The following is a 72,089-nucleotide window of genomic DNA, read 5'->3' on the forward strand; positions in this document are numbered from 1 at the left end:
GGTACAAAACTTTGTGAAGTAAGTCTGTTTCGAGCATGAAGGGTTGCTCCTCCCCTCCCACGATTTTATGGGAAAACCTCTCTATTAGACTGTAGTGTAAAGAATATAAGGTACTCATGAAAAAAACTGGTGTATCGAGTTGAAAGGTATTATGAATCTCTCTCGTATTAACGTCTCTCACCCCGTCTTAGTGAATGGACCTGGCCAGGCTAAAGTCACTTCTGTATGTAAAATACGTCCTGGGTCATGGTTTTAATATGAGAATATAAGTCTGTGTTGTATCAGCAGAGTTAAGAAGTGATAACTTAAGATATATGCGCATTAGTTATGCATTGCATGCATCAGTTAAGAAAGAAAATATAATAAAAGATAAGAATATATGCACGCATTGAAAGACTTCTGCATATGGTAAGTCATGCATATTAACTGCTCATGCATTTTATTTCTTGAATGTGTGAATTGATGCTCTCTTGTTAAATTTGTAAATTTTGAACATGCAAGATTAGTTGTATAATTGTTTCAGTTAATTTCAAATGCTAAACTATGAAATTTCTATTGAAATTCTTGCTTTGAATTTCTGTCTTACAAGCTTGACATATTTCACTCTACTGAGACATGTTTTGTTTGATCCTATATGGTTTAATATGTTTTAGGTAATGAAGAATAGCTTACATGCGAAGGCAGGAGGTTGCGATGAAAAACAAGTCTACATTTCCTTCGTATTTACACGATTTTCAGACTCTGATTTATTATTTGATTTTTATGACAATAGACAATTTAATTAAAATTTTGCATAATTGTGGACATTGATTTATTTAATGCAAGATAAAATCTATTTATTTTAAGTTCCCATAATCGTATGGTTATGCATGAATATGAAAAGTAGCACGTCGACTTTTAGACCCGATAAATTTTCTGTTGTATTTGTTAAAGTATTTTAAAAGGGTTTAAATTTTTTTTATCATTTTTGGGTTATAAAAATTGGGGTGTTACACCGCAAGGCACCAATTCAAGGCTCCCAAATAGAGCTTTTCGCATTCCACCGTGTGTATTAGGATCTAGCCTATGAGTGTAAAATTTCAACATGGACCTACTTGGCACATGCTCGATGCTTTATTAACTCTGGTTTAGGCCTTTAAGTTGTGTTTGGAATTAGACAATTTAGTGGAATGACAATCCAATTCTACTAAATCCTTTAATCACCTTCTAGCCACAAAGAGGAATTAAGTGGATTTGGATTCCAATTCTAGTGATTTTTTTGAATCCAAATGCATCCTAAGCTTACTCTACTTTGCTATTTTTAGATGGCTTAATGTCTTAGGGGTCACTAGAAACTAATTTGTATTCATGTTTTATTGATTCTTTGCTTTATATATATATATATATATATATATATATATATATATATATATATATATATATATATATATATATATATATATATAATGGCAATCTGGGGTTAGGCAGACCCCATCAATTATTATTCAATCATACCATTGGGGTTTGAACCTGCAGCGTTCCACCACAAGGAGACGTGCACTGACAGCTCCTACCACGAGTGAGGCCTTTTTTTGGGGGGTTATCAAATAAAAGTGTTGAACGAAGATATTGAAAAGACTTTAACCAAGTCCATAAAGTTAAGATTGTGTAATGATGTATATTCATATGAACCTTAACTATAAGTTTTTTGTTGTTTAAAAAATCGATTTGCGTACAAATTAGTTTACACACAAACTTGGCTATGGTTTGAGTCTGTTCAAGCGCACATTGTATGGGACGAACACAAACAGGTTTGGGTCTTGAATTTTTATCCATAGTTGCACAAAGCCAGTTTGCCTTGCGTACCCCATTTCAGGCGTACCAATATCTAATACCGGTATGAAACTCGTTCCAAAAAAAACAAAAACTCGTTTTTAAAACACACAAGACTTCATTTCTAAGTTCATAAGAAACTGGTCCCTATGAATATTGAAACCAGACTCACGTATGAATAATTGGCGAGAGTAGTATTAAGATGGGTGACCCCGTGGGAAGTCCTTGTGTTGCACTCTTAATACTCAAAAGGTGTTTGGTGTAGTGGGATGGGGCCTAGGCCGTTAGGCAGGCAGTCTAGGTTCAAATCTTATAGGCATCACCCCTTGTGCAAGCCGAAGCGTGGCGACTCCTCGGGGGCAAGGGGTGAGCCCACAAAGTTTTACGCTACCAGGACAGTGACAATAAGTAAGGCAGGCAAAGCTAGTGCGGTTAGGTCTTTGTTCCTGAGGGTGATTTCGTCATGTAAAAAATAAAAATAAAAATGATTGTACTGTACGGGTAATTTGACATGATTATCTAAAAATCCTATAATTTTTTATATTCTCTCGATGTCCAAAATCACAAATATCCGACATCGTTAGGGTACTTTTACCCATCACAACTATGAATTTAGGCATTTTTGAGATAAAATTGTATCACCTGTCGAATATGTCCAACACCCATTTAAATCCAGGATCATAGGTTTTTTTATGTGAATTTAGACCTCACGAATGCATAAATTTATTTATAAAAACTCGATGAAACTGAAACCACAAAAATGCGAATTTTCATATTTCGCATAAATATATTTGCGAAACTCCTACCACTAATTTGAAAAATAGATTACTTCTTACATGTATTGAACGCTCTCACATGAAGTTATTTGTGAATCTCCATATATTACAAATATTGTACTTACATATTTGCGACATTATGATAAATATGCAAACATTTTTTGTGTGTGAATTTCTTGAAGCATATATAAACCCGCTATAGATTTTCACATCTAACAAACCAAATAATAGTGAATGTAAGAAAATAGACATTCAAATCATTTAAACATATAAATAATTTAAAAATACATAAACATATAGACAATTATGTTATATACAAACTATTCAACAACTTTTTCAGTTTTAACATTCAAATTATTTAAACATTCATCAATGGTTTCAGTTTTACATTGAAACCATTTAAACATTCAACAATGGTTTCAGTTTTACATTCAAATCATTTAAACATCCAATCAATGACATTATATACAAATGACTTTATATAAAAATTTATTGATAAAAATATTCAAATAACATTATATACAAATCAATGAGTAAGTCAATGAGTTATAATCTTGATATTCAAATATATACAAAAAAATAAAAAATAATCAAATGAATTTCTATGGTTGAAGATGTTGTGATTGCCGCGATCATAGCTTCTCGATGACTTTATTTGTGTTCTCCAGAAGGCCAGCTTGAGTACGTATCATATCCTCTTGAGTACGTACCATACTCTTCAACATGCAGATTTCTTCAAGTGCAAGAGCCAACTCTCTTTTAGATCCACTTACGCTCTTTTTTTACTTCTCTCAAGCTTTCTTCTCTCGAACATGCAAATTTCCTCAAGTACAATATATATATATATATATATATATATATATATATATATATATATATCAATTTAATCAATAATATCAATCAATTAGAATAAATTTTTATATTTTGTACACATACATGACAAACCAATCAATTGTATCCATGTATAGTAGCAATATATATATATATATATATATATATATATATATATATATATATATATATATATATATATATATATATATATATATATATATATACACACACCCAGTATAGTGAAACACCTAAGAGGGGGTGAATTGGGTTTTAAAAACTTTTAGTTCTTCACACAAATAGAAAGCTATAAATCAAAAGAAGAAAAAAAAACAAGCAAGCAAGACACAAGATTTATAAGGGTTCAACCCAACTCTGGCCTAAGTTCTTTTGGCAACACCCTTACTCCACTAAACTACTAGCTTCATGGTGCTAGTAACCAATACACAAGTTTCACACCGCTTGTGAAACCCAACGTGAGTTCTCTCAGCTCTTTAAATGTCGACGCTTTGGTTTCACGATCGACTCTTATGTGCCTTTATAAGATGCTTTGGCAGTTGATTCTCAAAATATTTAGGGGTCGACTCTTGCTGCTCAAGGGTCGACTCTTATTCATTATAATCATATGAATATCTCAAAAAAGCATCATTATAATGGTATAATCTTTTAGCACTTTTAAGGAGATATTTACAACTGAAATATAATCTTTAAGTAAGCAAATTTAAATCTTTGCATACTAGAGGTTAAATACTTAGTCCTTAGAGAGTTTTGTAATCATCAAAATCAGTCTAGGAGTTCAACACACACACACATATAATCAATAAAATCAATGTACTACAATGAATTTTTATATTTTATACACACATGACAAACTAATCAATTGTATTCATGTATAGTAGCAATATATATCATTTTAATCAATGAAATCAATTAATTGCAATGCATTTTTATATGTCCACAAGCATCAAATATTCTTTCCTTATGTGACCTCTTTATTCGCATCCGACCCAACCACATGAACCTCACTTACATGTACTTCATGAGGATGGTCCACATTAACCTCAATCCCTTGGTCAGGTACTTCATTTTGGCCAGGTACTTCATCCGCCTGGTTGCATCTTCAACTTCATTTTTTGGGCATTGAGGTTAATAAAAACCTCATAGCCAGCCAATGGGTCACCCCGCCATCGTTAAATTCTTCCAGAATGGTAGACAAAATTGTGCCTACAAATTGCTTAACTTTTTTCGCACATTCTGCCTTAGATACAAGCTACTTTGAAATTTGTAGTTGTTTAATCTACGATAATTCAAGCTCACTGCTTGAACACAACTGTATGTGATTATCGATGGTGCATTTTTTGTGAAAAACAATGACCACCCAAATTTTTGGCACCGGATGTAGCTCCCTCTCTACCCACTTATGCACACTAAGCCGTGCTTCCAATTTATTAGGATAACCTAGTTCATAGTTCTTCGTTGGCTTTTATTGTTGTGCTTATTAGATGATTTGAGTGTGTTTTTTTTCGATACAATCTTCTTTTTATTGGTCATATTGTATTAATAAATATATTTAAATTTTTCTACAATAACAATATAAGAAATATTATACAAGCATTACAAAAAACAAACAACATATTTGCGTTTCAAAAATAAATAAATAAAGTGAACAATATTTCATTCAACCATTCAACAAATGGAATAGTGCTTGATTCAGTTAGTAAACAAAATGGAATAATGTTTGATTCAACCATTAAATAAAAGGGTACACTATGCTTACCGAAAAAACACACCATCAATGGTTTAGCGATGCAATGCCTCAGATGAATAGTTGCCAAAAATAGTTATCAGATGGAAAGTATGTTGGGGACCACTGATTGAGGACAAAAGAAAAGAAAAAACCAGATCATGCAAAAATAGCCAGGTTGAGGACCATAATGGGTTTATATATGATTAAAAAAAATATTTTGCAACAAATAAGTAATATCGCATATGTGTCATGATTTGACAAATAGTTATGTAAGATATTTGCGATATAAGGCGATTCACAAATAACGTTATGTAAAAACATGTAGTATATGCGAATAAGATACTTGCGAATTTAGTAGGTTTCGCAAAATGCAAAAACAATTATAAATTTATGTGATATTGTGTCATATATACGAATAAGCAAGATATTTGCAAATTTGGTGGTATTTGTAGTTTCATACATAAATTTATGCGATTTCAGGAATTATATGTGAAAGTAAACTATTTGGGAAATTAGTGGTAAGTGGTAAGTAGAGTTTCATAAACATATTTATGCGAAATATGAAATATATGCGAAAGAATATGTTATTTGAGATTTTGGTGGTTTGAGTTTCATCGAGATTTTACAAAAAAATTTATGCAAGTTTGTGAGGTTTAAATTCGCATAAAAAAAACTGCGATTTTGGATTTAAGTTGGTGTTGGACATATTCGACGAGCAGTATAATTTTATCGCATGCCTAAATTCAGAATTGTGAAGGATAAAAGTGTCTTAATGATGTCAGATATTTGGAATTTTGAACATCAGAAGAATATAAAAAATTATAGGTTTTTAAGGAATCATGTCAAATTATCCATACAATACAGTCATTTTTCATAAAAAAAATTAGTTGTCAAGTCATTAAGTTACATTTCACCCAAAAGTCTTCTGGTCAAGTTGGACCTGGACCAGATTCTGCCTTGTGTCACACAAACACACTATTATTAGAGCCCCCAAGGGGTTGGCATAGTAAGGTGGGACCTTGTCTACTAGATGAGCAATCAAGGTTCGATTCTTATTGTTGTCACCCATCTCCACAAGCCAACACATAGCATAGGCCCTGAGGCTAGGTGTCCTAGCCTCAGAGTTTTATGCTGCCGGCATGATGACTATAGGTGTGGCAGGCTGAGCCAGTGCGACCTGGTCTTCATGCTGGGTCCAGTTTCTTGGGGTTATAAATTCAAAAAAAAAAAAAAAAACTGGTTGCAATTGTATTGGTGGTAGTCATGGTAATAACTATATAAAACTGTCCCTCTTTAGTCAAGTAAAATATGGGATAACCTACTAACATTCTATATGGGAATTATTGTTTTACTTTGCACATTTTTCCTATTCTATCTAAATTCTAAGCACTAAGTTCATTAAGACAAGGGAAAGAAGAAGAACAACTTAGATAGCTTGAGATTAAGGGTATCGAGTCGTTCAAAGTTTGTTTTTTTTGACAGACAAGTTGAAAAGAGAAAGAAGAGAGCTCGAGGTCATTGTGCTCGATTTGTTTTGAATCGGCCAAAAAAAATAATTAAAAAAATATTGTGTGTCAATCAACTTGACATGTGTTAAAGCTATTAAAATAATAATATTATTTTTAAAAAATATATTTTATATTTATTAAAAAATATCTGATTCAAGGGTGAAACATATTGATTTTCTGCCGATACTATACAACCAATACACACCGATATTGACAACATTGGTTCAAATATCCATGTTACCTTGTTTTACACCACACTCACCATGTAAAGTTAAGAGGCAACTCCCTTTGTTTAGACTCAATTTGACTCTTCCCATCCTTCTCCTATGTCATATAACCTTGTTTTTGTCCTCAACGCCAACACTGTGACAGGCAACATCTACTCAACCACCTCTAATTAGTTCCAAACAACTTCTTCACGTTTTAAATGATGTACATAGTTCTTTAGCTTTTTTACCAAGTTAGATAATGGAGCAAGTGGATCTGATATGCAATCAAGATTTGAGACCCATAAGCAGCCCATAGTTATGACCTTAGAAGCAGAAAAAAAGATATTAATGGGAGTGTCCAGTTAAGTATACAGGACATATACGTTCAAGTTTTAATCCATCCCTTTCTAAGCAAGTCTCATTAGGTCACCTCTGTTAAAAAGTTTAATTTTATTTTCTGCTGCACTTATGCTAGCATTACTCGGTTAAAGGATCAGTCGCTCTATGATGAACAGATAAATAGTCGGTTCACCTAAATTTTTGCTTTTGATCATGGTTTCTGGTCTTGAATTCTACATGTTGCAATTGTTTAACTTGCACAATTCTTAACTGGGGGCAGATATTGGATGGAATAATTTATGTGTTAATAAGTTTCATAACAGGCAATGAAGTTAAGTTTTGGAATTATCTATTTACTTGGTTACATATACACGGTTAGGTTTCATATGGTGAAGTTATGTGATTATTTGATTTTTAAAGTTAGTTCTTTTATGTGTAGCATAGGCCCCGTGGGCCGGGGTCATAGCCTCGGCCCTCGGGGTTTTACACTGCCGGAATGACGACCATAGGTATGGTAGGCTGAGCCAGCGCGATCAGGTGTTCATGCCGGTTGTGGTTTATTCGGATTATAAATTAAAAAAAAAGTTAGTTATTTTGCACTTGTTCTTAGCTTTTCTTTTATCTCAATATATAAGATATTATTCTTACAAGGTAAATGCTGAGGTCTAATTTCTAGAAATTCTTATCAATTGGCTAAATGGTTGGGTTTTTTTATTTGGTTACCCACTTCTACCACTCATAAAGACTTGCCGGTAGGGATGTCAATAGGTTGGCCTTTCAGCAGTTATGGGTGTATCTGGTTCCAGATGCTGATACCATGACCTTCCGTATGAAAAGCCATGCCCAGCTCCTGTAAAGATTATATAAACCAGCTCTGTCCATGCCAAGAAAAACGGTATGTTTTATTTATTTTGCATTGAAAAAAATTAGGGTTCTTAATCAGAACTGGTGTCAGATCCGGGTTGGGTATAGAATTTCATAAACCATATCTGGCTCCATTTATTTATCCGACCCAAATTCTTAATGAGACCTCATGTATCAGGTTCGGGTCAAACCCTACCCATTGACACCCTTACCTACTAGTCAGGGCTGCAAACCCATATGATATAGTCAGATATCCGATCCAAGTCCGATATGCTATTTCCAGATATGGATCATTTAAGTAAAATCCAAATGTGCATTTGGATCAGATTCAGATCCGTTCAGTAGGATTACTTTCGGAAATCAGCATTTTAAGTCATATCTGGAATTGACCAGGTCTAAAACCTGACCCGAATGGAATTTTTCTTATACATGTAAATGGCTTGTTTTTGTTGTATTTTTTCCGGATCCAATATTACCACACACATTTCAGATTCAGATTCAGCCTTATTTTCCTTGGATTCAGATATATTGTTTATATTTTGGATTTGGATTTGGCAAGATCGGGCCTGAATATGACCCGTTTGTGGGAATGGTAGTGGACCGGAGCGGAGGTGAGGGAGAAGGTCTCCCACCCCTGCTCATCTCAAAATTTTGCCCTCCATTCTCCTCACGGGTTTTGATTTTAACCTCCATCCCTAGCTCATTCCTCGTTTCACAAGAATAAAAAGATGAGAGATTTGAGAAAGAGTTTCATGTTAGGATTATATATATAAGATTTTATAATATGTATAAATGTATAATAGCAATTTCTTTAACGCTGATCGGAGCGGGGGCAAGAATAAGTCCATCCCTGCAGGGTTTTGATTTTAACGTTCATCTCCGATTCATTCCTCATTTTATGTCCTCCATCTCCAGTTCAAACAGAACAAAGTGGGTCGGGACCGGTTTCCCCTGATCCACTGCCATCCCTACCAGTTTGCACCCCTACCTACCAGGCGTAGCTAGGATTCGTGTGTGTGTGTGTGGGGGGGGGGGCAAACAGGGGTGTAGGAAAAAAAAACTGGTTTGATAGTCGGGGTTGGGGGCAGCGGCCCCGAATTTTTTTTTGAGATAAAATAAAAAATGGCTACAATTATTAATAAAAATCTATTTCATATGGACAAATCAAACTATTTGCTGCAGTCAGGGCTGGGCTGGGCTAAAAACAGGGGTGTAGGAAAAAAAACTGGTTTGATAGTTGGGGTTGGGGCAGCGGCCCCGAATTTTTTTTTGAGATAAAATAAAAAATGGCTACAATTATTAATAAAAATCTATTTCATATGGACAAATCAAACTATTTGCTGCAGTCAGGGCTGGGCTGGGCTAAAAAAATGGATAAAAATCTATTTCATATGGAATCAGGGCTGGGCTAGGACTGGGCTTTTACAAAAAAAAAAAAAAAAATTTAACTGTTTCGGGAGGCCTATGCCTACCAGCCAACCAACTCTTACTCACTTTACTCCTGTCCAGCCTATCAAATCGGGCACGGGTCGGGCTACCGATCCATCCTTTACGAGACTATGACCAGAATATACCCCGCTTTGTCATTTTCTACATCTCCATGTACATTTTGGTAATTTGGGGGCAGGAGAAACGAATCTCGCGCCTTCTCCGTCGGGCCAGCCACCGGAGCTCAGATTCCGGCTAAATTTCCCGGCAATAGGAAGTCCATACCCGACCCACTATATAAACCCTCGCCATCGTTCGCGTCCATCAGGAAAAAAAAAAGCGGTCGAGTTTTCTCCCGATCGGTGAGCGATGGGCCTGGGCATCCGAGCGATACAGCGGTCGAGGACCCTCCTCTCCTCTCGATTCTCTCCCTTCCCCAACCCCGCTTCTAGGGTTTTCTCTCCGGAGCATGCCACCGGAATCCGGCTCCTCCACTCGAGCATCGCCCTCGAGAAGCCGGAACCGGCCGCCGCCGCGGCGGAGCAGCCGGTCTCCCCGCCCCCTCCTCCCCCGCGGACGCCCGTCGGCGGCGCTAGGGTTCAGCTCGAGAGGCCGGAGGACGCGATCGAGGTCTTCGTCGACGGGTACCCGGTGAAGATCCCCAAGGGGATGACGGTCCTGCAGGCGTGCGAGGTCGCCGGCGTAGATATTCCCCGGTTCTGCTACCACAACCGGCTCTCGATCGCCGGAAACTGCAGGATGTGCTTGGTTGAGGTCGAGAAGTCGCCGAAGCCGGTCGCCTCCTGCGCGATGCCTGCGCTTCCTGGTAAATTCGGTTCTTCCGAGCTCTTTTCCGGTGGAAGATAGGATTTCTCACTCTTAGAGTGCTCGAATTCGGTACTGATGCACCAAGAGATGGTAATTCTAGAAATAGGTTGCAATTTATTGCGTTTTCAGCATTTCATTTTCGTGCTTCAGATTCGTTCTTCGGTTGTTATGAGTTTGCTCATGAGTTGGTAGATTTTTGTGAGTGTTGCTTAAATGATTTGATTATATAATTGGTTTCTCTTATTATTCTAGAGTGATGGAAGTCCAGAAATCGGTAGTAAAAAGTTATCTTTTTTTTTGTTGAATTCAGCGTAGTCGTTATGTTGGTTGTTTGCTGAATTGTGTTTGGAATCGAGGGATTTGAAGTCGCCTTAACATCCATTATCCGATTTGATAGTGGTTGCTTTGATGGAACTCAATATATAATTAAATTCTCCTTTGATCCTAAACAGCAATAAAAGTGATGAATTGAAAATTTGCACAGTTTTCTTGTTTTTGTAAATGATTTTTTTAGGTTATTTGGATATTTATCTGGCTTCTTTTTTTCCCTCACTTGTTGGTTTAGGGATGAAAATCAAGACGAATACACCTGTTGCAAAGAAGGCGAGAGAAGGGGTTATGGAGTTCCTCTTGATGAACCATCCTTTGGACTGCCCTATCTGTGATCAAGGTGGAGAGTGTGATCTTCAGGACCAGTCTATGGCATTTGGATCTGATCGTGGGCGTTTCACAGAAATGAAGAGATCTGTCGTTGATAAAAATCTTGGTCCGTTGGTGAAGACAGTGATGACTCGGTGTATCCAGTGCACAAGGTACATGGACTGTCTGTTGTTGTGCATCCTTTGTGTTGCTTAAATTGCTCTGGTTATTTGTTGTTTGTCTCATCATGGTGGTTTGATATTCAATATTGTGCTATCATTTATTTGTGGCGACCATTTTGGTCTATTGAGTAGTCTGATATTGATGTTGATTGCAAACACACAGTTATATTTTTTGAAGAAGTTTGTTGCTCCAGATTTTTCTTCAAACAAAGCTCTTGTGCTTAGATGTTATTTAGTAACCAGTGACTTTAATAGTAGTTGTAGAATATATTATCACGGGAGTGGTAGCTAGATAATTATCACAATGTCAATGGTCAATATCTCCGAATGCTTGAATTGAATGGGATTTATTGTTGCCTTTCAAGAGTGTAAGTATTCTATTCTGACAAATGAGCATCTATACCGGACTTGGGGTAATCATCATGATGTGCTTTCCCATCCATAACCACTTGGATCTATTTCTGCATACTGGCATAATAGCTTCAACTTACTTCATGCTTCTTGAACAGATATCACTGCAAGAGATTTCTAGGATCACTAAATGTATCTTTGCTGGGAGCTTACGTGCAACCAGGCCAGCTTAAATCCAGCCTGTTGTTAGATGAACCTTTTGGCCCTAAAGATTTGGCCCAATGCATAAAGTATATAGTTTGTGTCAGGTTCATGTGATACATTAAGCCAGGTTGAACATGGTTTGAAACTTACTAATCTACATTGGTCGCCATCCTGTGGCATGTTTCAATGTTCTGGTGATTATTGATAACTTGATGGATCATATGGATTTTGTGCCAGCAAGACATCGTTCAAATGTCTGCCCTATCAACTTTACATGGTAGGCTGCTATCCTACCATCAAACTTGTCAAAGACTTCATTGATGCATCATCAAGGTTTCATATATTTTCCATGTTTCCATGCCATATTTCTTATCATAAAACTATGTCATTCATTTGGATAAGTTGCAAGGGACTTTTTGTATCACCTACCATTTGACTTTTGGTTTTAACCTGCATCACATGGATAATAATATGGCTGTGCGGTATATCGTGGGTTCTTCCAAAAAAAAGAGAAGGCTGTAGGGTAGCATTTATTTTTTTTTGTGTGTGGGTTGGGGAGGGGAGTGTTACATGCAATTAGGGAACTTTGATATAATATGAAGAAGACAATCTACAAAGCAAATAGGGAACTTCAACATATTATGACCAAGAGAATGTAGAGTATATATATATATATATACATAGAGTTGTAATATAGATTAAATGTGTACAATACCTGTATATATGGCACTACCTAGATGCCCATGGCTTCAACACCTGGAAGCCAGTATTTTGAAGCATCCCAACTATGGTGTAAGTGCTAGCCAGCCCACTTATTTAAGCAATGATATTACTTGGTCCATTATTTAATTTCTTGTCTTGCATGTTCGATGAGTATACAACCTTCTAACGTGTAAGATGGCTGATGAAAGTTTTGTTGCAATTTGCTTTTTGATCTAGTCAGCAAACATGTAGTGTGCAAAAATGCCTACATTGACTATTTATGCTGCAATTCAGCAGTAGTGACATGGAAAGACAATAAAATCAGAAAATGGCAATGACACTCCGCTATCATGTGTACAAGGTTATATGTTTCAGTAATTAGGAAAAAGGTGAACTGATTTCTGGGAAAAAAGAATGTGTCACTTTTTCACTTGCAGTAGCCTGGGAGCTTGCTTTTCAAATACATGGGGGCACAATCATTTTCTTGATTCCATTGATTATTGTAGTGTCAAAGAAGAGTTCTTGGATACCTTGCATTAAGTATGTATGTGATACTAATTTCATAATATATTAATGATATGGGAGGTTTAACTTGTTGGAAAAATTTTCTGATCCTCTAGCAAGTATTGTTTATAAAATATCTTGCAATAAGGATCACTAGAATATGACATGATCCAACAAGAAAACATGACATGTCAAAGTAATAGAGTAAAACCTTTTCTTGTTCATGAAATTATTTCTATGTGAGCATCCTATAAGGGTGGGATGGAAGAGTTGGAGCTGGTTTGACACATGGGTTCAAATCTCCTCCAATCTCATTTGCAAGAGCTTGACCGGTCAGTGGGGATGAGGAAGGCGCCCATGATCAAACCAGGTCTAACTGCTTCCCATCATCATGGGATGCTCTCTCTCTCTCACACACACACACACTCTCTCTCTCTCATTGATTTGTGCAAAATTTCCCATCATCATGGGGTACCAATTGTAAGAGTCAAAAAAATTCACAAATCCACATGCTGGTTGTTGTAGACCTCAACACAACTTTGGTGTGATGAAAAACCACTTATAAGGCAGCATATATGTGTAAAACATGGATTAGGAGAACATATTCCATGTTTCAAGTGCTCCCACAAAATGTTGAACAAACTTGTGGTGCTTGTTGTCAATGTATATACATAGGGGTATTTTAGTCTTTTTGTACATAAGGGTTTTATAGTCATTGTACACCCTTTTTCTATTTTTATTTTCTTTTTATTTCTACTTTTGTAAATGTTAGAATAGGAAAGGGCTTGATGGTCTTTTGACCATAGAGCCATTGGGATCTCCCCAACGGCTACATTTCTAGCTGTTGGGGAGGTCCCAACGACTCTCTTGTCTCCTTTGTGTATATAAAGGGGTTGAAACTGTAAAATTGTCTATGAAAAGACAATACACATACGAGCACAAAAAATATGGAAAAGATGTGCACGAAGGCACTCTCACAACACTTGAACAAATACGCAAAAGCGTAAAAACAATAAACATGCACAATGGCATGTATTTTATAGAAGGAACCGAATGCTTGAGACTCTCAAGCTTAGGAAAAACAAGAGGAGATCACCCCTATTTATACAAGAAGAAGAGGGTGCAAAGGGGCTCCCAAAGGAGTCGTTGGGGAGCCCCCAACGGTCACTTTTGTGACCGTTGGGGACCCCCCAACGACTCTATTGGGGGATCCCCAATGCACCTTTTGTGAAAAAGGTGAAAAGAAATAAAAAATGAAAAACAAAAAAGATAAAAAATAAAAAGAAAAGATACAACATATTCCTATTGGAATATGCGCAAAAAGGAAATTTACAATAATACCCTTATTGGGTGAACAAAAAGAAAATAATATATAAATATATATACTTATATATATAGAGATACATATACATATAAATATTATATGTATATGTATCTCTAAGTATATAAGTATATATATTTGTATTTACATCAACGATTTTAGGAGGAGATACATTTTAACACCCCCCCTCAAACTTACGGTGTGATAACCGCAAGTTTGCCAAGGAGGAAATGAAATCTGGGCGAACATAGAGCTTTGGTGAAGAAGTCAGCAAGCTGATACTCAGACGTTACGTATGGTAGATCAATGACCTTCTTCAAGTATTCTTCTCTGACATAATGACAGTCCATCTCTATATGCTTTGTTCGCTCGTGAAAGGTGTGATTCTTGGCAATATAAATTGCACTTTTATTGTCACAGCACAACTTTGTTGGTTCTCTGATAAACACTCCCATATCTTCCAAAAGACTTCGAATCCATACAATTTCCATGGTGGTAGATGCCATGGCTCTATATTCGGCTTCAGTGGATGACAGGGAGACCTTTTGTTGCTTTTTGCATCGCCATGAGATCAAGGACTCACCTAAGAAAACACAGAAACCAGTGGTGGAGTGACGGTTACTAGGGTCACCTCCCCAATCTGAGTCAGTATAAGCAAGCAATTTCAATTCAGAGGAAGATGATAGAAATACTCCCTTATTTACCGTTCCCTTCAAATATCTGATGATGCGGAGCACAGCACTCATATGAATGGTTGTAGGAGCATGCTGAAACTGACTCGCGATGTGTATAGCATGTGACAAGTCGGGTCGAGTAATGCTAAGATACATTAAAGACCCTACCAACTGCCTGTAAGGAGTAGGATCGGTTAGAGGAACACCGTCGTCAATCTTCATTTTTGCTCCCACAACTTCAGGAGTTTCGCATACTTTGTCATCAGAAATACCTGACCTGTCAATAATCTCGCAGGCAAGTTTAGATTGAGATAGAAAATAACCACGTTGCGAATAGGCAACCTCAATTCCAAGAAAATATGTCAGAAAACCTAAGTCTGACATCTCAAATTTTGAAGTCAAGACGGACTTAATACCCTTGACTCCTTGAACATCATCACCTGTTATTAACATGTCATCAACGTAAAGTAATAAAATTACAATCCCTGCATTAGATTTTGTAGTAAACAAAGCAGTGTCAGTATAACACGATGAAAAACCATTTTCCAACATTACATTGGTAAATCTATCATACCAGGCTTTGGGGGCCTGCTTTAAGCCATAGAGAGCCTTACGAAGACGAAGAACTTTATCCTTAGGAATTATCATGACTGGTGGGGCATCCATATATACTTCTTCGTTAAGATCACCATTTAAAAAAACATTTTTAACATCCATTTGAAAAATGTTTCAATTTTTAATAGATGCAATAGTAATAAGACACCTAACGGTAACCATCCGAGCTACAGGGGCAAAGGTTTCTTCGTAATCATTTCCATACTCTTGCCCATACCCTTTAGCAACTAAGCGAGCTTTATACCTTTCTAAAGAACCATCACTCTTAGTTTTAACTTTAAAGACCCATCGACAGCCTATAGTTTTCTTTCCTATAGGTAGAGTTTGAAAATCCCAAGTTCCTGCCCTTTTAAGAGCATTAAGTTCACTTTGCATGGCTTCTTGCCATTCTATACATTTTTTAGCTTCTGCAAAATTTCTTGGTTCGAAATAAAAGTGAATAGCACTAAGACAAGCCCTATATCGGGGTGAAAAAGAATCAAACGATACAAAGCGAGTAGGTGGTCTTCTATTTCTTTCAGATCTTCTATGGTCAAGAGGAGTGGAAAGCTCACTATATTGATCAATAGCACTTCTAAAGGTGTCTTGGTTTCTACGAGAGTAGGTAATAGGCTCACTTGGAACTCTACTTTCTGGATCATTATGTTCACCAATATCTTCATCATTTTCCTCATCATGGTTTAATGATACATCATCATCACTGGATATGTCATCATTACTAGATAACAAGTCGAATAAGGAGTAATCAAAATTTTCTTGTTGAGAAACATTTTTTTCAAAACCACTCTCATTTTCTAAAAAGGTTACATTTCTAGAGACATATAGCTTATCCTCTCGAAGATCGTAACAACGAAACCCTTTTTGAGTTTCGGAATAACCAAGAAAAGCACAAGGGATAGCCTTGGGTGAAAGCTTGTCATTCTTATCCGTAAGTATGAAACACTTACATCCGAAGACCCTTAACCTATTATAATCAGGTTCAAGCTTATGTAATATCTCAAAAGGAGATATTTTACCTAATAACCTAGATGGTAGACGATTTATTAAATAAACAGAAGCAAGGGCTGCTTCGGCCCAAAAGTTTTTAGGAATATTTTGAGATATAAGAAGAGTCCTAGTGGTCTCAATAATGTGCCTATGTTTTCTTTCAGCCAACCCATTATGTTGAGGTGTTTTAGGACAAGACCTTTGGTGAATAATACCGTGATCCTCAAGATATACCTTAAATTGATTGGAGAGATATTCTTTCCCAGAGTCACTTCTAAAAATCTTTATGTTGCTATTGAATTGATTCTTAATCATTGAGTGAAAATTTTTAAAACATGAAAACACTTCATGTTTAAACTTAAGAAAATATATCCACGAGTAACGGAAAAAGTCATCCACAAATATTACATAATAAGAAAAACCTCCTTTTGAAACAACAGGTGCGGGTCCCCAAACATCTGAGTGAACAATTTCGAAAGTTTTGGAAGAGAACATAGTTCTTTGCTCAAAAGGTAAGCTGCGCATTTTTCCGAGAATGCAGTCATTACAAGAAAAAGAGCTTTTACATAGGTCTTTTGCAAAATGTAAATATGATAACTTGGTGATATTAGGATGACCAAGTCTTTTGTGCCATACATTTATATCCTTATGTCGGGCAACATTACACAAAACTTTTGGAACTTGAAGAGATTCTATATAGTATAGATCTCCTCTTCTAAAGCCTTCCCCAATCAATTTCCCGGACTGGCGATCCTGTATTAAGCATTTGTCACAAGAAAATTTAATATCACAACCATGGTCCGTGAGTTGAGAAACAGAGAGGAGGTTTAAGTTAAGTTTAGGTATAAATCTGATTTTTGGAATAGAAAACTCTTGAGTTTCAAAATTACCTATTCCTTTAATTTCAAGGGAGGTTCCATCAGCAGTGGAGACATAAGATGGGGAACGGTTTTTCAAATAATCGGAAAGTGACAAAAAGTTTGGGGACATATGAAAAGATGCACCAGAGTCCAAAAGCCAAGAGATTTTACCTGGAGGAGAAGAAGTGGATACGGCCGCACCGGAGGTAGATCTCTTGAGGAGAGGTTGAAGGGCTTCCACTATTTGATTTATAGAAAGAGTCCCACTTGAAGATGCCTCATCCTTCTGTGGTACACCAGTGGTAGCCATAGCTAGAAGTTTCTTCCATTTAGGACATACGGGTTTGATGTGTCCCGGTTCTTTACAAAAATGACAAATAGTTTTGCTATAGTCCCTTCTTCCTCTTTGACCACCATTTTCACCTTGATTTTGGAATTTAAAATGAGGAGGACGATAGGTTTTTACATTGTTTCCGGGTCTTGATACGACATTGACCTCACTATGTTCTTCAATATTACAAGGGACCGCAAGGACATTTGGTCCTTGTTTACATAAATTCATACGAGTCTCTTCACCACTTAACTTGGTGAGAACATCTTCAAGAGAAGGGGGAGTGAAAGAGGAGAGAAGAGATGACCTTATTTGCTCAAATTCGGGCCTTAGCCCATTTAAGAAATTGAAGAACCGATCTTCTTCAAGTTGCTTATGACGGAGCTCAATTGCCTCTCCACTCCATTTTGGTTCAAGCATTGCAAGCTCATCCCAAATAGAGGAAAGATCGGCAAAGTATTCCCTAATCGTCATTTCACCTTGGGAGAGAGAGATAGTCTTCTTTTGAAGGTAATACTTATGAGAGAGATCCCTTGAGGTGTACATTTTTTCAAGATAATGCCAAGCTTCCGATGCCTTTTTGAATTTAATAATGTTGGCATTAATCTTGGTTTCTACGGATGAGAAAAACCATGAGAGAATCTTGAAATTCTTCATTTCCCATTCATCGTGTTTCTTGGAGTATTCTTCAAGAGCTTTGGTTCTTTCTTCTCCCTCAAGAATCTTGATTTCGTCTTCTTTTACTATGGTAATCTTGGGTTCCGGTTCCGGAATTGTGCCAAGAACATATCCCCATAGGCCTTTTCCTTTTATATGAGCCTCCATATTTCCGGCCCAAACATGATAGTTGGACCCATTTAATTTGAAACCAAGAGCAAAATGAGACTCTTTTTCGCCCATTAGAGAGAAGAGAGATAGAGAAAAAAGCGTACCAACACAATATTTCCAACACCAATTTTGCACAAGATTCTTCTAAAATATTTGAGAAGAAAGATCCACCACTTCAATCTTCAAGGATCGGAAGGCACGTTTTTCGAGGCACTCGAAAAAAGGAGAATCCCACGATCTTCAATAATCAACCTTGCTCTGATACCATGTAAAATTGTCTATGAAAAGACAATACACATACGAGCACAAAAAATATGGAAAAGATGTGCACGAAGGCACTCTCACAACACTTGAACAAATACGCAAAAGCGTAAAAACAATAAACATGCACAATGGCATGTATTTTATAGAAGGAACCGAATGCTTGAAACTCTCAAGCTTAGGAAAAACAAGAGGGGATCACCCCTATTTATACAAGAAGAAGAGGGTGCAAAGGGGCTCCCAAAGGGGTCGTTGGGGAGCCCCCAACGGTCACTTTTGTGACCGTTGGGGACCCCCCAACGACTCTATTGGGGGATCCCCAATGCACCTTTTGTGAAAAAGGTGAAAAGAAATAAAAAATGAAAAACAAAAAAGATAAAAAATAAAAAGAAAAGATACAACATATTCCTATTGGAATATGCGCAAAAAGGAAATTTACAATAATACCCTTATTGGGTGAACAAAAAGAAAATAATATATAAATATATATACTTATATATATAGAGATACATATACATATAAATATTATATGTATATGTATCTCTAAGTATATAAGTATATATATTTATATTTACATCAACGATTTTAGGAGGAGATACATTTTAACAGAAACCCCACGCCATGTATGCTTTTTCTTAGAGCATTTTCTCAATAACATTTTACATTTTTATGTGTATTGTGTGCCCTGTAGTGGCTGATTTGCGTGACTTTTGTGTTCATGTAATTGACCCATTAGTGGTCATTGTGATTGTGTATGTCCATAAGTGACATTTGAATCTCTTTTGTATTTCATTACATGGTATCCGGGCCTTGGTTCTCTATTGATGTTATTGAGGCATTCAAGATACTCATGGGAGATCAAGAAGAACAAGGATAACCTTGGGAAGTGTGCCTATAACCTCACTTCAAGATTGATACTCATGTGGCTGATTCTTTGAAGATTGGAAGAGTTTCGTCATATTAAAGTGAGGAGCATTGCCAAACTAAGTACCTCTCACTCTTTTTGGCTCTCTCTCTATATATTAGTTTTCTTTCTTCTCTTTTCAATGGCTGATAAGGAGGTGGTGACGGTGGTCCCTATTAAGTTTGATGACAATAACTATAACTTATGGGCCACCGCCATCAAAAGAATCCTAATCGAAAATGACTTGTGGGAATATGTAAATGGTTCCTCAATGAAACCTCAACCTACTCTCGTAAAGACTTCTACCGAAAAGAATGAAACTACTAAAGAAGTCCTTAAAGGAGAAGAGAAAGAAAATTCTCTCTTAGACTATCAGAAAGCTATGAAAGAATGAGAAATTGGACATGCCAAGGTACTTTCCTTGTTTATGGGAAGTATGAGTGAGGATACATGTGAGAACATATTGGAATTTGAAAGAGCCAATGAAGCTTGGCTCTTTATTAAAGAAACTTATACTCAAAATGATGCCGCGTATAAATGGGAGTTGCAAGACAAAAGTCACACTTGCAAACAAGGAGAAAAGAGTGCAAGAGAGTACTATGGGACTCTAAAAAGGTTGTGGGATCAAATGGCAAAAATGAAACCTATTTGAGAAACCTCAAATGATGCCCAACAAAGAAAGAGCCAATGAATCTTGGCTCTTTATTAAAGAATCTTATACTCAAAATGATGCCGTCACACTTGCAAACAAGGAGAAAAGAGTGCAAGAGAGTACTATGGGACTCTAAAAAGGTTGTGGGATCAAATGACAAAAATGGAACCTATTTGGGAAACCTCAAATGATGCCCAACAAAGAAAAAAACAAATTTTGAATGAACAAAATTTCCAATTTATGAAGGGTCTACGGCTTGAATTTGAGTAAATGAGGAGCAACATCCTCCATAGAAAGCAAGAAGAACTTCTACGTATTCATGAAGTTTGGGCCTAAGTACGCATGAAAAAAATGAGGTTAAAATCCCAAACAAAAGCAAAAGAGTTCAAGGATAATGTTTTAGCCGTTTCGAGAACGGGTGATAATTCTCATACATATAAACCTCCACATTTCTACAAGAATAACTTTGGAAAACCATGGTCTTTTGAGAGAAAAGGAGATGGAAAAAAGAAAATTGTTTGTTACAATTGTGGAGAATTGGGATATATCAAGCCATATTGTCTGGAATTTAAAGTTGAAGAGAAAAGGAATATCGCTTCGGTTGGTACTTCTTAAGTTGACAAAGAAAACTCAAGCAAATCTATTGGGAACATGTCGCTATTTCAATTGATGAAAGCTTTGCAACCTCTCCTCAAGGGTTCCTCCATAACTGGAGTCGCCGTCTCCACTTCATCACCCCCCTGGTAAGATTCCTAGACTCTGGTGCTTCATTTCATATGACCTATAATGGTTCCATGCTTACCGATCATATTATTGATTTAAGTAGAAAAATGTTTTCATTGCGGATGAAACCTCTCTTGATGTTAAAGGAATTGAAAATTTTGAAAAATCTTTAAATTTTTGTATTCTAAAAATCAAAATTATTCCAAATCTCAATTTAAGCTTACTTTTGGTTTCTCAAATCACTGATCAAGGTTGTAGTGTCTCCTTTACATCTGACCATTGCTCAATATAGGATCTCCAGTTAGGGAAGCAGGTTGGGGAAAGCCATAGAGAAGGAGATCTCTACTTCATGGATCAACTAATTATTCAAAAGAAACCTTTTTGTCTCAATATACAAAAATTGGATTTGATTTTGTGGCATCAAAGACTAGGTCACCCTAGCATTACTAAACTGTCAAATGTATTTCATTTGAGATTTTTTTGCAATAAAAAATCCATTATACTGATTGTATACTTGCAAAGATGAAATCCATTCCTTATCAAGAGAAGACCTTTTTTTCTTCGAAACCTCTTGAGTTAATACATTTTGATGTTTAGGGCCTGACCTCAGTAAAGTTTAAAGGTGGATACATATATTATGTCATTTTTGTGGATGACTATACTCGTTATACATGGATTTACTTTCTTAGGCACAAAAATAGTCTTTAAAAATTTTAAAACTTTTCACAAATTGGTTACAAATCTATTTAAGACAAACATATCCATCTTTCGTTTTGATTCAGTGGGAGTGTACATGTCAAATGATTTCAAAAGTTACTTAGAATCCAATGGACTCTTATACCAAAGGTCTTATGCAAACACACCCTAACAAAATGGATTAGCCGAACACAAACATAGACATATAATAGAAACTTCAATCAGCTTGCTCATCTCCAAAAGTATTCCAAAATATTTTTAGGCTGAAGGATCCCTTATTGCAGTTTACCTTCTAAATCGGCTTCCATCATCAAAACTTCAAAATGCAACTCCACATGAATGTTTTTTTGAATTTTTTCCTGATTATTTTGGATTGAGAACCTTTGGATGTAAGTGTTTTGTGTTAACTAACAAAAATGACAAGTTATCTCCAAGAGCAATTCCCTGTGTTTTTCTTGGGTATAGTGAGAGTAAAAAAGGATTTCGATGCTATGATCTTAAGAATGATAAATTATATATTTCAATAAATGTTACTTTTTTAGAAAAGGAAAGTTTTTTTGATAAAAATGTGCCTAAGAGAGAAGATGAATATATATTCTTAGAATTGGATTCTATGAATGATATTGATTTGATATTAAAAAAAATTCAAGTTGATGAACCTCAAATACATACTAAGTGTGGTGGACATCAAAATCAATCTCAAATTATTCAATATATAAGAAGACAAGATAACTATCATCCCAATGCTTTAGAAAAATATTCCAACCTAGAAGCCCAAAACACTTGAAATATTAGGCACTCTGAAAGATAACATAAAAAACCTGATAGATTTGTGACATATGAATCCCTTGCCTCTCAATATAAAGCCTGTCTAGCAAAACTTTTTTTCTATTTTGAACCACTCATATAATCAAGCTAAAAACTGTGTAGAATGACAAAATGCCATGTGCAAAAAAAATAGCTTTAGAAAGATCTAAAACTTGGGAATTGACCACCTTACCACCTAAGAAGAAATCCATAGGATGTAGATGGGTCTTCAAGGTTAAAACCAAAAGTGATGAAACATTGGACAAACATAAAGCTAGACTAGTAGATAAAAGGTACTCACATGAATATGAGATAGATTACGATGAAACCTTTGCCTTTGTCGCTAGAATGACCATTGTTAGAACACTTATAAGTGTGGCTGCTATAAGGAAATGACCTATCTACCAAATGGATGTAAAAAATGCCTTGCTTAATGGAGAATTGAAGGAAGAAGTATATATGAATCCACCACCTGGGTATGACATTTTGAGATGAAAGGTTCTTCATCTTAAAAAGGCCTTGTATGGTCTCAAACAAGCACAGAAGGCCTGATATGATCACTTTAGTTCTGTTATGACTAGTCTTGGATATCTTTCATGTTATAATGACACTGTTTTGTTTGTTAAGAAATCTGCTACAGGTATTGTGGTTTTGCTCTTTTATGTTGATGACATGTACATATCAAGAGGAGATAAACAAAGAGTAAATCATATTAAGCATGTATTTAAACAAAATTTTGAAATGACTTATTTAGGTTTTCTTAGATTTTTTTGGGGGATTTAAGTAGCTTATTCTCCTCGAGAATATTTGTTAACTCAATGTAAGTTTGCTATTGAGATTATTGACAGGTCCAGCCTAACTAACGAGAAGAGAGTATAAATACCCGAAGTTATCAATGAAAGATGAAGATTGATAATGAAACTCTATTGAACGACCCCACTTCATATCGACAGATGATCGATGCCTTGACATACTTGACCATCACCAGACTAGAGATATCTCATGCAGTTCACACTGCTAGTCAATTTCAGCACTCTCCTACCTCAATTCATATGAGTGTTGTTATGCGTATTGTTAGATATTTAAGAAATTCTGTTAACAAAGGATTATTGTTATCTCCTTCCTCTCCTCTTGAATTAATTGCATATTTTGACTCTGTCTTGGGAGGAAATCCTAATGATAGACGCTCAACCATTGGTTTCTGTGTTTTTGTAGGAGATTTACTGATGTCTTGGAAATGCAAAAGCAACAAAAGACGTCTCTGTCATCTACAAAAGTTGAGTATCAGGGTATGACCATCACAACATCAGAGATTGTGTGGTTGAGGAGTTTACTGACATACATGGAAATCATACATTTCATATGCTACGATAACAAAAGTGCCATATACATTTCTGGGAATCATACTTTTTATGAGCGCACTAAGCACATCGAGATGGATTGCCACTGTGTCAGAGAAGAATTTTTTAAGAAGGCGATTTTGCTACCACATGTCATATGAATATCAGCTTGCAGACTTTTTCACTAAAACCCTTCATTCTCCTAGGTTTCATTTCTTGTTAGGCAAACTTTCGACGATCACACCGTAAGTTTGAGGAAGAGTGTCCGTGTATATATAGGATTTTTTTAGTCTTTTTGTACATAAAGGTGTAATGAAAAGAGGCAGAAGCACCAATACAGCAAAAAAACACTCTTTAAGAGTGACCACTAGAGCCAAGAACACAAGCACTAAAAGTGCACAAACAAAACTCTTCAAAAGTAAAAATGACTCAAAGTCATAAGTTGGATATTATTGAAGAAAGGAAGAGAAGGGTGAAAACCCAATACATTTACAAGGGGGAGCCTCCTCTATATATAGAGGAGGAGAGCTTAAAGGAGGACCATAAAGGGGGCTCCCTTCTAGTAGTTGGGAGCCCCAACGGTCATAAATATGACTGTTGGGGCCCCAACGACTAGATTGGTGGGGCCCCTTATGGTCCTTTAAAAGTCAAACTGAAAAAGTAAAAGGAAAAGGGGAAAAGAAAGAAAAAAGGAAAAAAAGGCAAAAAGAAAAATACATGTGGATTTACCAAAACACCCCTATCAGGTTTTTGGTTTGTACATAAAAAGAAAAAAAGAAGAAAAAAAGATATATTATGTATATATACATATATACATATATATACTTATATATATACAAATGTATATATATAAGTATATGTATATATATATTTATATATACATAATTTAACATGCCCCCTCAAACTTTACGGGGAGAAGACCGAAAGTTTGCCAAGAAGAAACATGAATCGTGGAGTTGGGAGCGCCTTGGTGAAGAAGTCAGCTAGTTGATATTCTGAAGTGACATATGGTAATGTGATGGTCCCTTTGAGATATTCGTCTCGAACATAATGGCAATCCATTTCGATATGCTTGGTCCGCTCATGAAAGGTGTGATTGCTGGCAATGTATATCGCACTTTTGTTATCACAACAAAGCTTGGTGGGAGTGGAAATGGGAACGCCCATGTCACCAAGGAGACTTCTGAGCCATACGATTTTCATAGTTGGCATTGCCATAGCCCGATATTCACCTTTAGTAGATGATAGTGAGACCTTCTGCTGCTTCTTGCATCTCCACGAAATGAGAGATTCACCTAAAAAAATGCAAAGACCCGTAATTGAGATACGATCATTGGGATTTCCTCCCCAATCAGCATCAATAAAAGCAGTCAATTCAAGAGATGAGGAAGAGGATAAGAAGAGTCCCTTGGAGATGGTATTTTTGATATATCACACAATTCTCATCACGGCCGCCATATGAACCAAAGTAGGTACATGCTAAAACTGGCTTGCTGCATGAACCGCATGAGCTATATCTGGACGTGTGATGGATAGATAGGTGAGGGATCCGATTAACTGACGGTATGGGGTTGGATCCTCAAGAAGAACACCATCTTCAAGTCTCAGCTTCGCATTGATAACTTCGGGAGTCTCAACTTTCTTTTCATCAGATATTCCTGATTTGGTACAAATTTCTGCAGCTAATTTCATTTGAGATAGGATGTATCCTCGCGCGGAATAAACCACTTCAATTCCTAAAAAATATCTCAAATATCCAAGATTAGACATATCAAACGTTTCTTTTAACATAGACTTTACATCATTTACTCCCTTTTTGTCATTCCCAGTGATGATCATATCATCAACATACAACAGAAGCATAATAATGGAGTTACCTGTTCTTTTAACAAAAAGAGCAGTGTCAGTATAGCAAGAAGAAAAACCTAAATTGATTAATACATTACTAAACCTGTCATACCAAGCTTTAAGAGCTTGCTTAAGTCCATATAAGGCCTTTTTTAATTTCAAAATTTTTCCATTTAAATTCATACCTGGAGGTGGTTCCATATAAACTTCTTCATTCAAATTACCATTCAAAAAGGCATTTTTGACATCAAGTTGAAAGATTGGTCATTTTTTAACCGAGGCTATAGCAATAAGAGCTCGAACACTAGTCATTCGAGCAACGGGGACAAAAGTTTCATCATAATCTACCCCATACTCTTGGGCATATCCTTTGGCTACCAACCTAACCTTATATCTTTATAATGAACCATCACTCTTAGTTTTTACTTTAAAAACCCATCTACAACCAATGAGTTTCTTGCCATTGGGAGGATCAATGATTTCCCAAGTTTGCGCCTTTTTAAGAGCATTAAGTTCTAGTTCCATAGCTTCATTCCAATGAACATATTGTTTAGCATCATTGTAATGAGATGGTTCATAAAAGGAGTGAAGAGCAAGTAGGCATGCTCGAAAGTTAGGGAAAAAAATCATAAGAAACAAATCTATTTGGTATTTTGGAAATACGATTTGATTTTCTTTGAGAGGTCTCTTCGGTCGACTCACTTCGAGAGAATTTTTCAAGGGCACAAGGAGGATTTCTTTCATTTCTTCTAGAGTAGACTTGTATTTGTCTTGAAACATTTTCTTCTAAGTTTTGATCATCATTTGGATGTTCAAAATGATCTTCACTAAGAGGTTCACTAAGATCAATATGATCATCTATGATGTTTTCTTGAGGCAACAAGTCAAATAGAAATGAATAATCAATATTTTCATTTGGTTGGTGCGAAAAACCATTTTCTTCTTCAAGGAATGTGACATCTTTTGAGATATAAAGTTTGTTCTTAAGTATGTCAAAACATCGATAACCTTTTTGTTTTTCGCCATATCCTAAGAAAATACATTCAATAACCCTAGGTGAAAGTTTATCATTTTTGTGAGTTAGAACAAAGCATTTACATCAAAAAATTCTTAGTCTTTTATAATCGGGAGACATATTGTAAAGTTTCTCAAAAGGAGAAAGATTTTTCAAAGAGGATGAAGGAGTTCTATTGATAAGATATGTTGAGGTTAGAACCGCTTTGGCCCAAAAGGATTTTGGGATATTTTTTGAAATTAATAACGTTCTTGTAGTTTCTATTATGTGTCTATGCTTTCTTTCCGCAAGACCATTTTGTTGCGGAGTGTTGGGACAAGAGCGTTGGTGACAAATTCCATTTTCTTTTAAATAACTTTGAAAATCATTGGACATATATTCGCCTCCCGAATCAGACCTAAGAATAGATAGATTTCCCAAAAATTGATTTTTAACCATTGCATGAAATTCTTTAAAGAAGGAGAAAACTTCGGATTTGCGACTTAGGAAGTAAATCCACGTAAATGGAGTGAAGTCATCAATAAAGACCACATAATACAAAAATCCTCCTTTAGACAAAATAGGGGAAGGTCCCCACACATCGGAATGAACAAGTTCAAATGGCCGAGTGGTAAAGTAACTTTTTTGAGGAAATGGAGTAGCTTTAGATTTCCCAAAAATGCAATCTTTACAAGTCATGTGATTGTCTTTACAAGTATTGTTCAAAAACGGAAAAAGAGACATTTTTACAAAATTTGGATGACCAAGTCTCTCATGCCAAATTCCAATACTTTTGTCTTTTACAAGATTGCAAGATGACTTAGATGAAAGAGTCAAAAAGTCCATAAAATAGAGATCACCCCTTCTATGGCTTTGCCCAATCAGCTTCCCTGACTGGAGATCCTGCACGGTGCAATCTTTAGGTGAGAAAGAGACTTGGCATCTATGATCGGTGATTTGAGAAACGGAAAAAGGATTTAAATTAATTTTTGGTACGATTCTTACTTAAGGAACGAAAAAGTTTTGAGAATTTTTAAAATCAAATGTTCCAATACTTTCAATTTTCAATGATGTTCCATCGGCCGTTGAAACATAAGAGGATATAGGTTCAGAAAAAACATTTGAAAGAGAGTTTTTATGAGATGTCATATGAAAAGAAGCACCAGAGTCTAGTATCCACATACCTGGAGGTGATGAAGAATAGGCAATGGCGGCTCCGGATGTTGAAGAAGAAGTCTTGAGAAGATGTTGGAGAACTTCAGAGATATGATTGAGAGTTTCTTTGATATATCCCTCTTTGGCACTTTCTTCTTCCTTCTTTGGAGAATTTTCTCCAACCGCGGCTACTTTTCCCTTAAGTTTGGGACAAACCGGTCTAATGTGTCACGGTTCATTACAATAATGGCATATTATTCCCTTTCTAGGCCCATTACTATTTTTGTTAAAGTGAGGAGGTCTATATGCTTTAACATTTGATCCAGGCCTAGTAACGGCCAAAACTTCATCACTCTTAACACTTAAGCCAAGTCGAGTTTCCTCTTGGCATATTTCGGCAAGGGCGTCTTCAATAGGTAGGGCTTTGCTTCTATGGAGAAGAGATGCTCTAACTTGTTCAAATTTCTGGCGAAGCCCATGAAGAAATTGAAAAAAGTGCTCCTTTTCAATTTGTTCCCTTCTTAACTCAATATCTTCCGGAGCCACCCATTTAGGCTCAAAGAGAGCAAGTTCATCCCAAAGAGGGGTTAGAGAGCTAAAATAGTCCCGGCCACTCATATCCATTTGTTTGGTGGAACAGATTTTTTCTTGACAAAAAAATTGTCGAGCAAAATCCTTTTGGGTATACATACCCTTAAGGAAAAACCATGCCTCATTGGCCCTTCTAAATTTGGCAATATTAGCACAATTTTTAAGGTCAACATTGTTCATAAACCATGCCAAAATTTTGGCATGGTTACTTTCCCAATCCTCAACTTTGGATTGATGGTCATTAATAGCTTTGATGCGTTCATCGCCATCTAAAGCTTTTTCAATCTCATTTTCGATTTTAGTGAGAACAAGAAAGGGTTCGGGAGTAGTTCCCATAACAAAACCCCAAAGTTTCTTACCTCTTAGATGATTTTCCATAGCGGAGGCCCACATGAGGTAGTTGGACCCATTTAGCTTAAAAGAAAGCTCCACTTTAGAATCACGTTCCATCGGCACCAAATATCCTTCCTTTCTTCAAAAATTTGAGAGGCACACGTTCCAAGAAACAAGGAGAAGCCCAATCACCAACCGTGCTCTGATACCATGTAATGAAAAGAGGCGGAAGCACCAATAGAGCAAAAAAACACTCTTTAAGAGTGACCACTAGAGCCAAGAACACAAGCACTAAAAGTGCACACACAAAACTCTTCAAAAGTAAAAATGACTCAAAGTCATAAGTTGGATATTATTGAAGAAAGGAAGAGAAGGGTGAAAACCCAATACATTTACAAGGGGGAGCCTCCTCTATATATAGAGGAGGAGAGCTTAAAGGAGGACCATAAAGGGGGCTCCCTTCTAGTCGTTGGGAGCCCCAACGGTCATAAATATGACTGATGGGGCCCCAACGACTAGATTGGTGGGGCCCCTTATGGTCCTTTAAAAGTCAAACTGAAAAAGTAAAAGGAAAAAGGGGAAAAGAAAGAAAAAAGGAAAAAAAGGCAAAAAGAAAAATACATGTGGATTTACCAAAACACCCCTATCGGGTTTTTGGTTTGTACAGAAAAAGAAAAAAAGAAGAAAAAAAGATATATTTGTTAAAATGTATCATTCAACATTTGTAATATTATATATATTTTATATATATAAAGGATAATACATATTCATATATGGTATATATGCATATGTATTATCCTAATTATATATATAAAATATATATTTCTCTATTTATAGGCATAGGGGTAGTTTAGACATTTCACCGTTTTACGCATATTCCATTTGGAATATGTTTGTAATTTTACTTTTAATTTTCTCTTTTAATTTTTCTGTTTTTTGTGGTTTCCGCCACCTAGGGAGGCTCCCCAAAGAGTCGTTGGTGAGCCCCCAACGGTCACAAATGTGACCGTTGGGGGCTCCCAACGACTCCTTTGGGAGCCCCCTAGGTGGCTCCTCTCTTGTGTTATAAATAGGGGTCTCCCTCTTGTAATTCCTTCAATCCTTGAGGGAGCTCTTGCTCCATTGTAATGGGGTTTTCACCCCTTCTCTTTCTTTCTTCAATAATATTCAACTTATGACTTTAAGTCATTTTCCCCTTTTGTGGGTTTATGTGTTAGCACATTATTTGCTTATGTTGTTCCCTTTAATGGGTATATTCGCACTTCATGTGCATGTGTATGGGTTCATTATTGAACCTAATGTATTCCAAGTCATTTTCTAACAATATTATGTATATATACATATATACATATATACATATATATATATATATATATATACGAATGTATATATATAAGTATATGTATATATATATTTATATATACATAATTTAACAAAAGGTATTATACAGAGTTACCAGTCGAGGAAGCAGGAGCGGGAAGCGATACGGGAAGAGGGAGCGGGAAGCGAGGCACTTTCAAAAATTTAGGAAGCGGGGAAGCGTGGGACTACTTAGAAGAAAATTCTGAACCGTCTCGGAAGCGACCTAGGAAGTGAACCAGAAGCGATCTAGGAAGCGAACCGGAAGCGAGGGGAAGCGAAAAAATAGAAAAAATTGGGAAGCGAGGGGGAAGCGTGGGGGAAGTGCGGGGGAAGCGTGGGGGAAGCGCGCTTCCCATAAAAGGGAAGCACACTTCCCATAAAGGAGGACGCTTCCCCTCACGCTTCGGAAGCGCGACGTTTCACGCTTCCGAAGCGCGCTTCCCCTTTTACCTAGGCGCTTCTGGTAACTCTGGTATTATTGTAGTCATTGTATACCCTTTTCTATTCTTTTTAATTTCTACTTTTGTAAATGTTAGAATAGGGAAGGGCTTGATGGTCTTTTGACCATAGAGCCATTGGGATCTCCCCAACGGCTACATTTCTAGCCGTTGGGGGGGTACCAACGACTTTCTCGTCTCTTTTGTGTATATAAAGGGGTTGAAACCCCACACCATGTATACTTTTTCTTAAAGCATTTACATTTTTATGTGTTGTGTGTCCTTAAGTGGCTGATTTGTGTGACTTTTGTGTTCACGTAATTGACCCATAAGTGGTCGTTGTAATTGTGTATGTCCATAAGTGATATTTGAATCTCTTTTGTATTTCATTACACTTGTGACACCACCCGAGCCAGCAACAGTTTTTCATGTGTTTGACACATATCCACATGTAATATGCTTGGCCTCCCTAACTGCCAAATATCATGCTAGGAGCCCTTGGGGAATGGACTAAGCCCTATATGTTTCATTTCTAAATCCTTGCGTGGCTCATTGGCAGGATGGCTATGTAAATGTGTTGTAAACATATTATGTTGTACATGCTGGTGCATGAGTTACCTAACACTTGTACAGATTCCTCTTGGGTAGGGAGGGTTCTTACCTTATGCACCTTTATTCTACTCATAGTTTCTGGTAAGGTATGAAAACTTGTGTAGTGTCCTTCTTGTAACGTTTGGTAGTTCTACCTATTTTAATACTATAAATTTTGATTCCATCATCTTGCTTGTTTTCTTTGCTTTCACTTATTCTTTTGCTATTGCTTGCATGTGTCCTGCTAAAGGTTGGTTTTAGGTGGACTATCCTGCTTGGATGCTTCATGGTTGCCTATTGTGGTTTTGGCTTGTGCCACATGCTTGATACTCTTTGGCTGGTGCCCCTCCCAAGCATGTCCTTACATATCTGTTGTTTGAATTGCGGGTATGGATTTGTCTCACGTTGGTGACTTCCCAACACTCTTATGAATATCTACACAACAGCCCCCTGCTCTGGTCCATTTTGGGTGGGATAATCTGTAGGCCTTCCCTAATTGTGAGGAGCAGTTGGCCACCAAGAAATGTTCAAGGTGCTATTGTTTGACTGCTGTTTTTTCTGGATGTGCTTCTCTTTGTGTGGTTCGGATGCATGGTGCCATGCTCTTTCGATAATCACAGTCGCCCCTCTGCAGCTTATTCACCAAGTTTCTTAAGTGGGTCATCGCTGATATTGACCTGCATCCTAAGCATCTCATGTGCTGCTCGTCAGAGGTTCTCATCCTATCTTGCTTGAATCTATGTCACATGGGTGCGGGTGCGGGTGCGGGTGCAGGTGCAGGGATTCGGCACTTCCAAAAAACCCGGGTGCGGGGGTGTGGCAGGGGCAAAAATGTAAAAAAAAGGATTTGAAAAGGCAGGAGCTGTCAGCAGCTGACAGCAGATTTTTTTAAAAAAAAATTTCGCAGCCCATCAGCAGCTGTCGGCAGAATTTTTTTTTTTAAATTTCGCAGCCCATTTCATAGGGCAAATTTTTAAAAAAAAATCCAAAAAAAATGGACCTAAATGATCCTGGGTGCGGTCAACGCACCCAGGATCGGGTTGACCGCACCCGGTGCCGCACCCACGTCGAGTCGCGTCGACGCGGGTGCGGCACCCTGCTAACCGAATCCCTGTGACATAGGCTTGAATTGTATGGAAGTGAGCCATGGTCATCAAATGGGTGCTTCAAGTGAGGACTGTTGAGTAGCTAGAGCCATGCAATCTGCATACATCTAGCTTTACAATTGTTCTTAAGGGTGGACATAAAGTCTTTTGTAGTTAAATGGTGTCAGCTCAAAACTGTGTGTGTCATTCTTATGTCATTATTTTTGGGTTAGGCCATGAGAACCCCCCCCCCCACCCACCGACGCATTGGCTGGCCTCTGGTTGGTAAAACCCTTGAGGTCAGTTAATGGATTATGTTTAATGTGTAGGCTCAAAAGGAAAACTCTTGTGCAAGAACCTTGGTTCTTATTTCATCCACTGGAATTGGGGAAGTAATACTATGAATCACACTTTCCCATTTCATTAGGGGCTACAAATTATTAGTAACAATTCAAATTAGGAAAAGTAAGACAGTTTCCTTTTTCACTTGAGTTGGGTTGCACCCAAAGTTACCGGAAGCGCGCTTCAGAAGCGTGAAACGTCGCACTTCAAAAACATGCAGGGAAGCGTCCCCTTTTTTTGGGAAGCGCACTTCCCATAAATGAGAAGCACGTTTCCCTTTTATGTGTAGCGTGCTTCCCTTTTATGGGAAACACACTTCCCATTTATGGGAAGCATGCTTCCCCCTCGCTTCCCCCTTTTTTCACTTTTTTTTTGCATTTTTTTTTTATTTTTTTCGCTTCCCCCTCGCTTCCTAGGCGCTTCCGGTTCGCTTCCTAGGTCGCTTCCGAGACGGTTCGTGAATCGCTTCTAAGTCGTCCCATGCTTCCCGCTTCCTAAAATTTTGAAAGTGCCTCGCTTCCCGCTCCTGCTTCCTCTACTGGCAACCATGGTTGCACCCTATATTGCTTTTTTGTGTTTTTTCTGTCTATTGTTTCAGTAAGAATTTGACTTTGCATGCAAAGAAAAGGGATGAATAACAAGAGTCACATTAATGTACATAGATAAGATACATAAATATGCACCTGATGTGGGTGAACTAGCATGGATGCTAGATGAAATTACAAGAATGTACAAGCACGAGTTATGAGGTAAGTATTCAGTCTTTTATACCATAAACTGTGATTTCAATTTTGGGGCTTATTTCTGTTTGAACATGATGCATGAACTTAATGCTTCTGTGAATTTATCTTTGGGCATTTAGTTGCTTTAAGATATGATGAAAATATACAACTTGATCTTTATCCTGGAGATTTTCCAACATGATCTTGGCAGGTGCGTAAGATTTGCTAGTGAGGTTGCTGGAGTTCAGGACCTTGGCATGTTGGGCCGTGGCAGTGGAGAGGAAATTGGGACATATGTAGAAAAGCTTATGACTAGTGAACTTTCTGGGAATGTAATTGATATCTGCCCTGTGGGTGCCCTCACCTCCAAACCTTTTGCTTTCAAAGCTCGGAACTGGGAATTGAAGGGTACAGAGAGCATTGATGTCACGGATGCAGTTGGTTCAAACATAAGGATTGATAGTAGAGGTCCAGAAGTTATGCGCATCCTTCCTCGACTGAATGAGGTGTGGACTTATTGACAATATTGTAATGCTTCCATTTATTTCATATGTTGTACTAGTACAATTCTTTCTTCCCGACAAGTTCTTATTAGCTTAGAAGCATATAAGTAGACAAACCTTTTATGTTGACATTATTTCATTGAATTCTTTATGATTATTATGTAGTGCTGTGTTCAAATACAGATCAGTATGTACAGGAGTTAGTGGAACTAAATATCCAGTCTGGTATTATTATTCGCTTTTGACAGTGCATGTCCCCCTTTCAGTATTATTTATTAGTGCATGTTTAGTCCTTTTATTTTCTTGATTCAAAGCCTCATAAATGCAGCTTATGTTTTAATCACTATATCAAAAAGCTCAATGATTCGTTCCATCATTTCCAATATAGACTTCTAAAATTCTTTTTACATGCTGCCTGATGAGCATTCCATGTTACCAGTTTGTACATGATAAGTTGGGCCTTGGTCATCTATGGTTGTAATATGTAATCTGGACTTCGAATCTAGTTCATTGGATGGACAGCCAGCTGTAGTTATAGTGTAATATTGTGACTCTTGTGTGAGTTGCACGTCTAGTTATGGTTCAGAATGAAGATTGACAGTGAAAGTGGCATAACAGTTGGAGTTAACTGGTGGATTAATTTCTCCGATCTCTCTGTCTCCCGTTTGATCTTTCGTTGGTTATACCCTTTTTAAAGAGACCATGAATTTGTGTGGTTTCATTGGATAAGTCCAAGGAACTGTGGAAAGTGGAGCTGTGCCATTCTGCTTTCCATTATGTTGAGCACACCCTACAATGTAATTGTGAAATTGATGGTTATTTTCTGTCGCTTAAATTTCTCATCTGCCAATGTTGGGGGGATCCATGTCTTATGGGCTTGTCTTTGAGGCTCAATTCTTAATTTTCTCCTCCTCTCCAAATTGGGATGTAAATGGTTCATAATTGGATTGGATGTAGTCAATACCAAATCCGACTAATCTGATATTGGTTAATCGGATTCGGATGGTTAAAGGCTAATACCGATTCCAAAAAAAAAACTTGTAAATGGATTTGGATACCATCTGAGTCGGATATCCATCAGATTTGGTCATGAAATCATTATATGGAATCCAAATCCGATTACTAATCAGATTCACTTTTCTTAACCGAATCCAACTAATTGGACTCAGAATTGGGTTGGATATCATGTATCCTATCTGTTGACATCTCTATTTTCAAAATAGTGATCTGTATATTTATGTACTTGTATTCGAGGCTCAGTTCTCAGTTCTCATGAATCAGGGTAATATCACGAGGGTCCAGGTCATGTTTTCCAGAGATGTTAGAAAAATATACATAGTATCCTATTTTTTTTTTTAATATGACCAAATACATACATATATACAAATATGTGTGTGTGGTCAATGCTAAATCATTATTACTATTCCTGTTATAGTAACAAGTGTTGTGATTGAATTGTCGGCCCCGTGAATCATAGGGTATGGATAACTGGTTCATAAGTGTCCTATGACCCAGGCTGCTGCATTGCAGTTTGCAATTGTAACCCAAAGTGGAGAACATGTTACCAGCTTGATTTAACAGCTTAGTAAATCATCAATACTTCCTAATTTGCAAGTTACCTTTAAGCACGCATGTACCTTACTTATGGACGTTGTATCCTGATTATAGAGTATCCTCAAAACTGTGAAATTGGCATGATATGCATCTAGGAAATTGAGATCACTAGATAATGTCCACCAGTCAGGAGCAAATGATAGCATTACCATGTTTACCACCTTGTGTTCTCATTCTTTTGGCATTGTTTAGCTGCATAGTATAAAAAACTTTTCCTGATTAGTCAGAAGCTCACTTCACTTGCAATGTATCCTTTAATTGGTAATGTCATTAGAGGACAAAACCTTCACACATTTCACAATATTTTTCTGTGAGATACTGGGACTGTGGTTACTGATTTTCTGTTACGGGTGACCTTGTGCACCTGACATAATGGATTTTGGGTATTTGTACACTGGTTCTTTATGTCTGGTGAATCCCGTGACCTGCATCCCAATCACATCTATACATACATACATGCATACATACGTATAATATACATGTATATGTGTCTGTGGTATTGCACACACACACATTAAATTTTGTTGGGCATAGTTCTCATTTGAAAATGCATAGTTTGGTTCCTGCTGAGTTTGAGTGTATGTTGGAATATTTATGCTGTAATATGCTTTACAAATTCATTGCAAAACGTTCTTCAACTTGGAATCACTGAATAAGTCATCTACCTCTTCTTCATGCTTGCCAAAAGCTCGTGTTTCTCCATTATAAATTGGTTATTTGTCTGTTACTCTGTTTATCCAATGATTTGTGTGCAAGCATCTTGTGACTTGCCTTTTTGCTATTTATGTCAATATCTTGATCCATCTGCAGGACATTAATGAGGAGTGGATATCAGACAAAACTCGCTTTTGTTATGATGGTCTTAAGAGACAGAGGTTAAATGATCCCATGATTCGTGGGCCTGATGGGCGATTTAAGCCCGTGAATTGGCGGGATGCCCTTGCTGTTGTTGCTGAAGTTTCCCATCAGGTCAGGCCTGAGGAAATTGTGGGAATAGCTGGTCAACTGTCTGATGCAGAATCTATGATGGCACTAAAAGATCTACTGAATAAGATGGGTTCTGATAATGTATGGTGTGAAGGAAATGGTATGCATCCTTCAGCTGATTTGCGGTCAGGCTTCCTTTTGAATACCGGTATTAGTGGTCTTGAGAAGGCAGATGTTTTCCTCTTGGTTGGTACCCAGGTATTAAACTGCAACTTTTTTATCATGTTTTCTTTCAATAGTTTCAGCTGTTCCATTCAGTTATTCTTTGTTCATTGCCATCCTTGGACAGCATCTTTTCTGTTACTAATAGGTATCATCTCTCTCTCTCTCTCTCTGCGTGCACATGGACACAAATGCAGAAGTGAATGCTGTTCTTATTGTTGCAATTTTGTTATTGTTTGTCGTTAATATTAATTTTATTTTTAAATCACTAAGTATTATTATCTTGTAAACTGATTCTAAATATACAGCTGGATCTATGTTATATTCTGGTTACTCACAATGATTCACACTATTGAACCTTCATGAGTCGATTATGGTTTGCGATGGTTGCCTACTTCCATTACATTGATGGACTAGCAAACTGATGATCAGAGTTGTGTTGATGGAGAAAATGTGAAACCTGTGCCTTTTGTTTGGGAGATAATTTTGTAAGGGCCTAGGCCAAACGGTTTCAAGGACCTGTTGGTTTCATAAATTCCGACTTCTGCCTCTCTTTTGAGGCTAAGTATTATCTGGTTTTATTTCTCCTAAGGCTGCATAAAGCTATATAGGTGAAACAAATTAATGTTGGTAATAACAAATTGCTTGTTTGAGCTCTTTACATTGGAATCTTATGGATGTACTTGTGGAGTTTCTAAGATATCCATGTGAAGGCTTGGTATACCATTTTCCTTGTAGAAGGAGCCTGGGTGGAGTGGCATGGGGATGGGAGTTTGAGACAGATCCTATTTGTTCAAAGGTTCTCCTTGATCATATGAACTTAACTGCCTTTCAGAAATAAAAAGAAACAAAGTATTCATCAGCATCTCTTGATGTCCCCACTTTCCCCTGCCTATTTGATGCACATTTCTTCTTAAACACTTGTTCTTTGTCTTATTTGACTAATGACTTATCATCTTGTTTATCTTGTTTAGTTACATTAAAAGAAATACAAACCAAAAGGTCAAACTTGTTCTTGTTTGCTTAAACTTTTTCTGACTTGCCTTTGTTAATTCAGCAATGCTTTTGTAACTTGAGTGTAAGCTCTACTTATGATAGTGCAACGAAACCAAGAGCTCTCCACACACCTCAAACAAGAGGCCAGTACAAACTCCTCAAAGAGGACAAAGCACAGTAGCCACTTAGGGTCTTAGCCAACACGCAATGTAAAAAATATATTTATTCACATAAAATGCATTATAATACAAGAGACACAATGCCTATATTTATATACAAGAGAGAGTGAGAAGCTCCAAAGGAAATAGCTCTTGGGGGCTCCCCAATGGCTATAAATCTACCCGTTGTGGACTCCCAACAGCTATATGTCTATTGTATTGTCAAGGAACAAAAGTTTCCTTGACAACGATATACATTTAAATGAAAAAATAAGACACAAAAAGTCCTTGTAAGGGACGACACCTGTTATAATGGTCAAAAGACCAAAATACCCCTATATATATATTACAACTATCTTTTAACACTCCTCTCAAACTCACGGAACAACAACCAAGAGTTTGCCAAGAAGAAAGTGAAATCTGGAAGATGAGAGTGCCTTAGTGAAGAAGTTCGCCAATTGATACTCAAATGACACATGGTAAAGTGATGGTCTTCTTAAGGAACTCTACCCGGACATAATGACAATCCATTTCAATATGCTTTGTTCGCTCATGAAATGCACGAAACAACAACCAAGAGTTTGCCAAGAAGAAAGTGAAATCTTGGAGATGAGAGCGCCTTAGTGAAGAAGTCTGTCAGTTGATATTCAAACGACACATATGGTAAAGTGATGGTCTTCTTAAGGAACTCTTCATGGACATAATGACAATCCATTTCAATATGCTTTGTTTGCTCATGAAATGTGTGATTGCTTGAGATATAGATGATGCTCTTGTTATCACAACATAACTTTGAGGGCGCAGATAAAAAACCCCCCAAATCTTTAAGTAACTGTCGCAACCACACCAATTTAGAAGTCGTAGTGGATATGACACAATATTCGGCTTCTGTGGAAGATAGGGACACCTTTTGTTGTTTCTTGCACCTCCACGATATCAATGAATCATCTATAAAAACACAAAAACCAGTGGTTGAACGACGATCATTTATATCTTCTCCTCAATCAGAGTCAGTATATGTAATAACATGTAATGTGGATGAGGATAAAAAAAATAAACCATGATTAATAGTATTTTTAATATATCTAACTATTCTCATTACAACACTCATTTATTGTAGTGGGAGAATGTTAGAATTGACTAATAGTATTAATAGCATGAGCAATATCAGGATGAGTAATGAAAAGGTAAGACGAGGCATCAATCATTTGGCGATATGGAGTGGGATCTTTCAGAGGTTCTCCATCATCTATCTTCATTTTTGCATTGATGACTTTCGACGTATTCACCCTCTTTTCATCTGTGAGGCCTCACCTTTCAACTATTTCGGCTGCATATTTAGTTTGAGACAAGGGGTGAGTAAGCAACTTCTATCCCAAGAAAATATCGAAGAAAACCAAGATCTGTCATATCAAAGTTCTTTTTGAGAACATCCTTAATATGACTAACTTCCTGTTTATCACCTTCTGTGATAATCATATCATCCGCATAGAGCAGGAAGATAACTATATCTATATCAAAGGGCTTAACAAACAAAACAATATCAGTATAACAATATTCAAATCCTAGTTGAACCATCACATCACTAAAGCGATCATATCAATCCTTAAGAGCTTGTTTTAAGCCATAAGAAACTTTTCGTAATCGAAGAACTTTTTTATGTGCCAAACCTAATTCGGGTGGAGGTTAAATATAGACTTCTTCATTAAGGGTTCTATTTAAAAAGACATTTTTAACGTCCATTTGAAAGATAAACCATTTTTTAATAGATGCTACTGTGGTCATCCTAGCTATTGGGGCAAAGGTTTTCTCATAATCTATTCCATAATCTTGACTATACCCTTTAGCAACTAACCTAACTTTGTACCTTTCTAGTGTTCCATCACTTTTGGTTTTAACTTTATAGATTCATCTACATCCTATGTTTTTTTTTCTTATAGGTAATGATTGAATCTCTCAAATTTTGGCTTTTTTCAAGGCTTCTAATTCATTATTTAGACTCAATCCATTCATAATGAGTTTTGGCCTCATGATAAGAAGATGGCTCGACGCAGGAGTGTATGGCCATAAGACAAGCTCTATAGTGGGGTTCATACGACTCATAGGATACAAACCCCCTAGGTGCTTGGGATATCCTAGTAAATCTTCTAAGACTAAAGTGATCTATGCCTTGACTTTGGGTATACCTTTCTAATTCATATGGTGGTTGGCTTTGTATATGACGAGAATATGTTTGAAGTTCATTGTGAGGTTCAACAATAGGCATATCTTCTTCATCATCATGAGTGTTACCATCGACACTCTCATGCATGTCATGAATATCACTATTTTCATCTATATCAACATCATTACTTTCTTCAATATTATGCTCATTCATTAGATCAAACAAAAAAGAGTACTCACATGGTTTCTTAAACTCAAAATTTTCAAAACCATTTTCATATTCAAGAAAAATTACATTTCTTGAAACATAAAGCTTGTCCTTTTCAATATCATAACATCTAAATCCTTTTTGGTTCTCGGCATAGCCTAGAAAAACACAAGGAATGACCTTAGCGGAAAGTTTATCATTTTTGTTGAAAAGAACAAAACATTTACAACAAAAGATTTTTAATCTTGAATAATCGGGAGGAATTTTAAATAGTTTTTTTAATAGGAAAAGTGTTTTCAAGAATAGTGAAAGGCATTCTGTTGATTAAGTAAACTGTCGTAAGGGCGGCTTCGACTCAAAACCTTTTTGAAATATTTTTTGGATATTAGAAGAGTCTTAGTGGTTTCAATAATGTGCCGATGTTTTCTTTCAGTCAACTCATTTTGTTATAGGGTGTAAGGGCAAGTTTTTTGATGAGTAATCCTTTGTTGATCAAGAAAGCTTTTAAAGTCTTGATAAAAAATCTTCTCCGGAATCAATTTTAAATATTTTAATAGATGTTTTGAATTGATTTTTAACATAATTATAAATTTTTTGAAAACATTCAAATACTTCAGATTTGAGTTTAAGAAAGTAAAACCATGTTTACCTACTGTAGTCATCCACAAAAATTACATAATAAGAAATTCTTCCTTTGGACATAATCAGTGCTGGTCTCCATATATCCGAATGTATTAACTCAAAAGGTTCTTTAGATACAAATTGACTATTTTCAAAATGTAGAGATTTCATTTTTCTAAGTATGTAATCTTTACAAGTCAACTCTTTTCTGTTACAATTTCCAAGAAAAGGAAAAAAATACATTTTTGAAATACTTGAATGTCCTAATCTCTTATGCCAATATTCAATACTTTTCTTTTCAATAAAACTGTACAAATTTTGATTTGATAGTTCCAAGTTGTCCATGTAGTAGAGGTCTCCTCTTTTATGGCCTCACCCAGTCAACTTCTTGGATCTGACATCCTGTACCAAGCAATCATTAGATGAAAAGGTAACCTCACACCCATGGTCGGTAATTTGAGAAACAAATAAGAGCTTTAGGTTAAGTTTGAGTACTACTTTAATGTTTGAGACCAAATTTTTTTGATTATTTTTAGAAAAATTTTCAAGAGCACCCAAGCTTTTAATTTTCAAAGATGTTCTATTGGCGGTTGAAACACAAGAATCATTTGAGTTAATCAAACATTTTGATAGTATGGACTCATTTGGAGTCATGTGGAAAGAGACACTAGAATCAAGAATATAAGAGTTCTTACCGAGGTCCACATATGTTGATACGACCACACCGGAGAGAGAGGAAGACTGACCTTTGATTGGTGGTTGAAAGATTTTCATGAGTTGTGCAAAGAAGATTCTCTTGGAACCTTTATCTATGCCACTCTTTTCGCTTGATGATCCCATAGAGGTCACCTTTTCATTTTTCTTTTTTGGGCAAAATGGCTTGATGTGACCTGGTTCTTTGCAAAAGTTTTTAGAGTTTCTTTCATTGTCATTTGAGCTCTTCTCATAATCACCTGAACTCTTTTCAGTCATTTTGGCCTTTTCTAAAGTGAGGAGGCTTATATGATTTTGTATGATTTTCAGGTCTTGACATAGCCATCACCGATTCATCGTTAATTGAGGTTTTCTTCAACTTATTCTCTTCCATAGTTAGTTCTTCTAAAATTTCTATCGTGGAATAAACTCTTCCTCTATGAAGAAGGGTCGATTTGGTTCCTTCAAATTCGGTCCTAAACCCATTTATGAAATGATAAAAATGCTCCGAGTTGATTTGCTTCTCGGAGTTCAATGTCAAGTGTGTAATGCCACTTAGGCTCCAAGAGAGCCAATTCATCCCAAAGGAGCGATAGTGCATTGTAATATTCTCTTATGCTCATATTTTCTTGGGTCATTGTTCTTTCTTTCTTTTAGAGATATACATATACGAGCTACATCTCTTAAAGAATATATCTTAGAGATCTTTCCAAGTATCACTAGCAAATTCAAACTTTGCTAAGCTACAACATTTCTTTATTTCACCACTATTGATGAGTCATCCCATGATTTTGGAATGACCCATCTTTCACTCCTTCCAACTCTTTTTATAGTTGGTAATGACTTTATTCATCTCATTTCCTTGAAGTGCAATTTCTTTGTCGTTTTCATTCTTGGTGAGTACGAGCTTTGGTTCCTTCTCGGATATATCCACCAAGCCCCATAGACCCTTTTTTCAAATTTTATGCTTCACTATGGATGCCCACATCATATAGTTTGTCATTGAGCCTTACGGGTGTGGTGGTAATCATTTCTCGTTCATCCTCCATAGGAACACAAAGAGAAAGATAGAAAGAAGAAGAGAATGAAGGTGAAATTCTACAAGTCCACAATCATATGATCCACAACCTCACATCCACACGAACATACTTTTACCACGATCAAAATAGTAATGGCTCTGATATCATGTAACGAAACCAAGAGCTCTCCAGACACCTCAAACAAGAGGCCAATACAAACTCCTCAAAGAGGGCAAAGCACAATAGCCACTTAGGGGCTTAGCCAACACACAATGTAAAAAATATATTTATTCACAGAAAATGCATTACATTACAAGAGGCACAATGCTTATATTTATATACAAGAGGGAGTGAGAAGCTCCAAAAGAAATATCTCTTGGGGGATCTCCAACGGCTAGAAATCTAGCCGTTGGGAGCTCCCAACAGCTATATGACTTTTTATTGTCAAGGGACAAAAGTGCCCTTGACAATACAACAATGTGTATTTAAATAAAAAAAATAAGAGACACAAAAAGTCCCTCTAAGGGGCGACACCTGTTACAATGGTCAAAGGACCAAAATACCCCTGGACATACAATATATATATATATATATATAACAACTATCTTCTAACAAAAGGGCAATGCTCTAGAAGTCTGTGACTTGTGGGAAAAATGGTTGCATGACAGCGCAGTCATGTTAGAGAAAATTGCACAATTATTTTGATGATGTGTTAACTTTGTCGCAGATTTTGAGAAAATGCCCGTGATCTTTTCTGTTAATTCCTAGTATCCTTGACTTTCAAACATTGTTTATGGACACCATTTCAGTGCCCAAATTCAGTTGAGCAAGCTTTCTGCAATTTTGTCATTCTTCCCCTTTAATGGTATTGAATTCTGCAAGGTTTTTTGTTTTCTGCATGAGTGACGAGTAATTCCAGTAATTATCCTTGCTTATTACTTTTTATGCTTACCTTATGATTATGGCTTCTCCTACAATATGACAGCCAAGAGTTGAAGCTCCCATGGTGAACGCAAGAATTAGAAAAGCTGTGGGGTCAACGCAGGCCAAGGTTGCCTACATTGGCCCAGCAACAGACTTCAACTATGACCACAATCATCTAGGCACGGGCCCTGAAACTCTCCTTCAAATAGCAGAGGGTCGCCATCCTTTCTGCTCTACCTTGTTGTCTGCAAGGAACCCTGCAGTAATTGTGGGTGCTGGCATTTTCCAACGCAAGGACGAAGATGCTATTTTTGCTGCTGTTGATACCATTTGCAATCTTGGAAAAGTTATTCGCCCTGACTGGAATGGATTTAATGTCCTCCTTCTTAGTGCCGCCCAAGCAGCTGGCCTTGATCTTGGCCTTGTCCCCGGACCCAGTAGTGCTCGTGGTCTAAAGTCTGCTAAGTTTCTTTATCTACTTGGTGCTGATGACGTAAACTTAGATGAGATCCCAAGCGATGCATTTGTTGTATATCAGGGTCACCACGGAGACCAAAGCGTCTACCGAGCGAATGTCATTCTCCCAGCTGCTGCCTTCAGTGAGAAGGAAGGAACTTATGAGAACACAGAGGGATGTGCTCAGCTAACAACACCAGCAGTTCCAACAGTTGGGGATGCAAGGGATGATTGGAAGATCATAAGGGCACTGTCTGAAGTTGCAGGCACAAGGCTGCCATATGACACGGTTGGGGCCCTCCGTGCTCGTATGCAGATGGTGGCACCAAACCTGTTCCATGTCGATGAGAGGGAACCGGCTATAACATCAGAGAAATTGAAGCCAGAATTCACCCAGAAATTGAGATTGGCCCCATTCCGTAGGGCCGTGGAGAACTTCTACATGACAGATTCAATCACCAGGGCATCAAAGATAATGGCACAATGCAGCATGCAGTTGTTGAAGCAGAAATGAAAGCGTTGACTGTGGTGCTGGAATAAAAGGTAATTGCTGGAATGTGCATCTTTTCCAGTTCAGATTTGTTCTGATTTGGGGAATAACACTCAGCAGGTATTGAGTTTCTATTTCTCATTTTTTGTTATAAGAATTTTCAGTTTTTATGATGATCGGCGGAATCAGAGTTTTAGCGGAGCCCGATGGCTAGCCTGCTCACTAACTTTGACATTCACTGTCAAGTATTTATGCATTCTGTTGCCTATCAAATGTATGGAAATAAATGTCTAGTTTGTGTTATTTGCATGACTGCATGCCTCTACATCCACCACTGACCCATACACTCCCATACCACAAAGATATCAAAGTCAAGTCCATGAGACCAGAACTTGAAAAACCACGGTTTGTCCATGGTAAACCTGCTGAAACTGTTTATTGAGAGTTGACTTTATTTCATGTTCTACTCACTGTGCACGCCCGCATGCAAAAGCCTTTACTAATATACTAATAATTTTTTTTCTTTTTCGAGAGAATATACTAATAAAAAGTTAATGAGCAACCTGAGTTTAAGATTCATTTGACCAAAGAGGCTTAACCAACACCGATAGTTTTCTTTTGGGGAGTATATGCTTATCATGTTCAAGTCATCTCACACCTGTGCCTTTTTGTACAGTAAGTGGCTCCATTAACTACAAAAAATGCGCTATCCCTAAAAACCTAACCAAGTTGATGGCCTCAATAGTATGGTGCTGAACAAGTGGCGTCCTCGACAACTTTCAGCCAGCGTGAGCACCCAATAAGCAGTTCATGGAGGAAGTCTTACAGCCCTCCCACTTGGGTTCTTGCAATCTCTCTAGGGGTTCGTTTGTTTCATGCCCCACTTTCATGTGGAAGGCATCTTTCTCATGAAAGTGGCGTTGTTTCCCACCTGAGTTGAAACAAATATCAATAGGGAAAGACCGAATGGGGCCTACACATTTTCCACCCAAATAAAAGGTTTCAATGTAAACCCATGTCACACCTCCCCCCTAGGAAAGCATTTTCAGCCCAAGGGGGAGCTTTGGGGGGGTTTCGGTTTCTGGTTGGAGATGGTTGTTGGTTTTATGCCGTGAGTTTTTTTTTTTTTTTTCACACGGAGAAACCACACTAAGGATCGGAGACCTAGCCTGGCTGGCTTTTTCTACCGTACTTACGGTCGATGTCCTGGTAGCATAAAACTCCGTGAGCTTAAAACACCTTTTAACACGAGATTTGACAACCCATTGGTGTGGTTCAAATTGATGTGGATCCGTCGGTTTCCTAAAACAACAGGTTTCTAGGAAATGAGGTTCTAAAGTGATTGAAAAGAAAGCCTTTTCATGGTGACAATTACAGCTTGTCTGGTAGGTAGTGCACGTCTGTTGGGACGTTGCAAGTTCGGATCCCAATGGTATGATTGTATAACAGGAAGGGGTCTGCCTAACCTCAGCTTTCTCTGTTAAAAAAAAAAGCACAACCAACAACCATCGTACCCTGTGCTTGACCAATGGGCGAGACCATGTTAAAAGTGATCAACCACACCTTTGCTAACTCAAAATTTCAAAAGCAATTTTCTGAGAATCCTCAACTAATGCTCCCTAGAAGAAATCATGTTTAAAAAATTCACCCACTTGATGTTGGGAGGTGAGTCCTTGAACGAATTCTTACTTTCATAGCTTAGAGAGAGAGAGAGAGAGTGTATGTGTGTGTGTGAGAGAGAGAGAGGGAGGGGGGGCTTATGTATTGGTTCTTAATCAACATACCTTATAATTGGCTAGTCCCTGTGCATGAGTGTCTTGGTTTGCAGATTCCATATCACCAAAAAATGATTCTAATCTTTTGACCTATATTAGGCACCGCCCGTCTGCTATTCAAAAGAATAAGCATGACCATAGCCAATAAATTTCGAGATTCATTTCAAGTACAACATCAACATCAATGGCGTCTACTACCACCAGATTAAGAATAAGCAAAAAATAAGCTCAAGTTGACACAATGAAGTCAACTTTAGTACCAACGAGGGGCTCAGCTTGTCAGTGCACGATCACCTTGTGTTGGGACGCTGCAAGTTAAAACCCCAAATTGTATGGTTGTACAACTGGTAGAGGTCTGCCTAACCCCAGCTTTCTCTTTAAAAAAAAAAAATCTACTTTAGCATATTAAAATAAAAACAGTAAATAATTCATCCATGAACGTTTATGGAGAGAGAGAGAGAGAGAGAGAGAGAGAGAGAGAGAGAGAGAGAAAGAGAGAGAGAGAACCGAAAATAAGCATCAACATTAAAGATAAATGGTCAACATAGTTGACCCCAGGAACACAGAAGAACAGACCCGAAAGTCAAAGAAACAAAACCAAAACAAAGATGCAAAACAAAAAGCACTGGCTGATCAACCCGGTTCAAGAGGCAACCGAGGCGCCAGAAAGTGCTGAAGGTCAGAGATCGAGAAACGTAAAATACAGTGCACATCTGATAAGATGCAGTGCACCAGCTTGCCTAAAGTAACTGGGCAATCTCGGAAGAGAGCATTGTTACGAGACATCCAAACCGCCCACCATAAGGAAAGAAGCCACGTTCTCTAGATGAGACTCCATCTTTTGCACTTTCTAACAGATTGCGGACCCCACAACATGTCCAGAGCGAAAGACTCCTGACGCACGATAACTTCAGGTTCGTTCCAGGTATGTTTGAAAATGTCCCTAAAGGTAGGGCAATCCCAAAAAAGATGAAAGGCAAATTCTTCAGCAGACTTGCACAATATACACCTACTTGGAAGATGAAAACCAAAGCGCTTTAGAAAACAATCTGTTTGAACCCGATCATGCACGATTAGCCAAGCAAGGAACTTTATACGGGGAGTAGGCCCCCGACCCTAGATAAGGCTAGCAGGAAAGCAATCAGCACCTGACGACAACATAGATAACTAACATGATTTGGTGCAAAATTCACCGCCTGACGCAATAGCTCTTTGGATAAACTGGGAAATGGGTTGAAGGTTACCCTCCTTAGAGATGATGGTCGACCAAGCTTTGATCCAGGATCTATGCAGCGGGGAGGCAAGAAGTTTGTTCAAGCGAGAATCATATTGAAGCGACTCGAAGGAGCCATACTTAGCGAGAAGAAAATTCGTGCAAGGAGATCCAGGTTGGTGAGCTTGCCAACTTAGCTTAACGACGAGAATGATGCTACGCACATGGGAGTCAATACTTTCCAACCCCCCTGCCCCGAGCAAGCGACATGAAGTTCCAGCCCACCAGATGGCGCTTATGCTGAGAGGAGCGACCAGACCAAAGAAAATTCGTCATTAAGCGAGAAAGCTTTTTATGCATAGCGATAGGCATCACGAACATGGACATTATGAATTCCAGGATAGATGAAAGAACGTGCTTGGTTAGAGTTAAACATCCCGCAATAGATAGGTAAGAAGCCTGCTAGGATGAAATTTTAGTTTGGACTTTCTGAAGAGTAGCATTCCAAGAGGTAGCCGAAATACGCAAAAGATGAAGAGGAAGACCCAGGTAGGACATAGGAAGCTCCTTGACAGAGCAACCAAAAAACTTCTGGCCAATGGCAAGCAGAGAGGGAGATGCATTTAGCATGGACAAGCAACATGTACTGTTATTCAGGGATAAACTAGACAGAGAAAGGAAGAAGTAGATGATAAGCTTGAAACACAACATTTGCTAAGTGGTTGCATGGCTGAAAATGATCATATCGTCGACATAAGTAAGAATATGAAATGGGATTCCTCGATTCCGATAGGATCAATGATCTGGCGCAGTGCTGCCCTCCTTAACAGAACCACAAGGCCTTCAACGACAACATTAAAAAGAAGAGGAGATAGAGGGCACCCTTGTCGGATACCTCGCCCGAGCTTGAACTGCTGACCTTGGACTCCATTAATCTTAATTTGAGAGTGAGCATTAGAGACTAGTTCGCGCACCCAACTAGTGAAGCTACTACCGAACCAAAGTTGTCTAGCATGTGAAAGAGAAAAGGCCAATGTACCGAGTCAAAAGCTTTATGGAAGTTGAGCTTCAGAGTGAAGAAAGGCTGATCGCTGTGCTTTAAAGAGTGCATAACTTCGGATGCTAGAATAAAACAATGCAAAATTCGCCTGCTAGGAAAGAATGCAAACTGAGAATCAAAGAAAATCTGAGGGGTGACGCTACGTAGCCGATTGGCTAACACCTTAGCAATAATACGGTAGGTCCCCCCCAACACGGAGATAGGACGGAATCTGGATATGTCTGAAGATGCCGTGTCCTTTGGAATAAGAGAGACAATAGCTAGATGAGAATGAACCGGCAACCGACAGTTGCGATGGAATTCAGCTAGGACTTGAAGCATGTCAACTTTAATGTAGTGCCAAAAGATGCGAAAGAAATCAACTGAGAAACCATCAAAACCGAGTGCTTTCCACCCAGACAGATCCCGAATAGCAAAAAAAATCTCAGAATCAACGAAAGAGGCCTGAAGAGATATGGAAATAGTGCCATTCATGGATCGAACCAAGAGACTACCGATAGAGCCACTTGCGGACGGGTTATGGGCGTAGAGATCCTTAAAGTAGCTGGTAATAGCAGAAGGGACATGCTCGGTCGAGTAGGAAACCCCTTTAATGAAGATGAAAGGGATGGCGTGCCTTCGATGACGATGTGAGGCGAAAGAGTGAAAGAAATGGGTATTCCCATCACCCGCTTGAAGCCAAAGCACCCTAGACCTTTGCTTCCACCAGATCTCATCTTTAAGCATCCAAGAATACAATAGAAGACACAACTCAATGGATCTTGCTTTTAAGCCCTCAATACTGGAATCCGAGGGAGCTTCATTAAGAGACAACAATTGGTGGATAGCCAACAACTCTGATTCCCATTCACCCAAATGCCTGAATTTGTTAATCATATTTAAAGAAAGCCACTTACGAATGTCGCGGGATAGGCGAGATAGCTTCACCATGCAACGCGTCACAGCCCTAGTCGTAGAGCACAATTTTGACAAAGATTGAAGAACGATCAAAGAGAAATCCAATTTTTTAAGCCACCATTACTCAAAATAGAAATTTTGAGAAACAAATGAACCGTTTCCTCGGCAAGTAACTACTTAGCTATGGTCAGAGACGGATTGGGGAAGCAGCTGGCAGGAGATGTCCGGAATAGAAGCCAGAAGATCAGTCGATACCAGCACACTGTCGAGAAGTCGATAGCACGACCAGGATCTACGGTTGGACCAAGAGAAGACCTTCCCCACTGGCAGAACCAGGTAAAGCTGGTGCAGTTGGTTGAACACCTGAAAATTCTTCATAGAGGCAAGATTGGAGACCAGCATGTTGGAGTCGTTGGTGGACACCAAGCAGTTGAAGTCCCCCATAAAAATATGCATGTTCTCAAAAGAATGATAAACCCTAGACAGGTCAGACCAAAAATCCGCCCTTAGGTGTTGACGGTTCAGGTCGTAGACGATGGTAACCACAACCACAGTCGAGGTATACCTGACATGAAAAGGCAAAGAGATCGAGATGGAGAAAAAGCCGATGACAACTTGAGAGATGCCGATAGAGGAATGGACAAGAATCAGGATACCTCCAGCAAAACAAATAGCTGACTTAAAAATAAAGTCAACACCTCTCCAAATCTCAGAAATAATAGAGCGCGACACCTTGACCATCTTGGTTTCGCAAATGGCGATGATGTCCAACTTTTCTTGACAGATCCAGTTCGCCAGGAAAAGGTGCTTAGAGGGGCAGTTAAGACCCCTAATATTCCAGCAAAGGAGCTTTATAACTAAAACCCAGGGAAACACCTCATGGTCCTCGAACGCACTGATTGTCTCAAAAAGAAATTGGCTTGCGGGCACCGTTAGTTGATGCCGATAACGACGGCTCTCTCGGCAGGAACCACTAGGTGTAGTATAGGAAGCTGACCTCGTGAAGCTAGAAGGTGAGATTAGGGATGCCTGATCTTGCTCGAAAGAAACTGACGAAGCCACTAGGTCAGCGTATGAGCTGATGGAATGTAGCGTGGCGTCTTTGGTGAACTGAAGCTGCTCATGAGAAATAGCGACGCTAAGAATCTTAGCGACTTCACCAACACTGATACCCATTGACGAGGAAATGGGACTAAGCGGCTGTGGTGAAGTGGCATCAATAGTGGATGGTGGGATATGATAGTTGAAGTCTGTTTCAACACTCGAATCTTGGTAGGCAGTTGAACCAGATGGTGGATAAGATAGCCAAGAAATTGCAGGATATAGAGGTGGCGGGCCTAGCATGGGAGAGACGATGCATATCACAAAATAGCTGCTATGAACGAGGATATCCATTACCGTAGATGAACACCCAAAATGGCTAGTGCATGGAGAAAGAAGAACCTTCGAGACCCCACTACTCAAGGAATTAAAGTCCCATGCAAAGAAAGAGTAAGCTGAAAAGCCAAACGATATGGTGGAGCCCGTCCTCAATGATGAGCCAAAATTTTGAAAATAGGGTAGAAGACAAACGTGAGTCTTGGAATAGGTGCCTGGAGCCAACAGATAGAGTTGGGAAATTGAGACATTGTAGAGATATCTCAGGACCTCGATCGAGCATCCCGCCAATGAGGATTGCGGTGAGGGGACACGAGAAACGATAAGCTGCCTCTGAGACAATGAAGTTCCACCTACGTGGAAGGAATGGTCGCAAATCTGCCAGCCTGAAGGAAGAAGGATTTCTCAACGAAAGACATGGGCGTAGAGGGCGACGGAGAGGTCGACACCCAACAAGATCCGATCTTAATACCAAAAAACGAGGATGAGAGGTCATGCAGGTTAGCCATCTGCACCGAAGATGAGAAGGAAGCCCTGCACTTAGAAGAACTAGAACGATTATGCTCTCGGATGATGGAGGGTGTTGCTCGCTGTGCTAAGTGGCTAAAGTGGTGGAGCAGAGGTGCTAGCTTTCGCTTACAGATAGGATGTCGACTGGAAAGGAAGGAGGAGGCACAACGATGGCAGACCCTACGCTTCCTAAAATTTAGAGAAAGACATACGGAACACCACCAGTCGTCGGGCTTAGCATGAGAAAGCATGAACCAAGCTAAGCAGTCGTTGAAAGAACGCTGTCAGGACGACTTGACGATTTGCCAAGCGCGGGAGCTATCCAGGGTCAGAGGAAGATGAAAGAAGAAGGGGGCACGCAACGTAGCACCCATAGAGCAAGCCACGAGAGGTTCTGACCTAACAGAACGAATGAAGAGCCTGATATCTCGGTGCTGAAGCGAGCCGACAGCCAGGCAAGAGTCGAGAACCTCCAACGGCTGAGAGAGAGAGAGAGAGAGAGAGAGAGAGAGAGAGAGAGAGAGAGAGAGAGAGAGAGAGAGAGATCCAACGGCTTTAGAGACGTGCACCACCAATAGTCCACCTTCCTGATTAGTGGTAAATTTGAAAGCACGATAAGGAGCAACCTTGTTCTTGCACATTGGTGCTACTATTTATGGGGAATGTTGATGAGCATTATAGGATCCGTAAGGAGCTGGGGATCACTATTTTGCCTACCATCTAATATACTAGATATTATAGGTAGGGGTGGCAATTGGGTCGGGTTGGCGGGTCATGTCGGCGGGTCAGCATACCTCAACACGAACCCGACCCATTTATTAAACGGGTAACCCGACACGACACGGTTAACTCGTTTAATAAACGTGTCGGGTCGGGTAAATGGGTTGGCAGGTTAGCGGGCGGGTCGGGTTCGGGTAAACGGGTTGGCGGGTCGGGTTCAGGTAAACGGGTTGACCCGCCCGCCTAACCTGTTTATTAAACCGGTCAGCCAGGTTGGTGGGTTGGCGTACCCCTAACACGAATCTGACCCGTTTAATAAACGGGTTAGGCGGGTCGACCCGTTTACAACACGAACCTGTTTAAGCCAAACCCGAACCCAGCTAAGAAGCGGGTTGGCGGGTCGTGTCAGATTTTGCCACCCCTAATTATAGGGTTTCTAAAAATGCATGAAATCATAGCACCTAAAGAAAAAAATCGCATTAAGGAAAAAGGTTGGTGACTTGTTCACCACTGATCATACTGAAAGTAGAATAGACTACCATGGTGGTATCCCATGTGGTAAGCGGGTTCATGTGCCAAGCTGAAGGCCCAAGTTCGAATCCCTTTGCCACATGGGGCTTAAGAGATATCTGGTAGGGGTCTGTTTAACTCCAGTTTGCCTTTCAAAAAAAGAAGAATAGAGTACATTAGTGAGATGCCCTGGTGGCCAGAAAACTTTCTGCATACCCTGTAAAGGCAAGAACAGTAAGAGTAGCCAAGTGACTGCTTATCTGCCTGCAAGGGATCTGTTCATCAGGTAGGGGCGACTCGTGAATGTCATCAAGTTGACTGGACGTCACAAGTTTGAAGGTCGAAGTTGGGTGTACTCTCTGATGGGCAGGGGAACCTCAAAGATTTTACCAACTGGAGGCCAGCCAATGTGCGGGTGATAGAAGGGGTTTTATATTGGATTATCCAAAAAAAAAGTGAATGCTTATCTGTTCAAATTTTTACATTTACTCTTCCTTTAAATACCAAATGAATAAAAGTGTAGTGAACTTGACTGTTTCTGCTGTCGTAAATAGTGTAAAGATGATATGTTATCATAAATATTATGCAAAGTTAATGAAAGTACATGGATCAGAAAACATTTATAGGAAGCAATGAGCCAAAGAATGTCAAATAGTAGAGCAAGTTATGATGTGTAAATTTCATAAATAATCATGCAAAGTAAAATCTAAAGCAGTCATCAAACATTCATAATGATTATTGAGATCTTTGGACGTGATATATCTTCAACAAGTCATTATTCGATGAACCAACATATAATTATTGCAAGAAATGTCCAGAATGTGGCAGGAATAGTGTCAACATTATGGATGAGCATTTGTGAAGATGCCAAGCACAATACTTATCCCCAAAAGGAAAGATATACATGAATAAAATCCCAATAAGAACAAGAAAAAAACAAAGAACAATGGATATGCATGATAAGTTTGAACACTTTTGCCATAAAAAGAAAAAAGGAGAGAAAAAAGTCTAAATCTTTGTGTCCATGATTAGACAAGCACCAAAGCCACTTTAGTAGGAGACTAGGTTCCCCCCACTATGTTAAGTTGTATTATATAACCACAAGGGTAAGAGACATTGAGAAACCAATTACCTCCCCCATTTGTAAGATCTTGTCCTGTGGTGGATGTAGGAGTTTGGGCACAAAATTTGGTCTAATCGAGGGCTGCCCATGGGTTCAGTTTGTATCGGATACCCCATCCAACCTGAACCCGAATTTTTGGGTATGAGAGTAACTTAGGATGGCCTAATCAAGGGCTACCCAAGGGTTCAGTTTGTATCGGACACCCCACCCAACCTGAACCTGAATTCTTGGGTATGGGCATAAAAAATACCGACCCAAATATTATTCAGGTCGAGCCGATTTCAATGCGAGCAATATACAGGCTAGGTTTGAGTTATGAATTTTGTGGGATATCTAAGCCAACACGACTTGACCTCAGTGTTTTATATGTATTTTTACCAAAAGTATTCTTAAATTATATGGATCTAGGTTTGGGATTTCATTTTTTTGACCAACAAAACCCGAACCTGAACTCAAATCTGACAACTAGTTATGTGTGTGGGTTAGGGTACACTTTGGCGGGTCATATACTCGACCCATTAATAACCCTAGTCTAATCACTCATCAGTAAGGCCATGTTATCCATAATTATGGGGTGTAGAAAAGGCAAAAGTGAAGCACCAAGAAAGTGTCCTTGTTCCACGAGCACTTTAAAAACACTTGCAAAAGTATTGGGTTATGCACCTTATAATGTAACCCCTATTGGAGCACATATATCCAAACCTTTTTCTTGATGCAACAAGAGAAATGTAGAATGTTTTTTTTAAGAGAAGAAAAATCTAGAATGTTGGACGCCCCACAAATCCAATTGAAATATTCCCCTCTTGGGTAGGAGCAAGAAAATGCCCTAACATAACCAATGGCATCCCATGCTTTAATACTAATGAACCATTAGATGGATAGAAATGTCAAAAGATCAAGTATGCTGTAGCATTAATTCCTTAGATAAGTGCTGAATGTTACTGCTCAGCAATATGAAGAAATCAAATATCTTCCACCCTCTATTCTGAAGATACTTGAAAAAAAATTGTTTCTTAGTAAATAAACAATGATAAACATAGCTAACAGTTCAGATCGAATAAAAATACTTGAAAGTATGAATTTTAGAGAGCTTTAATGGGACCTAACGAAAAAGAGGGTAGGACCACACACACACACACACACACACACATATATATATATATATAATGTCAAAAGATCAAGTATGTTGTAGGATTAGTTCTTTAGATAAGTGCTGAATATCACTGCTCAGCAATATGAAGAAATCAAATATCTTCCACCCTCTATTCTCAAGATACTTGAAAAAAAAGTGTTTCTTAGTAAATAAACAATGATAAACATAGCTAACAGTTCAGATCGAATAAAAATACTTGAAAGTATGAATTTTAGAGAGCTTTAATCGGACCTAACGAAAAAGAGGGTAGGACCATCTCATATATATATATATATATATATATATATATATATATATATATATATATATATATATATATATATATATATATATATATATATATATGCAAGTTGACAGTTTGCTTAAAAGGGAATTCAAAACTAAGGCTCTTCTGTTACAATGTGACCTAACCATCCAACTATCTCATTAGAATCCCAAAAGAATATATTGTTGAGAGCCTTAGAAGACTATTACTTCTTCCTTATGCTATAGTTGCACACCATTTAAAGAGCTTGTCATGGGTGACACGAGTCTTACACTGTGACACACTATTAAAGTAGTTTTTATTGATTAAAAATTAAAAGAAAAACTTGTGCACCATATATTATTATCCAATTCATGTTTCGAACTTGAATAGTGTGTTGGTTCCTACACGCATCACTGTGGCGTAGCCGCGTAGCTTAGGCCATGTAGCTATGTAAGCCAACCGACACCACATCTTGGTTCTTATGCAGGTCAGGAAATCAATGACTTGTGTACAATTTCTCTATGAGTGCCACACTTATCTGTTAGACTTCACATTAAATGCAGCATCGCTGCATGATGGGCATGCAACAACTTGCTTGACAGCCATTCATCTTGACATTTTCGAGATGGGTGTGGTGTTCATCTCGAGAACTATTGATATGAACGATCAACAGTAATTGGCTCATGCGTTGCTGCATAAAAAATGACATGTATGCATTGTCCCTTGTTCATCTAAGTGCTTTGTGGAGCCTAACTGTGAAAACACTAGCTTCCTGAGACAATGGGTCCTGCCGAACTTTATATGTAGGATCTATGTGAGCCAACTTGAATTGAGCTTGGGTTGTTTGCGTTGTGCTTGATTCAGGTGAACAAAGCTCCCGTTGACCATGAACTTGAACGGCAACCTTCAAGCTTTTGAGTCCAGTTGAGTGAGCTTGAGAGAGTGATACCAAAATGGTTTTTTTTTTTTATAGTCAAGATGGGGTTAAGTGTACCCCTACACGTTCATTGAACCAAGTGATTTTTCCAAGTCTTGGTCATTTTTCTTTTTGCTAACTGCGTTAGGTTTTAACCAAAAAATGAGCTTTCCAGTAACTATAACATATGTTAACTCTATCAAAATTGTACAAAGTATATAACAACTCTATAGGCAACTTTTTTGTTGGCCCCCTACCTTCCAAAGCTTGTGATACTCAATGGTAGATGCTCATTTGGCTTGTTTTTGTGATGATTTTTCCTTGCACTCTCACATTGTTTAGGATTTAATTTAGACCATGCCGATCATTCCTTATTCTCAACTTTCCATCATGAAAAAAAACTCAGCTACCTCTATATGACCAGGAGTGCACACCGTATACCCCCATATACCATTTGTCTTGAAAGATGCTTTGGATGTTAACCTTTACTCATTCTCTGGGAGGGAGATCTCAGTGTCGTAGATGCCTCTATTAAGCTGCCATCGAGTATTCAGAGTTCTTGAGAATGCATATCACATTTTTTGGGGATGAATATCCTTCTATTTGTGCGCGACATTGCAGTTTGCATGCAACATGTGTTTTACAATGGTCACTCCCACTGTGTTTGCCAGCTCCCTCGAGACCCTCTTTGTTGCCTACCATGGCACCTTCTTTGATTTTCAAAATGGGTCCAAATTAGTTCACTGGTTGTTGGCTTGCTCTTGCTTGACTTTGTTGTACCTGTTGTTAGAAAATCGTGTGAGCCTACATACATTGAACCACACATTGTAAGGCTATCCTAGGTTCAAGTCCGATTTATGTGATCTAATCCGGTTGGGTCTTGTGATATCTCATATTGTATGGTACACTATGTGGAGAGACTTGTCATGTCTACAATTCTATAATGGGCTGAATTGGAGACAGGCTCCTAAACACATTAGGTTATGGCCCCCAAACCTTAGACTTCTCATAATCAGAAAGAGAATTCAGTTCTTCGCTCTCATTAGGTTTAGAGAAGAAAAGGGCCATGTATACAGGTTTTAGAATATCATACCCGTCAACGATCTATGGGAGCACCAATAGATTCAGGTACACTTTTGCATCAAGTTTGGTTTTCGTTTTCGTTTTAATGATTTAGCGAGAACATGTAAATCAATCATCTTTAGTTTTCGGTGGATTTTAAATCCAATAATTGGTATCAGAGCGCATGTTCCCATTGAATCGTTGAAAATACGATTTTATTACCGTATATTTTTTTTAATGGCACTGATCTCGTATCATCGGTGGCTGGGTTATTCTGTGTCAGCCGGTTGGGTGGAAAGGGTCATTCGGCCCTTTTCTCTTAGGGGTATTGGATTACATATATCAAAAGGGTTGTTGGGCTCTTCCCCTTTTCAAACCTCTAGACCGGAAGGGCCGTCTGTCCCTTCCCCTTTTCAGACCTCCAAACCAGAAGGGTCGTCGGGCCCTTCTCTTTCATTGACTGCTGGACGGTGGAAACAACAAACATATGCATATTCATCGACATTCGGGGCTGATTTCGGCCATCGCTAGATACACTATGTTCGATGGCTCCCCTTAAACCATTCATGACTGTCATCGCTTAAGGGTTCAGTCATCCACCAGATTTTGCTTGTCTGACGACATCTTGGGCTGGATTCTGCCGTTACCAGAAGTCTTGCAAGGGACAACGACAGTCAGCATCTGGTTCACCTCTTCATCAGTTGGACACCATCTACTCTATCTACCAGACGGTGGGAGGGCGGTTGCCCTTTCCAGACTCGAGCCCGCCGGCATCCAGAGTCGTTTTTTTTTTGCCATCATTTGAGGTAATCGATTCGTCGGCCACATAGAGCCATTCTCGGCAACCATCAATTGTTTGGTTTCGGTCGTTCGCCAGATTATGAGTGTTTGTAGACATCCTAGGCTGGATTGATCCATCATTGGCGACCGATGAGAGTCGCAGTCGGGTTCGACACTCCATCGATGGGTTTCAGCATCCGACGAATTGTTCGGGTAAGGCATTGGGTGTAAGCCAGTTCGGTGCACTTTCAGTCGGCTGTGTTGGGTGAGCCGATTTAGCATTCAGTCGATTCTACCTGTCGAGCCAGTTTAGTTTTTCTGCAGGCTGGTTCGACCCTTCTACAAACCGAGTTAGACTATTGGTACTGGGCTAATTTGGCCATTTTGTCTGGTCTAGTTCGGCCTTCAGCCAATAGACATGGGCCGAGTCAGGATTTTGTCTAGAGCCCAATTCGGCTGTATGGTCCAATTCATACCTGTGCTTTACCGAAGTAAACCTCTGTGCACAGGACCAGATCGACTATCCAGTTCTGGGTAGCCTACCCAGGTGCCCTTGGCCGGTTCAACCTTCTTCCAGTGGACCTGTTTGGTCATGTGCTTCTATGGGTTTAGGCCCCATGCATGACCCAATCTTGGTTCGACACCTAGTTCAGGGTTGGCTAGTTTGTAGTTACATTCGGATGGGTAATAGTCTAATTGTCTGGTTCAACCCCATTCAGCTGAGGGGTTGAACCGGGTTAGACCTATTTATGAGTCAGGCCTGGTCAGACCCGATCCAATATTTTGGACCAACATTCAACCACCCATAGTTATTGGGTCTGACCCGGATCGGGTTAGACCTACTTTTGGACCCGCAGGTGGGTCCGGCCAGACCTAATTGGTCGGACCCGTGCACTATCTTATATAAAAATTTTGAGGATTTTATAAGGCTATTTGGAATGGATTATGGGTCACTTTTGTAGGTCGATATTCAGTTACTTTTTGACTTATGTATGTTATTGTGTTTGCCTTATTATTCATGTGCATGCATTGACATATTTGAACGTTGGTATTATTTCTGATTCTGGGTCCAATATTTTAAATTGAATTAATTGAATCAATATGTTGCCAAAGTAACCTTTGTTGTGTATGTTAGTTTATTTTAGAATATTCTGATGTTTATATATTTGCGGTTCATGCGAATAGTGATTGGCCTAAAGGAAGATATACTATTTGGTCGAGCCCAAATGTATACTTTTAGTAATAAATATGGAACAATTATTCAATTTTTTATGTAAATAATGAGTCAATCTAAAGAAATGATCGTTGTTTGACAAAACTGATTGTCCATGTTATAATTACTGTATTAAAAGTACCACTTACAAGTTGACACTTTTGTTCAAAGACTATATGTCAATGTTGTACTGGGTATCTTGTGATGGGGTTCACCACTGTTTAAATATGTTATTTTATGTTATTGCATGTGAGAAATGTATGTTAATCCTGAGCTTGTTTATTCTTTATTCAGTTAATACCTCTGCTTCTATAATATCTGTGAATATTAATTCTATCTCTATTTTGAGTAGTTTCAATTTTGAGAATTGGGAAGAGAACGTTATAATTATTCTCGGATGCATGAATTTGGATTTTGCACTACGAGAAGATCAACCCCCCGCTCTTACGGATAGGAGTTCTACTGAGGATAAAAAGAACTTTGAGCAGTGTAATCAATCTAATCGCATGAGTCTCATGATCATAAAATGGGCAATTTATGAATCATTTAGAGGAACAATGTTCGAAAAGGTAAATGCCAAATGTTTTCTTGAAGAAATTGAAAAATGTTTTCTAAAAAATGAAAAGGCTGAGACAAGTACCCTACTTTTAAGTATTGTCTCATTGAGGTATAAGGGCAAAGAAAACATTCGGGAGTACACCATGAAGATGTCTCATCTTGCTTCAAAACTCATGGTACTAAGGTTAGAGTAAAGATTAGAGTTGTCTGAAGACTTACTCGTACACTTGGTTTTGATATATCTTCCTGTACAATACATTCAGTTTAAGGTCAGTTACAACTGCCAGAAGAAAAAATGGACTCTTAATGAGTTCATTTAACACTGTGTGTAAGAAGAAGATAGAATGAAGCAAAAGAAAACTGAGAGTGCTCATTTGGCAGTAACTTCTAAGGATAGGTTTAAGAAAAAGAAAAGGACTAAGAAAGCTACAGTTGACCCTCAATCACAGGAAAAATAGAAAAGACATCAGGACCCAAAGTCTAGTTGCTTCTTTTGTAAAGGGAAGGGTCACATGAAGAAGGATTGTACCAAGTATCATGTCTGGCATGAGAAAAAAGGTACGCTCCTTACTTTGGTTTGTTCTGAAGTTAATTTAACTTCTGTGCTCGAACACACTTGATGGATGGATTCTGGTGCTACCACTCATATAAGTATGTCTATGCAGGGTTGCCTAAGTTGCTGACCGCCAATTAATGCTGAAAGATTCATCTATGTGGGCGATGGCAATACAGTTGAAGTTGAGGCAATAGAGACATTTTGGTTGCTACTAAAGATTAAAAATTATTTGGATTTGAACGAAACATTTATTATGTCGTCTTTTAGGCAGAATTTGATTTCTATTTCTATTTTGAATAAATATATTTATTTAAAAATAATAAATTTAAATTATTTCTTTATTCAAATCTTATTGAGACCGATTTTTTATCTACGGTTGATAACATTTATTTGCTTAATACTATTGTCTCATTTAATAAAACCTTGCAATTAAGTTCTCGTGATGAAAAATGAAAATTGATAAATGAGAATTATGTTTTATTATGACATATGCGCTTAGGTCATATTTCTAAACAAAGAATTGAAAGGCTTGTGTCGAGTGAGGTTCTTGATTTCACCGACTTTCAGGTTTGTGTTGAGTGTATAAAAGGAAAACAAACAAACATAAGAAAATTAAGTGCCGAAAGAAGAACAAATGTCTTAGAACTAATCCATACTAATATTTATGGACCATTTTCTACAGTTTCTTGGAATGATCAATAATATTTTATTACGTTCATAGATGACTATTCTCGTTATAGGTACCTATATTTAATTCATGAAAACTCTCAGTCCCGGGATGTGTTCAAATCATTTAAGGCCGAAGTTGAAAACCAACTTTGCAAAAGAATTAAGGCCGTCAGATCTGACCATGGTGGTGAGTAATATGGCAGATATGATAGATCAGGTGAACAACGTCTATGGCCTTTTGCTAATTTCTTAGAGAAACGTGGAATCATCCCACAATATATCATGTCAGGAACTCCTAGCATGAATGATGTTGCTGAAAGACGAAACATGACTTTTAAGGATATAGTAAGGAGTATGATTTCTCATTCTACCTTACCAGAGTCCCTATGGGGAGAAGCATTAAAGATTGTAACTTATGTTTTGAACAGAGTACCCTCTAAAATAGTAACCAAGACTCCATATGAATTATGGACAGACCGAAAGCCTAGTATGAAATATTTTCATATTTGGGGATGTCTAGCTGAGGTTAGGCCCTATAGGCCATATAAAAAGAAATTGGATTCTAGAATGGTTAGCTGCTATTTTGTTGGGTATTCTGAAAAGTCAAAGGTCTATAAGTTTTATGACCTTGTGAATAAGTCATTTTTCGAAATGAGAAACACTTATTTCTTTGAGGGTGCTGAGTTTGGGGGAAGTGATAAAATAAAAGACATTACTTTTGAAGAAGAGTTTCTTTCTCTTCCTACAGTTGTAAATCATAATGATCAAATTTTCATTTCTAACATTGTTTCCCTAAATTCGGATCAAGGTAATGCTTTAGATCTCTCTATCCAAAATCAAGCTTTTACTCCTAGAGTTCAAACTCAACAACTTCAAGAAATACCTCAAGAACTAGTACCATTAAGGAAATCTACTAGAGAGAGAAGGGCAATTTCAAATGATTATATTGTCTTTCTACAAGAATATGAGGGTGATACTGGCCTAATGGAAGATGATCCAATCAACTTTCATCAAGCCACACAAAGTTCTAACTCTCAAATATAGATTAAAGCAATGCATGAGGGGATTAAATCTATGAGGGACAATAACGTGTGATATCTTATCCAATTACCTGAAGATGTGAAACTCATTAATTGCAAATAGATATTTAAAACCAAAAGAGATTCAAAGGAAAATGCGAAAAGATATAAGACCCGTCTTGTTGCAAAAGGGTTTACTCAAAGGAAAGACATTGACTACAGAGAGACATTCTCTCCGATTTTTATGAAAGACTCTTTTAGGATTATGATGGCACCTGTGACTCATTATGACTTACAGTTACATCAGATAAATGTTAAGACTGTATTCCTTAATGGAGACATCGATGAGACAATATACATGGTCCAACCATAATATTTTGTCTCAGGTGATGCCGAGAAAATAGTTTGCAAACTAAATAAATCCATATACAGAATTAAGCAAGCTTCCCATCAGTCGTATTATAAATTTCATCAAGTTGTCCTCTCATTTGGTTTTGAGATGAATTTGTTTGATGAATGCATATACCATAAGTTCAGTGAGAGTAAATTTATTTTTCTGGTTTTGTATGTGGATGACATATTACTTACCTGTAATGATATATGCATACTGCATGATACCAAGAGATTTCTGATAAATTTTTTTAAAATGAATGATCTTGGGGATGCCTTTTTTGTATTAGGTTTCTAAATACATCGAGACCGTTCTTGGAGTATTCTTGGATTATCACAAAAGGGCTATATTGAAAGGATTCTGAAAAAATATGGCATGAAGGATTGCAAACCCGGAGATACTCTTGTTGTTAAAGAAGACAAGTTTAGTCTCACTCAGTACCCTAAATACCAGTCTGAAATTAAGGTTATGGAACAGATTCCTTATGCATCTGTTGTGAGGAGTCTTATGTATGCTCAGGTATGTACGCGTCCAAATTTAGCATACATTATTGAGATGTTAGGCAGATATCTTAGTAACCCAGGTATAAATAATTGGAAAGTAGCCAAACAGGTTATACGGTATTTACAGAGAACAAAATGTTACATGCTCACATACAATAAGTCAGATCAGTTGGAGATCATTGGGTATTTTAATTTTGACGTTGCGAGATGCCAAGACAGTCGCAGATCCACATCAGACTATATTTTTCTGTTGGTCGAGAGAGCTATTTTCTGGAGGAGTGCTAAGCAGACACTCATTGCTTCTTTCACCATGGTAGCAGAATTCGTTGCCTGATATGAAACATCCAACCATGCATATGGCTACGTAATTTTGTCACAGGACTGTGAATTTTAGATAATGTTGAGAGACCACAAAAGTTATTTTGTGATAATAATTCAGCAGTGTTGTATTCTAATAACAACAGAAGCTCGTCAAAGTCAAAATATATTGACATTAAGTTCATTGTTGTTAAAGAAAGAGTGCAGAATGATCAGATATCAATAGAACATATTAGCATAAACTCCATGATTGCGGATCTGCTTACTAAAGGTTTGTCACTCAAGGTCTTTCATGAGCATACTGCTCGCATGAGTATTTTATCATTTTATAATATGCTGGTTTAGTGAGAGTTTGTATTTGAACGTTCTATGATATAATAAAGTTTCTTTTGCCACTTTGGTATAAAGTTAAAGTTTTAGTTTCATTATGTACTTATTATGTTGTGATCTCACTAAAGTTTTCAGGAATGATCAGTTGAAAATAGGTATGTTTGATCACATTACATGTAATTTTCATGCTTCAGATCCATACTTGATCCATGTTATTTGGTTATATCGATATACGTGATCATTGATAAGTCCAATTACGTTATTTATAATGAAGACTGCTTTGGTTCTATGTTGACATGACCGATGGACCGGATTGATAGAGATATTAATTGATAAGACAATATTCTTGAGTTCATAAGGTTACAATGTGTGATTATAAGGTTACGTTTGTGGCTCAAGTGGGAGATTGTTAGAAAATTGTGTGAGCCTACATATATTGAACCACACATTGTAAGGTTGTCTTATGTTCATGCCCGGTTTATGTGATCTAATCCGATTGGGTCTTGTGATATCTTATATGGTATGATACACTATGTGGAGAGACCTGTCCTGTCTACAATTCTGTAATGGACTAAATTGGAGACAGACTCCTAAACACATTAAGTTATGATCCCCAAACCTTATATAATGACCCTTTCTTCAAACTTTCCATAATCAGAATTCAGTCCCTCTCATTAGGTTTAGAGAAAAGAAAATGGTCACGTATACAGGTTCTGAATGATCATATCCATCAACGATCTATCGGAGCACTAATGAATTTAGGTACGCTTTCGCATCAAGCTTTGTTTTCGTTTTTGTTTTAATGATTTAGCGAAATTATGTAAATTGGTCATCTTTAGTTTTATGTGGATATTAAATCTAACACCTGCCTCTAAGTTACCTTCACCAGGAGTCATCCATCCTCGTCTTGATGTTGGCCAGCTGCTATTGGGGTTGGTCCATCTCAACATCGATCCGATGAGTGGGTGATGGCGCTGCAATGGCCACAATATATGTTGTTATCATATTCAACTTCTTGATGTATTGTTCCACCATTCTTGATATCGATTTCAATGAAAGGAGCCAGCTGAAAATCCAGTGCAACCTCGATTTCATTCGGGCGTATTGTAGTCTATTTTGTGTCCTTGTATAATAATCTACTTCAACGTATTCCGTGCCTAATGATTTTGCATAATCGTTGAGTGGATGTATCTTTTCTTCTGAACTGAGGTGATTTGCATCTGAGAACCACATATCATCCATAGCGCCTGATTGAGTGTCTGCCTCATCGCGTCATCTGCTGCAACTGTGCGCGAGGCAAAGACATCTGCAGGACTTAGGCGCTGCCTCTGCAATCAGTCCATCGGCATTCCCAGCTTTCACCAATTCGTGACTAGGGAGCCTCCCTCCACTCACCATGCACCCCTCTGAGAAATATACCAGAGCTGTTCCGCTTTGTTGGTTGATATTAGGAAAAGGCATCCTTGAACATCGAGAAAGACATACCTTTCATGTGTACCCCACCGATTTTTGAGGGCTTCTATCATGAAGCGAGTGTCTGAGAGGCCTCCCGGGAATATCCTGCTAGCACAGTGAGTCCCATGGATTCAACCATTTGTGAGTATCTCGCCGCCGAGATGTTGATTTGTGGCTTGATGTTCCCCAGACTGGTTTGATGAACCTCTAAGGGTGGGAGATTTGCGAACAACCTCTGGACACAATCCTAGCCCATGACGAGTACCTCATCGACCCTGCTGCGTTCTCTGTAGATGCTTCCACTCCTTCCATCCCACTACTTCCCTGTTTCCCTCTATCCAGCGGTGGCGATTCCTCCGTTCCTGTTGAAAGCTCCTGGTTGTTTTGGGTTTTGGTTGCCATTCTTTTCTTGATACCAGAATGCATTTTTCATTTTGTGTATTAAATAGGACAATGGAGGAGATGAGGTTCATATATAGTTCATACACACCGTCTACCAGATAAGGTAACAAAATCTAAAGTACCAACGGAATGGGTGTCAACATGGTAGTTGCTAACTATCACCTCTTGGTGGTAGCAATAAAAATGAGGAACTGGCTGAAGTACCAATGGAATGGGTGTCAGCATCGTAGTTGCTTACTACCACCTCTTGATGGCAGCAATGAAAACGAGGAACTGACTAAAGTACCAATAGAATGGGTGTTAGCATGGTAGTTGCTAACCGCCACCTCTTGATGGCAGCAACGAAAATGAGGAACTGGAGCCATCAATTGCTTTATATATATAACGCCCTAATTTCTCTGTTTTCGGTTTTCCCAAATGACTTTTGGTGCTGGAGTTCCCAAACCCTGACCTGGGGATAGCAGTGGACCGGGGCAGAGAGGGGGGATAAGGTCTCCACTCCCGCTTTGTCTCAAAATTCTGCCCTTCATCCCTGCTTTCATCCCCCGCACGAGTTTTGATTTTAACTTTTATCCCCGCCTTCATCCTCATTTTATGTCCTTCATCCTCGGTCCAAATAAAGTGAGGTGGGGCGGGGCTCCATTTTTTTCTTGTCTAATGCCATCCTTAAAGGTATTTTAGTTATTTTTGTAACACCCCAAAATTCTAACCCAAATTTAAGAGGATTTTTTTTAACAGCGAAAACAAGTAATATTATGGGGTTAAACATTCTTAAACATTACAGTGGAGAGAAACCCAAAACGTTTATTTCATTTTGCTATCAATAAATACTGACATCAGAGTTTTAAAAACATAAAAGGAACTCAAACTATCCCTGGAACAATAAATCCAAAAATCTCGATCCGATGTCTCATCCTGCAGCCGCTCATAAACCTTATTTTTTACCTGAAAAATAGTAAATTGATTGGAATTATACTACCACGTCTAAGTAGAAAAACTGTATTTTTTCTTGCAGGTGTATCATGTGTCAAGTATATGATGTGGGTGCCGTGAGTGATTTTCAGCATATACAAAAGCACGTAAAGAAGTCTATGCAACCACAATAACAGACATATATCTAAGCAGGTAAGTAGATTATGCAACAGTTATAATTAAGCAAGCAAAGCATATTCTGCAACAACAATAACAGTAACATGCATAACATTCATGTAACATCCACAATATGAATTCAATTATCTCCTATCTACACATTTCAGGATTTCGTTTCATCACAAGCTCAAAATATAAAACATGCTGAAAGATTATGAAATTATCTCTCTAGTAACTCCACTCACTGTGATACCTACTGTTCTAAATAGTGTTTATATTATCTTATCTCGCGGGTACACACGGGCCGAGACAACCATCACAGAAGAAAATGTTCGGGGGTATATTATTCAAGGTTATTTTATTAACCTGAACATTCTAACTGAGACTGAAATCCCAAGGGAGCGGACAGTAACCGAGAGAACCTCTCAAAGGCCAAACCAAAATAGGATGCATCTCTAACTTCTGCAGAAGAACAAAGAGCTACCACCTAGGACATATTGGTAGTCCGGGTCCCCAAAACTTCGAGGACTGAGGACCAACGAGTCATTTTAGCTCGAAACAATAAAACACGTCCCCGGAGCTTTGTACCACCTACACTCTCTAAGGTAAGCCCAAATCTGAGTGAGTTGGTTTCATTATTTAATTTTCTTCCCGAAGTACAAGGCATTTCCCCAACTTCCTTCTACTGCCTTAGCAGTAGATCCCAACCTTAGTCATTTTACCAAGGTGAATAAACCATTCAAATCCTTTTTACATATTGATTGCCTAAATTCACTCAGAGTGCTCCGATGCTTTTAAACCAGTCAAGCACACAAGCCTCGGTATCTTTAAACCAGCCAGGCCATAGAAATTAAGTTTAAGTTTCTCAAGTGTTATGGTTGTTATTCAAAATGCTTTGGTACCTTTAAACCGTCAAGCACTAAGCCCCCGATACCTTCAAACCAGTCAGGCAAAATTCTTTATATCTATACATTTTGAATTTTCACATGTATTCCTCTTATGATTTCAAGGTTAGTGTGTGACCCACACACGGTGCACACATCCGTAACTTTCATGACATGATTTTTAAATATGGGCAAATTACACATACGTATCAGGTTGCAGATCATTCTATCAATAAAGTTTAAAACACCATGTTTCACAAATGTGCATCATCACATAATTCCCACTACATGTACAATGCCCATACAAAATTTCATAGTGAATCACTGTTTTTAATGGCAATAAATTTTAAAAACAAAGTTTTTCACAAATGTGTAACATCACCCATTTCCAGCTATAAGCATAATGCCCATACGTAGATAGCAAAGAACTGTCTTACGTGTGCTTGGATCGACTCTCTGGTTTTCCCAAGATGTCGTTAAATGAGCAATTGAACCTCGTCTTAATATGAAGCTGACTAAGCATTTGAACATAAAGCGAATACGAAATTAAATACTAGATTGAATCTCAACCTAATATGCAACTAAAACGGCATTGAGCATCAGTTTATTATGTTATTTCATATGAACCGAATATTATCATAATATGCAGCTAACTAGGCATCTAGCATTTGAATAACATGCAGCTTCATACAACATCGAAGACCATTATAATAGGCAACTAACTAGTCATTGCGCAATCTAGAATACATGCAACTAGCTTTGATTAATCAGATAACAATCATTATCACTAGACATATACAAAACTCAAACATGGGCAACACTTTGGTTTATCATAAGTAATTCAAACGAAAACACAGAATTTAAACATGCATTTACATTGATTTATCATATGAAAAACAAACAGTGTCCCGATCCTTACAGCACTCAAGCATGGTCATACGTGCACAGACTCTGCAATTGTGCTATATTGAATCCAAAGGAGAGTAGTGTATTGTGATGCAATAATTCCCACGTTTACACAATATATACTACAGAAATCTGTCATGCATCAGTATTTAAAAATGAAAAATGAACTTTTCTACTAGGCTTCAGTTTACAATAATTGTAGAATTCAAATTATCGGTCAACAGTAGCATCAAACAGAAAATGAACATTTCCACTAAGTTTCAGTTTACAGCAATGGCATATTTCAGCTTATCAGTCCAATAGTATGCCCAAAAATTCAGACCCTCTAAAATCCCTATGTTAGAAAGATGAATACCAAAAATTTTAACATTTTGAAGGACCACTCATTCAGTCGTACAATAAGAAAATTTAACATATAGTATCAACAATTATCTAACATTATTACTGGGCAAAATAAACTAGATATTACAACAAATCTCAAATGGTACATCAGCAACATAGCAAGTGTCCAAGTTAAATACAGGTAGGTAACGTAACACCAAGTCATCAGACTAATCAGCCCCAGGTTGTTGGCATGATGAATCCCTATCAATGTGAGTCGTCCAACATCAAGACCGAGCATTATAACTTTCCAAACAGAATACGAATATGTAACTAATGAAAGAAAAACAAGTTCAACTTAAAGAGCATAGGGAATTTGACTCCACAAATCAGTACATAAGCCCAACAAGCCATCTAATTTCCAATGAGTCACATTAAGTCTTTAATTTGACCGAAACTCATGTGTAGAACCGAATAGATGTATACTTCAACCCCCACTCCGACGAACTACACCACCATCACATCTTGCCAAGGAAAGAAAAATAGAAACTGGAGATACCCACAACTCAATTTGAATAGGAACCCAAGTGGTATTTAGACCCATGCCGCAGGTCCAATATTAACCCAACCATTGGAAACCCGAAATCCCCAAATTAGGGATTTAGGATTTCCGACACTATTAACTCTAAAACTAAAGTCCCCCTTCCCTGCCCTAGAGTTACGAATAAGGATTCACGACAGTAAAAAATCCCCTAATGTCCAGTTTTGTTTTGTTTTTATGACCACCGAAATCTCAAATTCATCGATTTGGGGCTTTCAGACAACCTACACCGCCTACTCGACCCATGACCAATCATACAAGAAAAACAATAGTAAATCCTACCTTGTTTGATGATTGTCCTACTTGTTCCGCTGTGAAACTGAGTGCAGTCGAACTCCTGCTCACCAATGAGTATGAGAATGGAAGGGACTAGAGGAGAGTCATCGTCGGGTGGTGCTGCCAGAAAAAGGGGAAGCGAAGGTGGCGGCGACAGGGTCAGTGGGGGATTCAAAGAAAAGGGGTCATCGGCATCCTACCGAAGGTCACAGGGAGAGTGAGAGGAAACAAGGGGAACAAGAGAGAGTTGAGGAAGACCGAGAGAGAGAGGGGGTTCAGCTAAATGGGAGAGGAAGGAGGCGAGATGTGAAAGGGTGCCACGAAAATCGGAAGGGGATCCGTTATCCTCCCCTTCATTCGGTGGTTGTGCATCCCCCTTCCTCAGCTTCCACGCTGTGTTAGGGTTCAAAAACGAACCCTAACACTCGTTTTTATCGGGTAGGGCTTTTGTTTGTTTTGTTTTTTTTCGTGACTTGGTTTTAACGTGCTGTCGGGTGCCTGTTTGGTTCGACTGAACCCAAACCCGTGACCCGCCACAGCAGGGTCCATGTCCTGGGCATATCCAGATCCATCTGAGGATCCGAACCCACATCTAAATATTTATCTTATTAAATATCGAGTATAACACGAATTAAAAATGTTGTGGATCCAATTACATTATTATAAATCTCTACTAACTTACTATGGATCTGGGGTCCATTGTGCTTCATATACCCCCTTAAATAAATTTGGATCCAAGGATCCGAAGTTTTGATTATATGATTTGGAACCATGGATCCAAAAGAATTATTATGGATCCAACTAAATATACATTGATCCTTATGATTTCGATACAAGGATCTCGATTAATATTGAAGTTCTGATGTCGAAGATCCAAATGCAATATTGTGGATCCGAACATCACCTAGGCTATACTAATCTCACTAAAGTATGGTAGACCCCATATAGAAATTTTCTCATTATGATTTCGATTAAAACTTTGAGAGTCCAATCCATTTGACCAAAATCTATTATTAAATATTCAATTTAAGGTCTGTAGTCCGATACCTAAGGTTCGAATGAAATATTGGAGTTCTGAACAGGATATTAGGGATCCAACATTGAAGATCTAAACAAAATATCTGATATCTGAATACAAAGAACACATACAATACTAAAAATATCCTTGTACTTGTTCAAGGGCATAGATTTCAAGTTTATTTATCGGATAAAATTCATGGGTATTACAATTTTACTAACGAGAATCAGAGGCATTGCGGAGGAAAATGTAAGTCCATCTCCGCACAAGTTTGGATTTTAACCTCCATACCTGCCTCCATACCTGGTTCAAACGGGGCAGGTTCCTGTTTTCCCCCTGCCGGTCCACTGCCATCCCTACCCTTACCCAGTCATTTCCAACTGGAAATTCCCAAACAAAGCCTTAGATCATATGATCAAGGGTAGGGAGCAGGTGTGTACTAATTTCACACTCAATTTGTTCACTTTTGTTTTTTTAATTATCACCATACAAATGCGCTTTATATTGTTGAATCAATAGGGACCGGCTTTTGAATCATCTAATTCCAACATGCAGCAAGTTTTTTTAAGGGTTAAAAAATTAATAGTTCATAAGTCTTAAAATTTAAAACATTTTAAGTGTTTCTGGTTCTTAGCAAATAGAACATGCCAAATACACTCCTGTAATCAAATCACCGAAGAAAGGTGTCTAATATAGATGCACTCAAATCATGTATACCAACACCTCTCTCTCTCTCTCTCTCTATATATATATATATATATATATATATATATAGAGAGAGAGAGAGAGAGAGAGAGAGAGAGATGTTAGTTCTGCCCTATTTTCTCATTCTGCCCCGTTACTCCTTCAAAAATTGTAGTTTTTCTCGTCTAGTTCTGTTCATTTTCACATTCTGCCCCATTTTGTTCTCTCAAAACCATATTTTTTGGTATTTTTTCTCACAAATAACACCATAGATGTGATCTATAAGTTTTGTTTAGTGGGAACGGGCTTTTTTTTATCACCGGAACTTGACCTGTATACATATTTTTTCAGTGATCCAAAATCAATGACTATGAAGGTATTAGTTTTTTCTGGCTCATAAAACATGTTTTTCGTCAAAAAACATAATCCAAGAGTCAATTCTCACTGAATCGAGCGTGCTAAACACATCTAATGATTCAGATCTATTATAAAATACTTCAAAACTATGGGGCGGAATAAGAAATGGGACCTAATATCTTCATGTCTTTCTCTCTCTCTCTCTCTCTCTCTCTCTCTATATATATATATATATATATATATATATATATAGAGAGAAGAAAATTCATCCTGAAAAACAAAAAAGCACATTGATTATGCCATGTTTTTCCTATAGAAAAAGAGAATTCCCACCTTGTTTAATCTAGTCATACGACCCATTGGTTGCTCTAGTTGCAAAATGGTCATGTTGCCTCTTCTTGTGTGCTACCCTCCTCCAATTATTCCATAGTCCTTATCAGCAACTTTTATCTTATTAGTTTATTGCCTATACATTTTATTAGTCCCATTGAAAAACATTACATTACGACATTAATTGTGCATGATAGTATCAATAGGCCCTTAATCTAATGCAGTTGACCACACAACCTTTCCATTCCCAATGCGTTTTCATCTCATTATCAAATCGCACGCGCCCTGTCGTTTTCTTCATCTTCATCATTGAGAAGCTAATCAAGACATAAAAAGGAAGCAAACAACAAATAAAATTACTCAAACCTCTCATTTTAACAGTTGTTTAAAGACGAAGAAGGACCTTATTCTATGATATCATGACAAGAGAATCCCTTCTTTAATACTATTATGCCCTTTCATAGGGTTTTTTGGTGGCAGATAAGAGGG

At 38.1% G+C, this 72,089-nt stretch overlaps 1 protein-coding gene across 1 annotated transcript; it reads left to right on the forward strand.

Annotated features, from left to right (window-relative positions):
* The first annotated feature begins 9,839 nt into the window (after positions 1-9,839).
* Positions 9,840-44,683, forward strand: LOC149846650 (NADH dehydrogenase [ubiquinone] iron-sulfur protein 1, mitochondrial-like). Its single transcript, XM_089996473.1, has 5 exons — positions 9,840-10,340; positions 10,908-11,154; positions 33,595-33,889; positions 36,311-36,685; positions 43,493-44,683. The coding sequence occupies exons 1-5, from the start codon at positions 9,884-9,886 to the stop codon at positions 44,399-44,401; spliced, it is 2,283 nt and encodes a 760-aa protein (XP_089852599.1). The 5' UTR covers positions 9,840-9,883; the 3' UTR covers positions 44,402-44,683.
* The last annotated feature ends 27,406 nt before the right edge of the window (positions 44,684-72,089 follow it).

The sequence above is a fragment of the Nuphar pumila genome, chromosome 2 (assembly GCF_984573655.1).
Source record: "Nuphar pumila chromosome 2, dmNupPumi1.hap1.1, whole genome shotgun sequence".
In the NCBI taxonomy this organism is placed as follows: Eukaryota; Viridiplantae; Streptophyta; class Magnoliopsida; order Nymphaeales; family Nymphaeaceae; genus Nuphar; species Nuphar pumila.

Excerpts from the sequence above, each read along its gene's own strand:
- LOC149846650 (XM_089996473.1), top strand. The coding sequence starts at position 9,884 with ATGGGCCTGGGCATCCGAGCGATACAGCGGTCGAGGACCCTCCTCTCC. Across the intron at positions 10,341-10,907 it reads CGCGATGCCTGCGCTTCCTG|GGATGAAAATCAAGACGAAT; the intron begins GTAAATTCGGTT and ends TTGTTGGTTTAG. Across the intron at positions 33,890-36,310 it reads TCCTTCCTCGACTGAATGAG|GACATTAATGAGGAGTGGAT; the intron begins GTGTGGACTTAT and ends ATCCATCTGCAG.